Here is a 72,089-nt window from a genome sequence, read left to right as displayed (position 1 = left end):
ATAAACTAAAAATATTAATTAAAATAATCTATTTTCATGTAAAACAATATATATATATATATATATGTATATTTTTGAAACATAAAAAAAAATTAATTTTCTGCACATAAAAATAAAATAAATTTATACATACTATAATATAGAAAACTAGAGTATGCAATTTAAATTACAATGACACGTGAGCCCCCAAATAACTGAGAAGGTTTAAGTCTATAACCTTGCTTTCTAGGATGCAACTCCGAAATTTACTTCTCGATGCAATTGACAGTCTACTGCCTATTCTGAGCCTGAAAAATGTATAGGAAGAAGGGGTGAGATTATAAAATCCCAGTGAGTAGACAAACATCATCAAAATAATCTAAAGCTGAGTAATAGGAGACAATTAAAATAATTCATCTCAACCCATATAAATAATTGGATTTCATCTAATTACTCAACATGGCTTATGCACTTTTCAAAAACTTGGCTCTTGCCAAAAATCCATTCTCGGGGATACCTCGCGAAAGCATCTTACCGAGACCGCCAAGGCTGTTTATTGTCACACACACAAACACATTTCACCTCTGACAACACAGCCGTTCCTTGGCGTTGGCTGAGTCCCAACTTCACGTGGTGGCCAGCGTGAAGTGTACTCAAATCCTACCTCGGGAGTTATCCTACGCGCCTCTCCAATCGAGGTAAGCTCAATAATTGGGAACCGTGCCCCTCTAATTAGGCTGGCCCACGGAACCCCCGTCACTGCAGTGCCCACTTTATAATCCACCAACCAATAAAATCACAATAGTATGACATAGCTCACTTAACACATTCAAGGCAAATAAAGCAGTTCACATATTCTTAAAATCATAAAAATAACCAGTCATACCCACATTTGTCATAAGCCATTAATGTAAAATCATGGATAAACAACACAATCATAGTATAGGTCTCCAATTACTCTATTTTTGAAATCATTATTAAATTTTCAAAAATATTATAAAATTATTTTATAAAATCCCATTTTACCATAAAACACAATAATTTTCCAATTAAACCATTTTTCCATAAAATCACACAATTATATAAATCTACTCTAGATAATTAAGACGATAGTAAGTTTACTCACTGTACTAGGAGTAGATATACTCCTATTCTCGGTCCTCGGGTGTAGTCTTTTACCCGTATCAAATAGCTCACCACCTATCCACAATACATGACACAAAAAATTCAATAATTTGTGTCAAATCAATATATATTATTTCAGGCTCTTATCCATGCGTATGCACTAGATAGGGTGTGAAATGTTTGGACATTTGCTTAATCACAGTGTCCGACCTAACTTGCCTATATACGGTGTAAATTTCTAAAATCTCCAATTCAACTCCAATTCCATCCATTTCAATTTCAATTATCCAATTATATCCACAATACCTCAATGACTATGAATGTGGTCCAATTTATCAGTTCGGATCACAAATTACGCTTTTACCCCTAGTGGGTAGAAATTTCAATTTTTTTTTTTTTTGCACCAAAAATTCCCATTTAATTTCCAACCTCATAATTCATCATTTTTCCATCTAATTCTCTTAAAATAAAGTCAACCTCATCCTCACACACCATTGGCTAGATTCAGCCTAGAGAAATTCATGGAGAAAATGAATATTTTTCTTGTTGTTTTACTCATAAACATGCTAAACTAACACTAAACACTAACATAGTTCAAAATCAAATTAATCTAACAACTTTCTCTCTCTAAACCCATATGATCAGATTTGAATCCATCATCAAAACACATAATTTAACCATAGAAAATAAGGAGAAATGCATGGAAATGATAAATCTTAAGCTAAGCTTGAAAAATCATACCTTTAAACACTTGATTCCTTGAAAAATCACACTTTTTCTTTGAATTTTCTCACTCTAGGGTTTGTTCTTATTTCTCTCTCTCTCCTGCTGGTTTTGGCTGACCCTCCCAATGAATAATTCTGGAATTTTCAAGCCTTTTAATAGGCTTAATAAAATATTATTATTTTATTTACCTTTTGAATATTTTATTATTTTATTTTTTTCTAGTCATCTTTTTGACTTTATTTTTCTACCACTCAATCCTCTTCACTTATCCATGTCTTCCATGAAATTTCTAGACTTTTCCAAAGTTTTGGTGGGGTAAATTTTTAAAAATTACACTTTTACCCCCGTAAAGTGAAAAATTACATTTTTGCCCCAAAAACTAAAAAAATGCCCATAGACATATTTTTCATCCCTTATACTCTTACCATTCTCCAATTTGTCAAATGTGATCTAAATTCTCTCAAAATCTCAAAATTTATCCGTGAGTGGAAAAATTACGATTTTGCCCCTAGATAGTGAAAATTTCGGTTTGACTCCAAATTGATCCTCAAACTCCGAATTACCATTTTGAGTCATCCCTGAACTGTGAAACTCTTAATTTCACCTTAAAATTTCTATTTGAACTAGTTCGAGGCTTAATCGACTCAATGGTACCATTAGGGGCAATATCGTCTTTTAACAATTTCTCGAACTTCCTAAATATACAACATTCTATCGAGCATGTAAATGACGTAATAATTATTTTACAAAGTAGGGTTTGACAACACTACCCCCCTTAAAAAAAATTTTGTCCCCAAAATTTCACTTATCAAACTCCAAGAAAAGATAGGGGTATTAGTTTTTATCCAATATTCAACATCTCATGTCATCTCCTTCGTTTGAGCATTCTTCCACAATCCTTTAACTATTGAGATGTTCTTTTCGTTGCTCTACCTACATCACTCATCATACATGAAATTTAAATCTTGAACCACTCAGGATCATTCTTCACTTTAGTTACCCATATTACTAATCCCTACACATGTGGGGTTGCACTTTCATTCTCATCAATGCCTCAAAGATTCATCTTTCATGTCTTATGCATTTCTGAACTCCAATTTCCACAATACATTAAGAAAATTCCATAGCGATATTTTACATAAACTCATTTATTATATTATTCTTAAAAGCTTTATTTACACTCTCAGAACTTAGTATTTACATCTCTTATCATTATCTTACATTTCCACCTAACTTTTCATTCACTTTCTCTAGGTTGGACTCGTGCTTCATCTTCCATTACCGTAAAAACTTTTGTTGACGCACGAGTCAGTGGTTTGGAAGGTGGGTATACTGGGGTGTTACTCTCCACATCAGGCCGAATAGCTACTCCCTGTCTCGGTTGTGCTCCAGAGGAATCTCTCATCTGCAAGTCCGTACGAGTTGATGAAGATAGAGCAGCTACAGTGGCCTGTCCTAACTGTGGACAATTAGTTCTAAAGTGACCCGTCTGGCCACAATGAAAACATCGCAAAGGCCCCCAACACACCCCGCCATGAAATCTTCCACATTCTCTACATCTATCAAAACCTCCGAAACTTTTTTCAGAAGTAGTCACTGCAGATCCGCTGAATCTCGGAGGCCTCTGCTGCATTTGTGAAAATGATGGTCGAGAGGATGTTACCGAAACAGAAGGAGCACTCCCTGAAACAAATGAGCCTTTGCTCCTCTTTAGTGGCTGACTGGAGGACATATTCAGATTTTTCCTTTTTGCCAACTCAGCTCGCATTCTCCTATTTTCATTTGCGAGCTTCTCAGCCCTTAAGGCCATTTGTACTACCTCTTTATGGGGCTCCCTACCTGTCACAGTCATTCGCTCTCTTATCTCATTGCGGAGCCCTTCCTCGAAATAATCGGCCTGATCCTGTTCAGTCCTCACTAAATCAGGCACATAAGACAACAGCTCGTTAAATTGAGTCTCATACTCTTCTATAGTTAAATTCCCCTGCTTCAGACTCAAAAATTCTCTCTTCTTCTCTTTTTGATGGAAATGGGTATAATATTGACTATCAAATTCCCTCAGAAAGTCTGACCAAGTTAGGAGAATAGTGGAACGGGACTTCACCGAATTCCACCATGTACGGGCTCTCTTCTCCAATAACCTCGTAGCCACTATCAGCTTCATCTCATCCTCCAATCTCATATCAGAGAGTGTCTCTGAAACCTGATTAATCCAATCCTTAGCTGCGGTGGCGTCCAACTCACCCACAAAGGACACGCAACCCAGTTGTCTAGCCTCCTTCAGCTTTTTAGAAATAGAGACATCATGTGCCAATGGAACTGAAGGAGTAACTGGTGGCACTACAGGTGGGACCTGACTAGTCTGAGCTTGACCAGCCATTGCGGTAAAGAAGGCTGCCATTGCCTGGATTACCTCAGAAGACACGGCAGGAATGCCAGTAGGTGGCGGAGGAATCTCTACCGGTTCAGCAGCAAGTGTTGCTCGAAAAGGAGACACAGTCGATTCCTCTCCTCTAAGGTCTGGCTGACCCTGCCTAAGACGACCTCTGCCCCTCCTAGCTGATCTAGTAGGGAGTGGGCGCTCACGTCGAGGAGGCATGGTAATCTAAAAAGGAAACGAGGCAAGTTTAAGTAATCTCAAACTCTACATACATGCAACTCTACCTAACCCAACTTAACTTAACCTAGTTTAACTCAACCCGGGGCCACACAGTGCCAGTGTGAATTCTAAAAATAACTATAAAAATCAAAAACTTTAAAACCATGCTTTGTTAACCAAAAGCTCTGATACCAATCGAATTGTCACGACCCGGAACTCCCATCGAGCCCGTGACAACCGCCGCGAAGCCTCGATAGACATTCTTCCCCCTAACGCCTTTCGAGACCTCGCAAGGCTTTTGTACCAGTTTTTCCATTCCTCTCTCTCTTTCCTTTTCTTTTTTTTTTTTTGAATAATAAAATAAACTAAAAATATTAATTAAAATAATCTATTTTCATGTAAAACAATATATATATATATATATATATATGTATATTTTTGAAACATAAAAAAAAATTAATTTTCTGCACATAAAAATAAAATAAATTTATACATACTATAATATAGAAAACTAGAGTATGCAATTTAAATTACAATGACACGTGAGCCCCCAAATAACTGAGAAGGTTTAAGTCTATAACCTTGCTTTCTAGGATGCAACTCCGAAATTTACTTCTCGATGCAATTGACAGTCTACTGCCTATTCTGAGCCTGAAAAATGTATAGGAAGAAGGGGTGAGATTATAAAATCCCAGTGAGTAGACAAACATCATCAAAATAATCTAAAGCTGAGTAATAGGAGACAATTAAAATAATTCATCTCAACCCATATAAATAATTGGATTTCATCTAATTACTCAACATGGCTTATGCACTTTTCAAAAACTTGGCTCTTGCCAAAAATCCATTCTCGGGGATACCTCGCGAAAGCATCTTACCGAGACCGCCAAGGCTGTTTATTGTCACACACACAAACACATTTCACCTCTGACAACACAGCCGTTCCTTGGCGTTGGCTGAGTCCCAACTTCACGTGGTGGCCAGCGTGAAGTGTACTCAAATCCTACCTCGGGAGTTATCCTACGCGCCTCTCCAATCGAGGTAAGCTCAATAATTGGGAACCGTGCCCCTCTAATTAGGCTGGCCCACGGAACCCCCGTCACTGCAGTGCCCACTTTATAATCCACCAACCAATAAAATCACAATAGTATGACATAGCTCACTTAACACATTCAAGGCAAATAAAGCAGTTCACATATTCTTAAAATCATAAAAATAACCAGTCATACCCACATTTGTCATAAGCCATTAATGTAAAATCATGGATAAACAACACAATCATAGTATAGGTCTCCAATTACTCTATTTTTGAAATCATTATTAAATTTTCAAAAATATTATAAAATTATTTTATAAAATCCCATTTTACCATAAAACACAATAATTTTCCAATTAAACCATTTTTCCATAAAATCACACAATTATATAAATCTACTCTAGATAATTAAGACGATAGTAAGTTTACTCACTGTACTAGGAGTAGATATACTCCTATTCTCGGTCCTCGGGTGTAGTCTTTTACCCGTATCAAATAGCTCACCACCTATCCACAATACATGACACAAAAAATTCAATAATTTGTGTCAAATCAATATATATTATTTCAGGCTCTTATCCATGCGTATGCACTAGATAGGGTGTGAAATGTTTGGACATTTGCTTAATCACAGTGTCCGACCTAACTTGCCTATATACGGTGTAAATTTCTAAAATCTCCAATTCAACTCCAATTCCATCCATTTCAATTTCAATTATCCAATTATATCCACAATACCTCAATGACTATGAATGTGGTCCAATTTATCAGTTCGGATCACAAATTACGCTTTTACCCCTAGTGGGTAGAAATTTCAATTTTTTTTTTTTTTTGCACCAAAAATTCCCATTTAATTTCCAACCTCATAATTCATCATTTTTCCATCTAATTCTCTTAAAATAAAGTCAACCTCATCCTCACACACCATTGGCTAGATTCAGCCTAGAGAAATTCATGGAGAAAATGAATATTTTTCTTGTTGTTTTACTCATAAACATGCTAAACTAACACTAAACACTAACATAGTTCAAAATCAAATTAATCTAACAACTTTCTCTCTCTAAACCCATATGATCAGATTTGAATCCATCATCAAAACACATAATTTAACCATAGAAAATAAGGAGAAATGCATGGAAATGATAAATCTTAAGCTAAGCTTGAAAAATCATACCTTTAAACACTTGATTCCTTGAAAAATCACACTTTTTCTTTGAATTTTCTCACTCTAGGGTTTGTTCTTATTTCTCTCTCTCTCCTGCTGGTTTTGGCTGACCCTCCCAATGAATAATTCTGGAATTTTCAAGCCTTTTAATAGGCTTAATAAAATATTATTATTTTATTTACCTTTTGAATATTTTATTATTTTATTTTTTTCTAGTCATCTTTTTGACTTTATTTTTCTACCACTCAATCCTCTTCACTTATCCATGTCTTCCATGAAATTTCTAGACTTTTCCAAAGTTTTGGTGGGGTAAATTTTTAAAAATTACACTTTTACCCCCGTAAAGTGAAAAATTACATTTTTGCCCCAAAAACTAAAAAAATGCCCATAGACATATTTTTCATCCCTTATACTCTTACCATTCTCCAATTTGTCAAATGTGATCTAAATTCTCTCAAAATCTCAAAATTTATCCGTGAGTGGAAAAATTACGATTTTGCCCCTAGATAGTGAAAATTTCGGTTTGACTCCAAATTGATCCTCAAACTCCGAATTACCATTTTGAGTCATCCCTGAACTGTGAAACTCTTAATTTCACCTTAAAATTTCTATTTGAACTAGTTCGAGGCTTAATCGACTCAATGGTACCATTAGGGGCAATATCGTCTTTTAACAATTTCTCGAACTTCCTAAATATACAACATTCTATCGAGCATGTAAATGACGTAATAATTATTTTACAAAGTAGGGTTTGACATAGATATTTACCCCACCACCTGAAAAGGAAGTAGTTAGGGATACTGATGGAGCGAGAGAAAGGATCGCTTCTTTTTTAAATTGAACAATTCATTAAAAAAATTCATCTATCCAACTGGGGGATAAGTAATTCGCCTCATTCACATCCAGATCATGAATGTTTGGAATCCATTTCAACCAAGATATATTTCTATGTAAGATATTCAATCAAGATATTATGGAATATATATATCAATATATTATGAACAAATCAAGATATATCTCCATGTTATATATGTTTTTAAGTAAGTTAATAAGGAGTATATCATCAATCAATCAAGAATGCCACACATAGATATGTATATATATAGACAAATTGTGAATGTTTTATCTTTTAAATTTAAGTTGGATATGCATAGTAAAATATAAAGCATTTATAAGTCTACACATATAATGTGAACATGATTCAGTGATATGTGTGCAACTTTATATGCTAGTATGTTCACATATTCATTCAACTAAATAATCAAGTAATCATGCAAATATATTCACAAATTTATATACAAACAAGTATAATAAGAAGCATAAAAATCATTATTCCAGCACAAATGTGAAGCATTACTAAGCACAAATTTAATATGGTGTTTCAGAGATATTACCAATACAAATTAACACCACTTGTTGAGATTTTACCAATATCATTATTGAATATTTCAACTGCTCAAGAATCATAGGATAATCTCAATGGTCCTTTCCCCTTTAAGCATTCATTAGATTCTTTTCCAACAAAAGGAAGTTAATTACTTCAAAGTATAATGTTACCTCCCCTTAGATGGATCATGAAGTAAATATAGGAATAATCAATGATCATATGATAAATAAGTATTTAAATAGAATGTTCAACATGTTACTTTCATACTCATGTATTCAAGGAACTAGTCAAGCATGAGTATTGAAATAAATATTCAATATATGTTTCAAATACTCATAATTTCAAGAAGTTTATGCACATTAGCTCCAATACATGATAAGAAAATAAATATCATCCATTTTTCATTTAATGTTCAATATTCAAATTGCTCTTCCTTATTAATGATACCTACAAAGATCAATTTCACTAGATATTTGCTATCCTAATTGCTTTAGATCCTTAAAGGTTAGTTTCATCAAACAAATGAACAAAACAATAATTTGAACAATGAGTGCAATAGAAATTTATGAGTTCAAAAGTGTTCCTACTCTTAATTTCTTATCTTTCCTTTCCTTTAACAATACTTTTCAATTTTTAATTTTCTTTTTCTAATTGATCATAATTTCTTTGGAGTATTTCAACATCAATTTTCAATTGATTGTTTTCTTCTACCACTGATTCATTTTCAAGTCTACGACTTGAAATTTTCTCCTTTTAACTTAAGCTTAGATCTTGAAATGTAAGAGTTAAGTCTTCAAACAAATTTGCCAAATCACTATCCATAAGAATATGGGAAGAAGATCCTACCTCATAGTTTGATCTTGAATTTCAAAATCCGATGTTCTCTTCATTGTCACTTAAAGAGCTTTCATCCATGAAAACATCTTCTTCTAGTTCACTTTCAAGTGGTTGTCCATGTAGCTCTTGTAGCTTGTCTTATATTTCTTTGGCACAACCACAATTTTGAACTTAATTGTATTACCTTTCTCTAAGAGCTCTAAGGATAATATGCATAGTTTTGGCATTGGGTTCAATCAGATCAAGATCATGTGAATTCCGATTTGTCATGTCTTTCTCTATTTTGTACGGACCATATTCAAGTTGCTTATATGTTTGATAATCATTTGCAATAATGAAGTGTCATTATCTATATCTCTAAACATGAAAATCTTCACCATTGAAATATAGAGGCTCAAGATATGGTGATGCTTCGTAGGTCTTGTAATCATCAAGTGTCATGAGATAAAAGTTTGCAACTTCATCTTTTTCCTCATCTTTGGAGTGATCACTATTGCCCTAAGTTACTATCATCCATTTCTTCTTAAATTTTCTTGAAGTGTTCCTCATGTTGTTGTTGGGACATTCATATTTATGTAATCAGGCCTTTTTCAATCAAAACATATCAAGTGATCTCTTGCATGTTCTTTCTTAGGCATATCTTTTCTTGTAGGTTTTCTATTTTTAAGGTTTTTCTTCGTAAATTTATTCAATTTTCTAGCTAGCATGGCTATGTCTTCCTCATTTTCACTTTTCCTCTTAGTGTTTCTTTCTTCTTCCTCAACTATAGATTAAGGGTTATTCTTTTTTGTTTGATCTCTTCTTTCTTAGGTTTTTCTCATACTTTCATGTCTAAGTGTCATTTCATAAATAAGAAAGGAACCTATGAGCTCTTCTAGCTTAAAATTATTTAGGTTTTTAGCCTCTTCTATAGTCATGACTTTAGGTCTCCAAGATTCTGGTAGGTTATAAAGGATTTTCATTACAAGTTGTGCATTTAGGAATTTTGTTCTTAAGGCTTTTAAACTTTCTACAATATTAGTAAATCTTTCAGACATGTCATTAATTGACTCACCTTCTTTCATCCTAAAAAGCTCATAATCATATGTAAGCAATCCAATCTCAGATTCTTTGACTGGGTTGGTGCCCTCATAAGTAGTTTCTAAAGTATCCCAAAATTGTTTTGTATTTTCACACATAGACATTTTATTAAACTCACTAGCTCTTAAGGCATAAAGAAAAGTATTATAAGTATTGCAATTTATTTGAATTAATTTCTTATCTTTATGATCATATTCTTTCCTAGACTTAATCACTATTTTGTCATTCACTTCCTTACTTTGAACATGTAGACCATCTAAAATGACATTTCAAACATCTAAGTTCATACATTGAATAAACATTGCCATATGTTTCTTCCAATAAGGATAGTTTGTACTTACAAAAAAGGGTAGCCTTTGGATCAATTGCCCTTCACCAAGTATGGTTGCTGTCACCTCTATTTTTATCAATTGGAGCTTCTACAAAGATCTCTCAAAGGTGGTTAGACCTACAAAATTTGAGACCAAGCTTTGATACTAATTGTTAATGTAGAATTCTCAATGAGCAATATACTAAGAGGGGGTGAATTGGTATTTAAAATTTTTTTAAAAAAATTAAGTATTAAAGTCAAAAATTTTTCACACAAAATATTTTTTAATATCAAAAACAAGTTTTCAACTATAAATTACTAGGCATAAACTAATATACCAAAGAAAAATATTTTCTTAAGTTAAATGCTAGTTATTAATAATAAAGTGAAAATATTTTCCTAAGTGTAAAACAATAAGTCAATGTAAAATTATTTTCCTAAGATAAATGTAAGTAATGAATAATAATGCAAAAAGTTAAAAAGAGACACAAAGATTTTATAATGGTTCAACCTTTTCAATGCTTACATCTGCTCTCTTAGCAACCAATGAATTTCCAATCCATTAAAAGGATTCTTGCTTTTTAACGAGATCAAGTGATAACCCTTACACTGGCTTTTTCATGGGATCAAGCAATAACTATGTGTACTTATCTATGGTTGGTTTATAAACTTAGTAGAGGTTTCAGTGATGAGTTTTAGGCTAAATTTTGCTTTCTATAGCTAAATTAGCGATACTTGTTTTTGAAATATCAATTGATTCAACAAAGAACCTTCAAAATTGCATCTTATCTTTTATCTATTGATAGATGCAGTCATCTATCAGTACATAGGCCCCATGTATCGATAGATCAGGTTTTTTTTTAAGCCAAATTTTCAAAAGTTTTTCTAAAGAAGAAATGATTTTGTTTTCAAAACTAAGCCTTGAAGACACCCAAATTATGTTTTAAACATTCTTGAAATAATGTATTAATCAAACTTTTGATTGCCTTTCAGATTTTGTAAATATTTTTCTAAAAAGGTTTATGAATTGTTTTACAACTATGTTTTATAAAAAAAAACTATTCATCCTTGAACTGTTTGAAAGATATTGATCTTGTAGTGAGTAAACAAGTGTATGTTTCTTGAGGCTATTTGAAAGATAATAAATTCAAAGGCTATAGAATTAGTCAGGTTAACGACCAGTGACTATTGACAAGCTCGGTAAGTAGGGATATCAGGTGAGGACGTTTAATAAGAGAGACTCAATTTGTATATTGCCTAAAAAGGCGAGTTTTGCATATATGGATTTACTTTCTATTAGCATATTTTTGAAGGTGTATTGTCAAGACCCGGCACTCCCTTCGAGCCCATGACAACCGCCGCGAAGTCTCGGTAAATATTCATTACCCGGTATGTCAACCGAAACTTCGCAAGGCTCTTGCATCAGTTTTCCACTTCCCCTGTGAGCAATAGTTACTAAATATCGAGTTTTAAGAGAATATAAACTATTTTAGATCGAAAACAATCAAAATAAAATTTTGACCACACAGGAGTATTTTGGTCATTTTTACCTGAAAATTTCGAAACCTGATAAAAATACAATGTATGGTGGAAAGATATCCATTTTCGATTAAAAATAAATTTTTGCAATCTAAATCATCCATTTGGAGTGAAAAGTTGACTAATTGACTAAATAAAAATATTTGATAATATATTCTATTTTCTTATAAAACAATTTTTATAAAACTATGCATAAATAATTTTTGTAGAGTGAGAACAAAATAAATTCATACACATAGTGATACAATAAACCAGGTATTCAAAATTATCCTACAGTGACATATGGGTCCCGAGATAACCAAAAGTGTGCAAGAAGGTAGACCTACGATTTTCAAGGAAGTAAGTCCAAAAGAAATCCTTAATGAAATCGACTGCCTACAGATTATCCTGAACCTGAAATGGTTAAAAAGAAAGGGTGAGTTTTCATAAACTTAGTGAGTAAAAAAAGTCCGTCATTAACATCTAAAGCCGAGTAAATGGAGACAATTAACTTTTCATCATACCATGATCCACAACATTTTGTACTTGTTTCAAATCATATATATAAAACAACACATTTCATTATAATACACATCTCGACTTATAATTTTCTCAAAAACTTGGCTCGTGCCAAAAATTATACTCGATGATACCTTGGTCGAGGCATTCAACCGGGTCCGCCAAGTTTATTAAGTTAACAACTACTCATAAAAACATAATTTAGCCATCCCTTGGCGTTGGCAGAGTTCATCCTCAAGTGGTGGTTCGGCGTGAAGTGAACTCTATCGTACCTTAGGAGATATCCTTCGCGCCTCTCCTACTAAGGTAAATATAACGAGGTTTATCGTGCTCCTCTAATAGGCTGGTCCACGGAAACCAGCCTACTGCAGTGGCTAATTAAATAACCCACCAATCAATAAAATTTTGACAGCATAACGTGGCTAACATAATACTACCCAGCCTGTCAAAGGAAAGCAACAGTTTATATATTTCACAACTCAAAAACCCAGCCACATATGTCATCACGTATCAGTTCATAAATCATCAATTCCAAACATTGGTACGTAAACTTAAATATATAGGCAACATCAAAGGTTGGTCTCCACATACTCTCATTTTCAAAAACATTATTGAATTGTAAAATAATTCATAAACCTTATTCCTTAAATCGATTACTAGTCATAGAACATAAAATTCATTTAGGTTCAATATTCTTAAAATCATAAAATCAATTGTAAAAATACTTTAGATAGATAAGATGAACAGTGGTTGCTCACTTTGACGGGAATTTACAACACTCCTAGTCTTGATCCTCGGGTGCAATACCTTTGCCCTTATCCGAGGGCTCACCATCTATACATAATGTGCAACAGGAAATTTAATATACTTATGCTAAATCGTCACAAAACTATTCTATGTTCTATATGAATGCATGCAATGAAATGGGAAGTGTTCGGCCTATCACGCACTATACACTATTTAATCGGTCTAAACATCCAATTCGATTCCAATTAATTTATTGCACTTCCAGTACTCCCCAAAATTTCACACACTTCAATAAAAATCTATTCTAATTGCAATTACCAAAATATCCCTCATTATGGTGCAAATTGCTAACTAACGCGAGTAAAATTTTTCGGTACCCGTTTTCGATTTTCGATATTCCTAAGCACCAAATACATCTAAATGGCATGAAAAACAACCAAATTCATCATCAATCCTCACCCATAAAATTCAGCCAAGATAGGTTCTATAATGGGCATGTGGATTTCTTGCTTAATTTTCATACTAAATGTTACTAAACACCTAAAAACACTAAATTACATTGAAATTCAACTAAATTCATCACCAACTTTCTCTCTCTAAATCTAGCCAGCATATTGCCCCTCATGAAAACTTTAATTTAATTCATGGAAAATGGAAAAGAATGCATGGGCAAGATGAATTTCAAGCTTAATATTAAAAATCTTACCTTTAGTCACCAATTTCTTGAAAATTCAACAAATTTTCCTTAGTTTTTCCTCCCTAGGGTTTTTCTTATCTTTTCTTCTCTTTTCTGCAGGTGCTGGTCGGCCTTGAAATGCTGAGTGGAAGAGTGTGGGCTGGTTTTTAAATGGCAATATAAAAATATTAAATTTTTTACACGTCACATTTTTATTGGTCCACTTGTTTTAACTTAATTTTTAAGCCTTTTCTCACCACCACAAATGCTCTAATATTTATCCATAGCATAAAATAATAATAGGTAGAATTCTGGAGCTTGACAAATGTCATGGTGGTGTAAAATTACAATTTTGCCACTAGAGTGGTAAAATTACCATTTTACCCTTATGCTTTGAAAAATACCGGAATTACAATTTTTTTTCACTTCTTAACCTCAAATCATACTCCAATACTCAAATCATACTCTAATAAGTCAAATGGGGTCAAAAAATCTTTTCTAAAAATTCTCATTTTGTCCCCAGGTGGCAAATAACCATTTTGCCCCTAGATAGTGAAAATTCCGGTTTGACTCCAAATTGATCCTCGAACTCTAAATCACCATATTAAACCATTTTGGTACTTTAATATCCTTAATTTCATCTCAAATTCTCTATTTGATCTAGTTTGAGGCTTAAATCAACTTTGTTGTACCTTTAGGTACAGTACTTATTTTTGTAAATTTTTCGAGACTCTCCTAGCATGCAATCATGCTATCATCACATGTATGTCATGACAAGTATTTTATAAGATCGGACTTTACATGTATTTTCTAAATACTCCTCCCTGTATCTACTCATAGAGTTTTTGTGGCTCACACGTTATTACCCACTATTTTTTTTAGATTAGGAGATTACTTGGCTTGTTGTCCATTTGAGAAGACCTATCTTCTGTGGTTGACCTAGTAAGTGCTCGTTATGGTATCCAGTAAGAGTCAGCTCTTTATGGTGTCGTACTCATCTAGTCGAGTCTATCTTTGTATTTTGGATTGTTATGAATTTTGACTTGCTTATATCATGCAATGATTAATACTCTATAATAATTATATTTTGAATATTTTGCCACAAAATGGCTCATGGGTGGTATTCTCCACAAGATGGGCGATGCTTGGATTTATGTTTACTTGCTTCGGAAATGTTAACCACATGAGTGTGCAAGATGATTAAACCTAATTTATTGCATATAATTAATCATGTTTATGTTGGCATACGTATGATTACTTGATTTACTTGTTGATTAGGCTTTCATGGGTTAAGAAGGAAATTCCCTTTAATACCCTTGCAATGGTCATGAACCCAAGATTGGGTTGTAACAATAACTCTCAAAGCTGTTAAGGAAAACTTTAAAAAAAGGATTAAAGAAAATGAAGATGTAAAGGAGGAAGAAGACAATGATGAAGAAATAGCCCTGTTAACAAGAATATTCAACAAATTTATGAGAAAGAATTAAAGTGAAGGAAACAAAAGACTTTTTGGGAAACATTCATTGTAAAGTTTAAGCAAAAACTGCATGACATGCTATGATTATGGAAAAACAAGGCACACAAGATATGATTGTCAAATTACGAGGAAAAGGTACTCTAAAACTTCAAAAGGAAAAGAAATGATAGGTGTAATAAGTAATTATGATGAACTTCAGAATGAAGGAGATAAAGAGGTTGCAAATTTGTGCTTAGTGCTTGCTTGGCTTGACTTTTTTTCAACTTATCTATCTCTTAAAAGTAGAAGCTAAACCAAATAAGATTTTGAAAAACTTTTTTAAAAAAAAGTAATTTTTTTTAAAGCACAAAATTTTTTTTTAAAAAAACCTTATAGAAAAGCTTTAGAGAAGAGCTTTCTCTTCTCTTCTTTTAAAATACACAAACTTTTTAAAAAATACTCCCTCTCTTACAATCGATCTCCCTCTCCTCTCCCTCCTTCTACAAATCATCTTTCTCCAATGCAAATCGCGATCTCCCTTTCCACTACCTCTCTCTACAAAGACTACTAGAAAAAAAAATAGAAAACCCAGCAATAGGAAAAATCTAGGATTTTTTTGTTCTTATAAAAGTTAAGAGAAAATAAGACCCAAAATTCAACGCTGCATTTAGATACTATTTAAAGGTTTTCTCTATTCTTCACAAAAAAAGATTTTAATGTCAAATACATCGTTTTCTCTTTTCTCTTCTTTCTTGAAGAATTGAAGCATCATGGTCCGATTGCTTGCTAAATTAACTAGAATTTAATACTATTACTACTATACATAGTTTGAGAGCTATTGCATTTTTGTATGGATTTTTTGGATTTTACCATTTAAAATCATTTATAAGCTCAAAGTAAACTTATTGCGCTTTGGGTTATTAAGTGATTGAAGATGACATTAATACTCTTTATGGTAATTTTAACCAAAATTAGAGCTTATATAATTTACTTTGCCAAATAGCTTACCGAACAACATTAGCTTAATTTCAAAAGCTATTATTTTTTATAAGAGCTTGATAATAGCTTTTAAGCTAAAAAAAGTTAGGCCAAACAGACTCTTAATGACTATTGATTATTGTCAATTAAAATTCTACCTACACAAGTATACATATTGACAAATAGTATATTAGCAAGCAGAGTATCAATCCCATAGAAAATTGATTTAGTATATTACTAAGTACTGAAATTAAAATAATTTAATTTTATTAAAAAAATCAAAATTTTAATAACTAATTAAACTAAAAACTAATCAACTATAGCTAAACCTATTTATCACTAATAATCAAAGCAAAAAGATATTGGACTAAAAATTAAATTAAAAAAGCCTAGGATTACAATATTCTTAACATTTCATTTAAATCTTACATTTCTCTCTTAACTTAATCCTATGGGTTGAATTACTAACCTTGTAAAACCCAACCCTATAAATACATGTCATGACATACATGCACTGAGTAGCATGTTATTATGCTAGGAAAGCACATAAGAAAAGACGAAACCCGATATCGTACCTAACGGTACACTTGAGTTGATTTAACCTCGAACTAGTTCAAATAGGAATTGTAGGATGAAATTTAATATTTTATAGTCCAGGAATGACTAAAAATGATTGTTCGGAGTTCGAGGGTTCATTTGGGGTAAAATTAGAAATTTTGATATTCAAGGGCAAAATCGTCATTTTGCCACCTAAGATAATAATTTGATCATGGAGTGAAATTTTTGACCAACATTAACTATTTGGAGTATAATTTAATGATAGGAAGTGAAAAAGTTTAATTCTGGTATTTTTGGAGTGTAGGGGCAAAATCGTAATTTTTCCACCCACGGATAAAATTTGAGATTTTGAGAGAATTTAGATCAAATTTGACAAATTGGAGAATGGTATGAGTATAAGGGGTGAAAAATATGTTTATGGACAATTTTTCAATTTTTGGGACAAAAATGTAATTTTTGACTTTTACGGGGGCAAAAGTGTAAATTGGAAAAATTACTCCACCGAGACTTTGGATGAGTCTGAGAATTTTATCTAAGCTATGAATGTATGAGACAAGTGTATGGTGAAAATTTGGAAACAAATGGATGAAATTTTAAAAATGGGCCAATGGGAAAGTGACACATGGCATTTTTTAATGAAATAATATTATTTTAATGAAAAGTCAGCCATTTAAACCCAAATTTTGAGTGCTGGCCAGCCATAAGGAAGAAAAACAGAGGAAATAGAGAGGAAAGGAAGAAGAAAAGAAAAACCAAAGAGAAACAAGAAAATTCAAAGAGAAATTCGCGGTTTTCGACCGTTTACGCGTCTAACGGTAAGATTTTTCGATTTTAGCTTGATTCCTACCTTTCCTATGCCTTTATTTCCATTTAGCATGCTTGAGGAGAGAGATCAAAAAGTGATATCAAGGGCTGGACGAAATTCTAGGAGAGAGAAATTGAAATTTTTAGGTTTTGATTTTTAGTTAAATTGATAGTTTTAGTTAGTTAAATGTGTTTAGAAATTAAATTGGGCAAGAAATCAGTAAATTTTCACAATACCCACTCTTGGCTGGATGCTCAATGCTGTACAATGATGATGAATTGATTTTATTCTAAGGAAAATGAAGAGAAATGATGAAAAACGATTAAACGTGATAGAAAAAAACAAAGTAGAAAATTTACCGAGTTAATGTCCCATTTTTGGCCGAATTTTCCAAGGAAGGGAGTGAGCTGATTTTGTTGTTTTTAGAAGGTTATTGGCTGATATTTAATGGTTAGAAATGTTGGAGAGAGAATGGGATGATTTAGAGCTAAAATGGAGCGCGTTAGCAATTTATCGGGCAAAGTGCCAAAAATAGGTTAATACCGCGTTTAAGCTATTTTAGGCTATTGCATTTCATACCATGCATTAGTATAGGATTTAAGTTAATTATATAGTGATTTAGCATCAATGTGATGAATTGTGTAAATTTTTGTAATGTGTCTAGGAGGAGAGCCTTCCGGAAAAGGCAAAGAAGTCGTACCCGACGAGTAGTGATCGGGGCGCTTAGAAAGCTTTTAGTTTGTACAAACGGTGAGTAAACTTATTATTATTGTAAATTATCTAGAGTTTATTTTAAATGCCCTTTATGTATTTTATGAAATGAGAACGAGATTAAAACGGGATTTTTGATGTTTTAGGAATAAATGTGACAAATAAAAATATATTGTATTGATTATGAAATTAAGTAATTGGAGGCTACAAATTGACTTGAAAAATATATATTTTCCTAGGAATGGCTTATGCGAAATAAGTATATGTGGCTATATTTTGTGAATGCATTGGGAAATTTATGTAAGTTGTTTTACTATGCAGGCTGGATAAATAAATAAAAGCCACGTTATACTGTCGAAAATTTATTAAAATTGGTGGGTTAGTCACTGCAGTGACGGGTTTCCGTGGACTGCCTATTAGAGGGGCACGGTAAACCCGGTTATATAGTTACTCCGGTTGTAGAGGCGATGAGGGTAACTCCTGGGGTAGTATTAGAGTTCACTTCACGTCGAACCCCCACGTGAATGTGTAACTCGGCCAACGCCAAGGAACGGCTGGTTTTAAAAATAAAAATGTGTTTCACGTGTGAATATTTTAACACCCTTGGCGGACTCGGTTAGATGCCTCGGCCAAGGTATCCCCGAGGATTAGTTTTGGCTTGAGCCTTGTTTTTATAAAAGACATAAGCCTTAACAATTGTTTTGGTAAATTACAAATATTTTATGGTTTAAGAAATAAATTGAAAACATTATGAAATGGGTTGAAATTTATTGTTTAACTTGCCTCCATTTTACTCGCCTTTAGATATTTATGATAATGTCTGTTTACTCATTGGAATTGCAAAATCTCACCCAACTCCTTTTCACCCATTTCAGGTTCAGTATAGACTGTAGATAGCTGATCTCATCGAGGACTACCATTGGATCTGCATTTTCCAAATCGTAGGTTCACAGTCCTCTTTACTTTTGTTTATTCGGGGGCCCTCTGGTTATTGTAAATTAAATTAAATATTTTGGCTTACTGTATTTCAGTATGTATAAATTTATTTAGCTTTTACGCTATAAAAATTATTCACGTATAACTTTATAAATATTGTTTTATAAGAAAATAGAATATTTCCCTTAATATTTCTTTTATTTTCTTATTTTATTCAAATAATCGTAATTTCGTTTTAAATGAAGATTTTAGACTTTTAAACTCATTTTGAATATGAATTATGTATTTTGTACTTGTATATTACGTTTTAGCCAGTTTTGAAATTTTTGAGAAAAAAATGATCAAAATACCCCTATGTGGCGAAAATTTTATTTTGATTGTTTTTGATCTAAAATAGTATATATTCTCTAAAGACTCGATATCTAACAATGATTGCTCACAAGAAAGGAAAGAAACTGATATGTAAGCCTTGCGGGGTTCCGGTTGGCATTCCGGATAATGAGTGTCAATCGGGACGTCGCGGCGATTGTCATGGGCCTGAGGGAGGTTCCGGGTCGTGACAAACCTAAAGTCCTCAATTTTTTCTAATGCTCTCTCGAGTCTCTTATAAAAATATCTATTTTAACCAAAATACTATTCCTATGTGAATTGAATTTAAAATAGATTCATTAAGTTTAGGTTCTAATCTAGCTACTATGGCATATAGGTATATTTCTATCCTATACACAAACCAATTTAATATTATCATATGCTATTCTAATTTTAGTCTACACTAAACTCCCTTTCACAAGTTTGTTTAGGTTTCTAAATCAATTTAATTGATGATCAGAAAATTAGAAGTATTAAGAACAAATTAGAATAAACAATTTTATCCCATTGAAAATAAGCTAGAAAGAGATTAAAAATTTAAACTATATGTGAGTTCAATTGCGATCCTAGAAAAAAAAATTGTTCATACTCATAATTGCAAAAGTAAATAAACACATATAAAGTTTACCTATCAAAAGTAACAAGAATAATTAAAGCTAAGGAAGAAAATAAATATTTGCATCCTTGATCTTCAATCTTCAGCCTCAATTTCTAGCTTCTAGAATCTCTCTCAAGATTTCTCCTCAATGTGTGTGTGTATGTCTATATATGTATGGTTAACTTCTCTTTAAGCTAACTATTTATAACCTCACTTAACTTAATCTTACCTAAACTTAACTACTTGGGCCTAAAAACTCTTAATTTGGGCTTAAAATAAGTGTAGAGTCCAATAGGGACTTAATCAGCCTTTATTCTACTATTTTCACCCTTATGTCTTTAGGTTTTCTAGCTTGATACCGCAGCACACCCCATCTAAGTTGCAACGTTCCCTTTACTTCATGCCTTCTTTTGTTAACTACTACACCCCATCAATTTCAATTATGATTTTCTCCATTTTCAAGGCAGAACTGGGCAAAGTAATCCCATGAAATTGTAGCTCTGTCTCTTACCTTTCCAATGGTTTAAGAATCATATCATTTGGATACTTGTAGTGAGAGTTATGCTTAAAATACTATGATATAACGAACAGGGCCTGAACTCCTTAAACACATTTCTTCACCCAATTAAACCTTATTCTTTTATAATTCTACAAAAATATAAAAACTAATAAATAATAACTAAACTAAAATAAATTATTGGTTGGTGCATAATCTCCTTGTCTAAAGAGCAGGGTTCGAATCCCCTTCCCCTAATTATTAAAAAAATAAAAAAAAACTAAAATAAATTAAATTAAATTAAATTAAATTAATAAAAATAAACTAATTAAAAAATAATTAAAAATAACTAAATTCTAACCTAAACTCAAGAACTTAGCTAACTTTAAGAACAATTGAGATAAAAAATAATTCTATTTCATAAAATTATCAGATGGATTTAGAGAAAAAGGTTAACATCATCACACCCATGGTCATAGACATCATTGTGACAACCCCCAACCGTGAACCATCAACTGTGGAATTTGCATCATTTAATCATGAGGACTCTATCCAAGTAAAAAATGAAATAGAGATGGCTATGCAACAAAATGATCACACGCTCTGAAAAATGGTTAAAGACAGTTACCTCGAGTTACAAAGGGAAGAAAGTATGAAGAACTCAAATCAAATCGATGCATCACCACTTGAAATAATGATGATGCATCATTTCGTATCCCACCTTAAAAGAAAAGAGTGAAATCAGGCAATCATATATGAAGATGTCAAAGACGTTGGAGAAATCCAAAGAACTATATGACAAAAAAATAAGATTAAAAGAAGAGAGATGCTCGTTAAATGGCATTAAGATCAACAAAAAGGAATCAATGAAAATCAAATCTCAAATTCAAGAATGGGAGAATGAGATGGAGACATCCATAAGGATAATGATGAAGATTTTTTATGAATCGACAAAAATCCTCATCAACAAAACTTTAATGGTTCAGCAAGACTTTGAGAGTTACATATCAAGAATCCCACAATCGTAAGTTTTTTCATGATTGTCTCATGCATGATCATTGTTCAAATCAGAAGTCCTCTTAACACTTCTCTCTAAATGACAAAGAATCCAATTGTCACTTTCTAAAAGTCAATTTCTGAAAAAATTCATGGAATCTTTAAAAAATCTAAGGCTTAAGAATCAACCCTTGAATGCTTAAAGACAATTCTTAAGAATTAAAAACTCAAAAGCTGATTAAACCTTAAACCTAAAAACAACACCTTCTTTTGTCGAATCTTTTTAGAAAATCACAACCCATCAAAGATTTTTTTTCAAACAACTCAATCTATTTAGAAAACCCCCTCAATCAAAGTTAACATTCTGACCACTCAAGTATGCTTCAATTTGCAACTTCAAAAGAAACCCACTGGTCTGGAAAGAAACATTATCCCAACAAGAATGTTGATTTTTTGCCCCCAAGTCTTAAAATTCTATTTCAATCAATTCTCACTTCTCGAAAGGAAAGACTTGTGGCTCCCAAACATTTAAGAGAAGAAAAAGGGAAAGGATATACTACAATGTCCAAAAAGCGAAAAACTCACAAAGCAAGTGCCTTCAACATCAACTTCTCAAGATCAAAAGACAAGCAAGTTTTTTATGATCACTTTGCTAAAAGGACAGTAGTACACTAAAGAATTATTGATCTAGAATGGTTTCAAGATGAGTTTAATCTGTTGTATGTTGAAAACCTAAAGAAATTAGGCTAGTATGAATACTTAAACATGATGAGATTTGTTTATGAGAAATTAGTGAGAGTATTCTATTCAAATGCCAATAACATGTTTCAACGGGATGAATATGAAGAAACTATGGATCATAATAAGTCTTTTTGCATATATGTTGTTGGAAAAGAATTGATTTTAACACCTTATTTACTACAAAAACTACTAAAGCTGAAACCCACAAGCAAGGATGCACTTACTCAAATGACTAAAGAGAATGTTGTTTTAAAAGAAGAACTGCTCATGAAGTTCATGGTTAATCTTGCTACAATTGTTAAATTTCCTAATAGTCCTACTAGGCTAAGGGTAAATGATAGAATATTGCACTTAATTGTGAAAAGCACTCTTAGACCCTTTGGACTCAAGATCACTAAAGTAACAATTGAAAAAATGTGGTATGTGCATCACATCAAGAAGTGTACCCCAATTGATCTTGCTCAATTCATATACAGAGACATGGAAACCTTGGAAAGAGGAGCAAGAAATAATCTGGCTTATGGAATGGCTATATCGAGATGCTAGAAAAACTAAAAATTAATACTCCAACAGACAGAGAAATTATGTAATACGAAGTCAAGTTTCTTCACAAAGCATCTCTGGGAAGAATGCAAATTGAATTTGACTATGTCAAAAATGAACGTGTAAGAAGAAATGTTCCACAGACAACCAAAATTCATAAAGATATAGAAAATTCAAAGTAACCACCAAATGATTCTCAATCTCAAACTTCATCAATGCATGCAGCAATGGACACTTTACTAGCACTTCTGAGCATAGTGTTCATTAAAAAAACTACTCATCAAGATTTAAATGCGATGGTAGATCATTAAGAGAGGTTAATACTCAGAAGGTTTACAACTATTAATAGAAAGATTGAAGGAATTATTGAATTTGTCTCCAAGTTTGAAAACCTGTTTGATATATGTAGTCAGTCTCTCAACAAAGTATATGACAATCTTGTCAAGATTCACAAGGGAATGGTGACAATTTCAGAGAATCCGGTTCAAATCTCACGAAACCAGGAAATACTATGTGAGCAAATTCAGCAAAAATCCAATCCACCAACCTGACTACCTTGACCAAAACCCAAAACCTAAACCTAGCATTTGCATCCATGCATCATATGCATCTTTGTCTATTCAATGCTGGTGTGATTCTTTATATGCACTTTTTAACATTTTTATATTTGTTTTGGAATCATTAATGAAAACTTACTACATTGGTTGTTCATTTCTTGTCTTGTGATGCTTGTTATGATGCATTATTTCTTATCTGCTTAATTAGAGCTACTAATTATCTTATGCCTTTTTAAGCTTTGAAATTGTACCTTCGAATCTTATTCTCTTTTTGATATTCAAAAAGGGGGGAGTATGGGATAAATTTGTTGTGTTTTCTTTTCTAAATGCTAGAATGGTGCTTCTAAAAAAAATTTTAAGTTGAGAAGTAAGCACAAATTCAAAGGGAGCTTTTTACAGATTTAGCCATTGGTTTTGTCATATCAAAAAGGGAGAGATTGTTAACTCTGAAATTGCCCTAAGTTTTAAAATGACATAACTCAATGAATTGAATTCGACTATGAACTTAAAAGAAGCATTTTATTGAAATGAAAGAACTTTTCCTAGAAGTTTTTAAAATGATTTCCAGCAAAGAAGAATCAACTTCTGAAAGTGAAGTGTTGACTCCATAAAAGAAAGCAAGCTATATTTCTTATTTATAATAGAAAGGAATCAACTTGTCAAGGAGAGAACCATTGATTCTCACAAAATAGAAAGCTACTGGTTTAGAAAAAGCAAGCACTTAAGAAGTGAAAGGTCGATTCTTGTGAAGGTAGAAGTATAAGGGAGAAGCACTAATTAGCAAGAATCAACTTCCCAAGCTTCCCAAGATCAATTCCTCAAAGTCAAAGGAGAAAGATTAGAAACTTGTTAAGGAAGCCAAAGAAAAAAGGGAAACTTGTTAGAAAAGAAAAAAGGGAGAAATTTGAGCAAGCAAATCAAAATTCAAAATTTCAAGACAACACTCAAGAGCTATGAAGAGTCGACTTTTCGACGAATGAATGTTTGATTCTTGTGAAACAGAATGTCTCAATCTAGAAGAAGGACAAGAAAAATCTACTTCTTGATGGATGAATGTTCGATTCTTAAAGAGCAAAGAGCATTAGGCTTGACGCTAAAGTATAAAGAATCGACTTTCAATGGATAACGCTCAATTCTTGATGATTGACAAGCTTGACTAAAGTAACCCCAACGATTTGAAATTTGAAATCTCTTTTCTCTTTAACGGCTAAATTGTGTGAGAGGCTACATAAATCTCCAAGAGCTTCATTCCAAGGATGAAAGAGAGCCAAGAAAAAAAAGAGGAAAAAAAGCTTCATTTTAAGAAGAGAGAAAAGCTTTATTTCTCAATATCATATCTTTCTCACAACAAATCCTCCAAAATAGAGTATTAGCCGAGAGCTTAAATTCCTTGATCTTTACTTTATTCCTTTATACTCAAAGCCTTCGATCTACCTAGCTAAAGGCACTACATCTTGTTATCCAATGTTGTAAAGGTTATACCTCCTTGAAAAGGTAGATAGATTATGCTTAAGTTTTGAAAAGTAAGCTTGGTTATAACTTCACTGCAAAAGGTAGAGAGATTATGCTTTAACCTCGAAAAGGTAGTGATTTGTGATAGATTATGCTTTACCCTTGAAAAGATAGTGATTGTAAAGGTTATGCCTGAACCTATTTAAGAAAGGTAGTGATTTAGTGGATTCAAACTCCTTTTGATATCAAGGGAGAGGACGTAAGCATTATTAAGGCTAAACCTCCATAAAAATCATGGCTAAGTGTTCTTCTCTCTTCTTTTCTCTTCTTATTTGCTATGATCATCTTTGTTTGTTTTATCTCCTTGATTTATGTGTAAAAGTTTTATGCTTTATCTATTTTTGACTAAAAGGTGCAAGCTTTAGCTTGAAACTCCAATTCAACTGCCCTTGCCCCCACCCCTAACCCTTCTTAGGTATTTTACACAAGCTTCTTCATCTAACAAATGATTTTTAAATATTATAATTTATGGTACTTTATTAGAAAAATATTTTTTATTGATTGATTTTGAGGTTGGTTTTGGCATTTTGAATTGACTTTGGCATTATTTTTTACAATTTCAATTTCTTATTTAGATTATTATTTATCAGTAAATTATTGTTTATAATAATATATTTCATAAAATCAATTTAAATTATAATATTAAAATTTTTGAAAAGTCTAGTATTATTATTATTATTTCGAGTATAAATTTTTTTTAAAAAAATTAAATGCAATATAAGAAACCAAAATAATTAACATTTCAAAAAGCTATTAAAGCCAGTATAAAAATTTATTTACCTAATATAAAAAACCCAAAAGTTTAGAAATTTTTCAACAAAATAACTACTTACATGTTAGTTGATATGTCAACTACCAATGTCATCAAGGTTAGGTTGATGAAAATACCAATTGAAAAATTGTTTATTTATAATGTCGAAAATATAGAAAGAAATACATGACATTTTAATTATAAGACCGATTTAGACACACAAGCTAGATTTTAAGAATTATAAATGCAATTTACTCTGGGTTTTATAAAGCAAATTATAAGGATTTGACATTATTTTCAATCTTATAAGATTTAGTAAATAAAGTAAAACTTTTAATTTATCAAAACAAAAATCCTAGTAAAAATTATTTACAACTTTTGGGGTTATCGTGTGTTAAAACATTTTGTACATGAATTTGATAACGACCCCTCGACTGTGACGGGGATGAAACCCCATGAATTCACATGACTATGGTTTGCAATCTCAAATATATCCCACAAAATTAATCTTTAACATTTTTTACTTCACCAACAATCTCTCCACCATATCATCATCTCACCACATTTTGTTTTTATCAACATTATAACCCTTTAGCTAGTTAGTGTTCTGAAATTATTAGGCATAGTGCTCAGAAAAAATTCTTAAACTATTCAAGAAAATTCAAATAAAAATGTCTACGGGGTACTCGCTGGTACCCGACTCAGTTATACCGGGTTAGGGTACCTAATAAACAGGTGAATCGGGTTCGGGTATCACACTTTGGGAACCCGTTACCTGAACCCAATTATTTTATATTCGAGTTTCGCAAATACCCGCCCTGAACCCGTGTATATATTTTTTTTTATTTAAATAGCTGAATAAAATTGATGTTGATTGGACTCGAGCCCAGGTAAAGAAGGAAAGCACTCAAAGTCTCTACCCTCTTGACCAACAGTTTTCTTTGCTAAATGTTGATAAATATATTAAAAATATAGTTAGTTAAATTACTAATGTGATGATATGAATATATATAAATAAAAATATTATTAGATTATTAATTATGTTTAAATAATATGAATATCATATCATATTACAAAGAAATATAATTACTATTATATACATTTTTAATAAAAATGTATTTACTTTTTATTTTGGGTTAAGATTACAAAAATTATAACTTATAATATATATACTTAAAGAGAGTCTTTGAGTTTAGAATAGTTTTGGAATCTAACTATTTTTTTAATTTCATGTAATTAAAGACAAATTCATATAGTTAATTAAATTAATTTATTAAACTATGATTATTAATTAGCTTGAAATGTTTTTAAATATATATATATTATATATATTGAGTAATATTATAAGAAATATAATTACTATATTATATATATACTAATACTTTTAGTATATATATACTTTAAATATAAATATTTTTATTTTTTATTTTATGTTAACATTATAAAAATTATAACTTATAAAATTATTAATTGTAATATATACATATATATATATATATATATATATACACACTTTATAGTATATAACTTGTAATGTCTTTTAACACATACACTTTATATTATATATTATGTTCATTTATAAAGAATATAATTACTAAATAATATATATACCTTTGTTTATATAAATTTATAATATATAAACTTAATTATATAAAAAGAAGTTATGAGATTAAAATAGTTTTGAAACTTAGCTATTTTTTTTTTAAATTCATGTAACTAAGGACAAATTCATATAATTAATTAATGAAATTATGATTGTTAATTAAATTGTAATGTCTTTTAATATCTATACTTTATATACATTGGGTTCATTTATAAAGAATATAATTACTATTTTGTATATACACTATAATACTTTTAGTATATATATTTTAAATATAAATATATTTATTTTTTATTTTGTGTTAACATTATAAAAATTATAACTTATAAAAATTATATTTTTTGTTATTTAAGTTTATGTTATTTGTTTGGATCTTTGTGTTTTGTTATTTAAGTTTATGTTGTTATTTGGATATTTATGTATAGTTATTTAAGTTTATATCGTTGTATGGATATTTATTTTTAGTTATTTAAGTTTATTTTAAGATTTTTGTTTTTGATTATTTAAATTTAAATTTTATTATTTTTGTTTTTATTAATTTAATTAGTAGTTAATTTTATGAAATACGTAGAGAAATATTATTGTATATTTATAAGAATTTAGGTAATTGGGTACCTATGAAGAAGATTTTAATAATTTTTTAATCAATCGAATTTTTAAACGGGTTATGGTAGTTATAAGGTAGTAAAAATGCAATAGGACTAGGGTTAGGGTAGTAATTTTGTCAAACCATGTTCTATAAAATAATTACAATGTCATTTACATGCTCAATAGAATGTTTGCATATTTAGGAAGTTCGAGAAATCGTTAAAAGACGATATTACCCCTAATGGTACCATTAAGTCGATTAAGCCTCGAACTAGTTCAAATAGGAATTTTAAGGTGAAATTAAGAGTTTCACAGTCCAGGAATGAGTTAAAATAGTGATTTGGAGTTTGAGGATCAATTTGGAGTCAAATTGAAATTTTCACTATCTATGGGCAAAATGATCATTTGCCACTTGGGGACAAAATGAGAATTTTTAGAAAAAAATTTTTTGACCCCATTTAACTTATTGGAGTATGATTTGAGTATTGGAGTATAATTTGAGGGTTTGGCAATGAAAAAGTTTAATTCCGGTGATTTCTGGAGTGTAAGGGCAAAATCGTAATTTTTCCATCCGCGGATAAAATTTGAGATTTTGAGAGAATTTAGATCACATTTGACAAATTGGAGAATGGTATAAGTATAAGGGATGAAAAATACGTCTATGGGCAATTTTTCAGTTTTTGAAGCAAAAATGTAATTTTTGACTTTTACGGGGGTAAAAGTGTAAATTTCAAAAATTACTCCACCAAGACTTTGGATAAGTCTGAGAATTTTATCTAAGCTATGGATATGTGGAAAAAGTGTATGGTGAAAATTTGGAAACAAATGGATGGCTAGAATTTAAGAAATTAATAAAACAAAAAAAATGAATAAAATAATATTATATTATTTTAGCCTTTAAAAAGGTCAAAATTTCCAGAATTCTCATCTTCTTCAAGCTGTCCAAACCAGGAGGAAAAAAGGGGGAAAAGAAATAAAAACCCTAGCTGAAAAATTTGGAGAAAATCAAGAGAAATCAAGAAATCAAGCATTAAAAAGGTAAATTTCATTTATTTTCCTTGTGATTTTCACGACCCATGCATTTTTTTCTCATTTCCATGCAAAATTAGAAAGTGGATATGGACACCCATGCTGGCCAAACCTCCATGGATGAGTTTTGAGCTTGAGTTTTGGTTAATTTTAATTGAATTAAGTGATTTTAGTTAGGTTATATTGAAATATAGCAAAAATAAGCTAGAGAAATAATTTTCTCCCATTGAAACCCATTATGCCGAATTTTCTAGGGGAATATTGGCTACTGCTCTTAATGTTTATTTGAGGAATTATGATGAATAATGATGAATTATGAGCCTAGAAAAGTAATGAGAATTTTCAGAGCAAAAATATGAATTTTTATCCACTAGGGGTATTTTCGTAATTTGTTGTTGGGACTGATAAATTGCACCACACTGAGGGACATTAAGTCAATTTGGGTGCAATTGAGGTATAGAGACTGAAAAAAATTAATTTGGAGTTTAAACGGACGCGTATATCGATTTAGTCGGGTAATAGGCCGAATTAGGTCAGCATCGCATTTAAGCGGTAGTCGGATAAGTTGCATATCATATCATGCATATACACCGAGCCTGAATTGATTTTATAATGGTCAAGCATTGATGTGGTGAATTATATATTGTACATTGTAGATAGGTGGTGAGTAAATTACACTGATAAAAGTACAGAGATTATGCTTGGAGACTGGGATTAGGAGTACATCGACTCCTAAAACTGTGAGTAAACTTATTATCATCTTAATTATCTAGAGTAGTTTTATACAATTGTGTGATTTTATGGAAAATGGGTTTAAATGGTAAATTGCTATGTTTTAAGAGAAATTGTGATTTTATAAAATGATTTTATAAATTTTCTGAAAAATCGAATACTGATTTTGAAAATAGAGTAATTAGAGACTGCCTACTTGTGTTGTAAATTTATGGTTTTAAATTAAATGGCTTGTGATAAATTGGCATGATTGGCTGAATTTATACTTGTGTTGAAAATTATGAACTGTCTGTTTTGCCTTGATAAATTGGTTAGTAATGTAATTGTCATGCTATACCCTTGATATTTGATCAATTGGTGGATTAAAGATTAGCTACTGCAGTGATGGGGGGTTCCGTGGACCAGCCTATTAGAGGGGCACGGTAAAACTCCTTTGTATTCTCACCTCGGTCGTAGAAGAGCGTAGGGTATCTCCTGAGGTGGGCTTTTTGAGTGCACTTCACGTTAACCACCGCGTGAGAGTGAGACTCAACCAACGCCAAGGAACGGTTGTGATGTTCAATGAAAAATATGTTTTATGCGAAATATGAATTTTTAATAGCCTTGACGGTCTCAATGGGATACCTTGACTAAGGTACCCGCGAGAATGATTTTGGCAGGAGCAAAGTTTTGTGAGATATATAAGCCATGTTGATTAATTGAGTAAACTGAATATTCATGTTATGAAACATATATTGGAAAATAATATTTTAATTCATCTTCATTTACTCGCCTTTAGATAATTTAGATGGTGTCTGTTTACTCACTAGGATTTATAATCTCACCACCCTCAATTCCCCACATTTTAGGCTCGGGATAGCCGGTAGATAGCCGATTGCATCAAGGACTTCAGTTAGCCTTACATCGACAAAATTGTAGGTTCACAGACTTGCATCTTATTAGTTAGTTGGGGGCCCACGTGTCATTGTAAAAGTAATTTTATACTTTAGTTATTTGATTTAAAGTATGTATGAATATATTTAGCTTTTACACTATGTTTTTGGCAGGTTTCGATATTTTCGAAGAAAAATGACGAAAATGCCCCGGTGAGCCAGAAAATAATATTTTATTGTTTTGATTTGGAAAAGACTTATGATTTCTTGAAATGCAAGATTTAATAACTGCCGCTCATCGGAGAGATGTAGAAGCTAATGTTAAGCCTTGCGAGATTTCGATCGGCATTCGGGGTAATGAGTGCCTATCGGGACGTCGCGACGGTTGTCACGGGCCCGATGGGGAGTTTCGGGTCGTGACAAATTTTAAAATTATTGGGATAGTTAATAGGGTTAGAGTAGTTAATTTTTTATAGGGTTAGAGTTCAGGTACCTTGAAATTATAGAATACCCTACTCGTTGACATCCCTAAATTTAAATAAATATTTAATTTTTTATTACGTTCGATTAATTAAGTTCATGTACTTATATTTTGAGTCAAATAGGCCTTTATAATTGACAGTTGACTAATTATTATTAATTAAAATTTTACTTATTATTTTATACCTATATGGCATTGATGTGATGTTAACATGGAAAGTGAAATGACATATGACTATATCATCTTACAACATCATTATTCATTATAACATATCAGCATGTCATGTGGAATAAAATGATAAATGGTAATAACAGTTAGTCAACTATCACTAATATGAGCTTATTTGACTCAAAATAAAAATATAAAAACTTGATTAAATGTAATAAAAAAATAAAGATTTATTTAAATTTTTTTACATAATTTAAAATCTTTTTAAGTATTATGTCAAATTATTATATTAAATAAAATATTTATCGAATTAACGATCGATTAATAAATAACATCTTAATGGACATTCACCAACAAAATCAAATATAAAAATATAAATTGCAAGACATCGAACCATGATTATTGATTATATGGGTGAAAATTTTATACAATGAACATTTTTATTAAAGAATGAAAAATATTATAAAAATATGAAAAATAGCTCAGAGAAATTTTATAATAGTACAAAAATCTAGATACTCAATTACGTTAAATGAAAATCTTTTTGATAATATAGAAAAGATTCAAATTATTTACACTAACAAAAAGGGACACCATAAACAAGTAATCTTAACATTAAGTATACACCAAGATATTCTAATTGACTTGCACCCGAGCATTTGTCTTATTAGTTGATGCCTAATGTCTCATTGGTTGGTGCATAATTCCCCTGACTAAAGAGATCGTCATGCTATATTGCAACTTGTTATGGTAACCTTGTTGCATTGTAATGATATCCTCGCGTGTAACCAATCTCACAAGATTTTTTGATACAAAAGATCAACCGGAATAGTAACTATAAAGCATTGCTTTTCGAGTATTAGCAGTGTTTTGATATCAGAGTACTAATTATAAAAAGAGAGTAATCAATTTAGAAAAACGTAACTTATATTTCACAGGGAAATATTTTGCACAAAAGAGTTTTCCCATCATGAATAAAGATGATTTAATAGTTTCAATTTTAGGTAAAGTAATTCTTAGTACTCATTCTATGAAAATTTTTGAACAATTTTATTATTTATATGAAAGGCATGTTAGGATTAGCTGCCTGCCCCACCCTGAATCCGGCGCTGATTGATTATGAATTGGGAGCAAATCATGAATCACATCATCTTTAATTAAGGTGGTGGGGATTATGATTACTAATGTCTCTAATCCCCCACAACAAAAGAATCAAATGACACCAGTAAAGGCACTTGGCGCCATACCAGGCAAAAAGCCCCCCTTCTTTTACTTTTTTCTGCCCAAAAGTGCTTCACAGATTTACTGCTCCCTTCTTTAATTTGAGGAAAAGAAAACAAATTTATAAATAAAGCATTCTCTTTCCAATTAAATCCCATTCACAGGATATCGAAACGAGTCTCGAATCTCATGTTGATTATATATTATAATAAAAATTAAATATTTAAATATTTATATTATCTTTTATTACAAGATTTAAAACTATAAAGTTTAAATAGATTTGCGTGAAGCGTGACACCCGACATTCAAGAGCATCATCTTAGAATTCCGGCTGTTCCCCTGACTATTTCTTTCCCTCACGTCAACTTTATTCCAATCCGAGACCTTATTGTCAACTTCGATGATTACTCCCTAGGGGAATCTGAACTTGCACCGTGCATACCTAAGTGTTGCATTTCCACAAGAACAAGATTCCCTCCTATAACCCGTTCATGTGAAGACAAAATTAACTATTAAAAGAAAAGGAAAAAAAAAACCCCAAGTTGATAACAAATTATGAATGAACATAGAACAAGAGAGAAAAGATAATACACCAAGAAATTTACACAAACTTTACAGGCAAAGAGTATCCAGAATAACAACAGTTTCTTTTCACATTGCACACATGTCCCATCCCCTCCCATTCATATTCCTCAAATATTCTCTTCTTCAATGGTACCCAGAATCATTTAACCAATATATCAAAGACCAAATAACCAAAACCCCAATAAACTAATAGAAAAAATATATATATAATTAAATCCCCCAAGACTCTAAATTTATAAAATTAAATTTTATGCAAAAAGAAAGCCTGTCATTTAAATAAAAACAAAAAAACAAAAGAACCCTTCTTATTCTGCCATATGCACTGTCTTCTACTTGACAGATAATTCAAACCCCACCAAAGGAATTGTAATTGAAGCTTTCAATCAGAATAAGGCTTGGTCTTGGACCTGTAGAGGAGCTTCTTCTTCTTTGAAGTTTGGTTATCAACGGTGAGAACAACCTTGCCAGGGTCACCAGTTTTGAAGCTGTCAGAGATCACTGCTTCATCAGCTGTGGTAACTTTTCTTGTCTTTGATACAATCACGGTATATCCATCTTCAGCACTTGGCACAAATTCAGCCCCATAGTTGACATCCCATCCCACAACTCGGAGCTCCCAAACCAGATTGCACTTCTGCTAATTCCAACAACCAAACATTGTTCATAGAGTGTTAAATTGCAATTAAGTAAGATACGAATCGATTACAAAATTGGTATTTAATGAATAAGATCAAGATGTTCTTCTCTTACCTCAGTTATAGGGAACTCAACGGTGTGCTTGGTTGATGGCTTGATTGTAACCTCTGTGACAGCATCAGCAACGGTAAATTCCTGTTCACCCTCCCTGCTCAGTCCACCATACTGAACTGGCACTTGTTCAGGAGCAATATATCTATTTGTCCACAAGAAAAGACAAGGGTTATTATATAAATTACATGGAAAATTATAAAGAGAGGCCATTTATGATACTAAACAAAAAGGAACAGAAAACAAAAGAATCATTCATACCGATCAAACAGCTCATCAATAGAAAGCAAACAAATGTACTAGAGAGATATTTAACTGATCAAGTAATAAACATGGATACTTATTCATGGGCACGTAAGTTAGAAAGAGAAGGAAATTATTGGAGTCCACTTACCTGAAGAGGGTCTCAGCAGATTTGGCTGGACCTGCGAACACAAACTTGCTCTTGGTTCTCTGTGTCAGGAAAGGACTAATCATCATATTGAAGGCCCGGTACCACCATGGAACATTGATAAACACCTTCAAAATACAAAGCCAATAATAAATTATAACAGACAATAAAATAGATTAAAACATTTGTCCTTTTATCTTTGAGAAGCTAAATATACCTGTTTGGCCACAAACTCGGGATAGTTATCCTGAAGCAAGTTAAGGGCCTGATTGGTAGCTTGCCTGAGCTCCTTTTTGCCAGGTCCGGGAGAGTTCTTGAGATCGTTGACCTGAACTATGGTACAGATACCACTAGGACTGAAGTCAAGCTTCCTGATGCTCTTTTCCAAGAACTGAATCCTCCACCTCAAGAACTTGGATCGTTTTTCCTCATCAGCAAAAGCATTCTGATACAACTCCTTGTTCTGGAATTCTCCGTACACGTTGTAGCAAACCGGATGGCCTTCCTTATCAAACCCGTGCATGAAAACCACTTTCTCCAATTCATGTCCAAGCTCTTCATCAAGCAAGCCTTCAATTCCAAATTCCTTTCGCCAGCGGGCAGTGTTCTTGATCATAGTGAATGCGTCCTTCACCTTGAAATCCCTTGCCCTCAGGAATTTCAATAGAATAACATCGCTTCTCTCGTCCGCAAGAAGCGGAATTCCCCATATAGACACCTCTTCTGGTGGAGGTGGAGGGACTTCAGCTTCTTTTGGCTCCTCTGATGGAGGAGCCGTCTCTGCTTCCTTGGAGGCAGAGGCCTCTTCCTCCTGTTTCTCTGCTGGAGGAGGAGCAGAGACGGCTACCACAGACTCCTCGATTGCCTCCACGGTCTTGGCGCCATCGTCGTCGACGGCTGTCACTTTCTCAACCACCTCTGTGACTACCACAGTCTCGGTTGGTGCCTCAGCAGGTGGTGGGGTCTTCTCTTCTTCCTTGACTTCAACAGGGGCGGGTGTTTCAGTTTCGACTTTTTCAGAGGCTTCAGATTTTTCTTCAGTTTCGACTTTTTCAGAGGCTTCAGATTTTCCTTCAGTTTCGACTTTGGGTTCTTCTGAAGTTTCAGCAGCAGGTTTCTCTTCTTCTTTTTCTTCTTTCTTCTCTTCCTCTTTCTTTTCCTCGGCAACAGGTTTTTCTTCTTGTTTGGGAGGTGGGGTTGGTGATGGGGGTGGAGCAGTGAATTCGTGCTTGTTAAGGGCTTCCTGAATAAGCTGTTTAAGCTCTTCAAGAGCCTTCTTCTGTGACTCAGGAAGTTCACCAACTATATTGGTTTCTTCCTTGAATGAAACCGATTGAGTGATCTTCGTCTCTTTTTTCACAACCTTAGGCTTCTTAACTTCAACAGCCTCTACCTCAGCTTCCTTCTCTTCAACTACAGCAGCTGCTGGTTTCTCGGGTGCCTCAGGCTCAGGCTCAGGCTCAGGAGCAGGCGGTGGTGGCTCTTTCTCAGTAACTTCAGGCTTCTCCACCACTACCTCGTCAGCTGGCGCAGCAGCTGCAGCTGCTTCTGGCTTTTGAGTCTCCTCAGCCATGGATGAGCTGATGATCCTAAAATGAAACGGACCGAGAGGGAGGCAAGGAGAGTTTGTACCGTAGGAAGAGAATTATGGGGGAGAGAAGAGAGAGAGAGTGGGCTTTGGTTTCAAGTTCAAGGGAAAAGTGGGGGGTTTTAGGCTTAAAATGAGGTGTGATTTGAAGGAATGGAGGCGACATTTGTTGGACATGGAGAGAACCAGTCTGTCAGACCCGTTTGCCAGCTATTAGGCCACTTTGTAAGTGGACCCCACTCTCTCTTCCACACCCCCTTCTAATTCCAAACCGCTATCTTTGCCACTACTTCTTCCTTCCCTAACTTGACTATGTGTTCTGTTTGCCCCACGTTCAACCTCTTTGTCTTTCCATTTTCTCTTTTTCTTTTTCTTTTTTTCCCCTTTTTTTCCAAATGGAACATGGTTTTAGGTGAACCCTTTTGAAATTATCAACATCAAAATCAAATTTGAAGATTACAACTTTTAGATTCAAAAGATTTAATGACTAAATATCATTTAATTATTCAATTATTTATGATCCGAACTTACCTCGATCATAATATTTTTCATAAAAGTTTCATAGTAATGAAAAATGAGATATATAGTGATTTATGAACATTATCTATTAAAGAAAGAAACACCCTTATTTATAAATTTAATATATATTTAATCTTTTATTACTATTAGGTCCGTGACAATGTAAGAAAATTTTTCGTTTTTTACATTTTCCTTGTGGAATATGAATTAATCAAGACGTTGATTAGTCGTGATGATCATAGGGGCAGAAAGGAATGCTGAGCAAGTTTTGTTAAACGTCAATTTCATCTACACATTGATATTTTTGACCTTATCCCTAAGGATTCCATGCTCATCTTCATCTCACAAATAGTTTAAGCCATTCAACTTTCCTATTTCTAAATCATGATGTTTTATATATATATATATATATATATATATATATACACGTCCTTCAATCAATGAAGTCTACATTACATGTGTATAGTTTTGACCCTCAGTTAATAGATTGTTTTCTAGACATTTCTCGATGTCATTAAAAAAATTATATTTATTTAACAAAATATAAATTATTAATTTTAATAAAACCATGGTTATTCAAATTAATTTTGTTAAACACTTGTCATGTTAAGTAGTCTTAGTTCAATTCTAATAACTTTCCTTATCTCAATCAGCTATTTCTCTTTTCCAGCCTCTTATGTTTTTGTCTCGTGACTTTGCCTATAAGAAAGTTTTATATCTTAGTCTTAAAGAAATTAATATACATTTTCCCATATTCTTTATCTATGAAATTTATAGAATGATCAAAAAGGATTTCAAAAGTTTATGCCTTAACTTATCGATTTTTAACCTTTTTTTAAATTACATAAGTAAGGATGTCAACAAGTAAAGTATCTTTTATTTTGGAAATACCTTAACCTTAATCTTATAAGTATTTGATTAAATTTCTAAATTACTATTTAAATCCTTACCATGCATTAAATATTTGATTAAAATAGATTGAAATTAATTTTTATGTATATTATTAATAAAAATTAAATTAATAAATTAAAGTTAGTTTATAAAAAATAACATATATATAATTAAAATTTAATAGTAAAATTTATTATTTATAATCGAATCCTGATAATAAGTACCTTAAAACATTACCCAAATCCTTTCGAACTCATGATAAGTAATAGTTTTGCTACATAAATCTTAACCAAACCTAATTATAAAGTATCTTAATCTTACTTAATCGGGTCAAGCAATTCAAGGTACTGATTATAAAATATCCATTGACATCAATGTGGGTACGGTTTAGTGCATCAAAAAAGTTTTTAAATTATAAAAGTACAAATAAGATGTTTGCTTTTAATCCTTTTAAAATTTTTAATTTAAATACAAAATCCATTTAAGTCTTTTTTTTCTGATAAAGCTCGGAATCAAAACTTCTTACAAAAGCACTAATACATGATAACAAACAATTAATGAATTTTTAGTTTTAACATTTTCAATTAATGATGATAAAATTATTCTAAGGAGAAGGATATTATAATAATTAAAAAATGAAATTAATTGTAAATAATATATGTTGCGTCTCATAATCAAAAAAAGAAAAAAAGAAAAGCAATGGAGAAATGTCAATTGATTGATGGATGACAATGGAAGGGTTAAGCTGTTAATATCTTTCAAAACAGTGGGCGGCACAATCTTAGGGTTAGTCAAATGACAGATTACAAACCGCTTTGCACGTAACCTTGATGTTTAAATATATATATATATATATATATATATATATATATTCAGGATATTTATATTTAAAGCAAAATAAAAAGAAAAAATATTTTCCATTTCCACGTATGACTTAACAGCCTTTCTAATTGGAAATTTCACTTTTAATTATTATTCAACCCAAAGAATCCAATACAGCAAAATACTACATAGTGACAGAGCTGTCAATAAGAATAATATCACCGGAGGCCAATTTCCGAGGTGGACCACGCCCAACATCGCATTACAAGAATGTCTCTGGTTTCGCCACGCGTCTACGCCCTAGAGACAGCCTGTCATTTGATCACAACAATCATTAATATCTTTCTCTTTTTCGTGTAATATTTTAAAATTTTTTTGAATTGTATAAAAAATTTAAATAAATTTTAATTTTTTATTACATTTAATCAAATTTTTATATTTTTATTTTAAATCAAATAAGTTATTTATGACTAACAATTAATTATCTACTATTACTTAAAAATTGCTTATTATAATTTTTGTCGTGAGGTACTTTACGTGATATTAATATAAAAAGTGAAATATACATGATTATATTATAATGTTCAATTAAAATATTATATTATTATTTATTATAACATATTAATATATTAAGTCAACATCGCATGATAAAAAATGAAAAGTTATTTTTTAATTAATAACAATTAGTCAAATATTAATCATAAGAATTTATTTGATACAAAATAAAAATTTAAAAATTTGATTGAACGTAATAAAATTTTTTTAAATAATTAAAAAGATATTATCATTTTTTTAAAAAAAATATTCTTATTTTGAAAATTCTTACGAGACCTTGACATTGTCGTCTCCTCTTGAAAAAAAAGCCGACCTAAAAAAGAGATTAAAAAAAAGAAAAACTCTGAGATTGAAATAATAGGACCCGCAAATACCCCCAAGTGTTTTCTTGCTTCACAAAGCAACCCAAAGCTGTTGGTTGGTTTTCTTGGCTGTCCCTTTCTATAGTTTTTGAATTTTAAAAAAAGAAAAAAAAATCTCTTGTGCTTGCTTGTGTATATAAGAAAAAAAAAAGAAAGAAAATCTACTGTTTGGGAGTTAAGAAAAGACAAAAGAGAGCCAAAATGGCTAACAAATATAGTAACGTGTTAGGGTAACTGTTGCGTCGGGACCGGGAAGAATAGAAAAAGGGCTTTGGGTTTTGGTTTTTAGGCTTGGGGTTTGGCTTTGGAGCTTGCTTGCCTAGGTAGGGGTGTTAATTGTTATTACAGAACAGAACGCATATCTTGTGTCGGTTTTAGACTTTGAGATTCTAAAGAATGTTCCGCACTCGAAGGTTGGGGCTCCGCCGCAGCCGGACAACATGACACGAGACACAGGACTAGCCACTAGGGGCGGTTTACCAAGGTGCTGTCATTTCATAATATTATATTTTCAATTAAGTTTATTTATTTTTGTTTTAAATTAAATAAATTTTTATAATTAATATTTATTATTAATTTAAATTTTATTTATTATTTTATATTTACTTATTATTAATGTTAAAAATAAAAAATATCACATGATCATATAATTATACGATATCAATGTATTATATCATTTCTATTGTAATATGTTAATATATCACATCAATATTACGTAACACAGAATAATAAATGATATTTTAATTAATAATAATTAATCAATCATTACTCATATAGACTTATTTGGTAAAAGTTTATTTAAAATTTTTAAATTAATTTAGATACTGTTTTAGATATTATGTTAAAATTTTATTTTGTTCTTGATTTGAAAAAAGAAGAAGAGAATTTTGAACTCATTTTTGAAATCACAAGCGAAACCAAGATTTAAATATCAAGGGTAGAAAAATACATGCAAGAGCGTAAAAAAGAAAACTAAAATTTGAGAAAAAAATATATAGAAAAAAAATTAAATTCAAATGAAAGTAATATAATTGGAAATAAAAGTATATTTTTTTAATAAAGTAAAAGATATACAAATTTGAAACATGGTAATACACGAGCGTAGAGGATAAAATAAAATGTCTAACTAATAAGTTTGGGTAAGAGATGCAACAGAGATTAGAAAACTTTTAAAAGGGTGAAAATAAAAGAAGAAATTAAAAATAAAATTACAAGCACAATTCAAAATGTTTGCAAAATATAGCAACTTATATCTTCTTTAATTGTATTTTCTTCTAGAAAGAAATTGCTTGACCTTGATGTTACAATTAGTGTTTACCAAAACAAAAATATTTGCTTGATTAAGATAAGATTTTAATTTGAGGACTTAAAGTTAAGTGTAATAAGCAATAGTAAAAAAAAGAAAAAAAAAAGTCAAAGAAAAACCATGTACATAATACATGGTCTAGAGCTAAAAAATGGTATCAAATTATAAAATTTATCAACACAAAATCAACATCAAATCAACACAAATTAACATAAATCAATACAATTCAGCAAAAATTTTAACAAATTGAACAAAACCAACGCATTAATGATAACAATAACAATAAATTTGATCCAATAACAATAAATTTTACACATTAAACAATAAACTTTTACATTTCACAAACATAAAATAATACAGTTTGCACAAACATACAATAATACAAATTTTACATAATTTAATAATTAAATTTTACAAATTTCACATTTCAACAAATTTAACACTTATACACAAATATACAATAATACAATTTAAATAACAAAATAAATACAACAAATTAATAAAACAATAAAGGGGTATTTTTGGTTATGGGTTTATTGGTCTTCCCAACCAAGAGGAGAGGAGAGAGCGACAACAAAGCAAGGGGAGGCCACGGGAAGGTTGATTTTCAAGAAAAAGAGAAGAAAGGGTAGGCGAGTTTCATGGGTTGATGGCAGAGGGGTGCGATCAGCGGGAAAGAGGTTGATTTTTGCGATCGATGACGGGAGCAGGCAAGGAGTGTGCGATCTATGGCGCGAGGGGAAAGAGAAAAGAGAGGGAAGGGGTAGGGTTTTTTTTTTTTTAAAGGGTCAAATGGGGAAAAGGCTTGAGGACCTTCTTAATTTCGTCAGTAAAGGTAACCTATGCCGATCCATGCTACCAACGGAACATTTTGTTGATAAGCTTGTCAGCACAATATATTGTCAACGGATCGATCTGTCAGTATTTTTAATGTCAATTCATCATTGATTAATTGCTAATTATTCTAATTTCATCGATAAAATCCGTTGGTGTTTCATCGATAATATAATATAGACTAAGTGGCCAACATTCAATTGATAAATACCAACGAAATTTCATTGACAAAATATAGTGTCGATAATACCCTATTTTTTTTTTTTTTTTTTGTAATGTTGCAAGCTTGCGGTTGGTCAAGACATTTCATGGATCAAACACCAGCCAACCTCTTCAAGACCTCAACAGTTACCATATTGTTCATATTCCCCCACCTAGAGCATTTTGGGATCAATGTCCTTAGCATCATGATCTTAGCTCTATTCCCTCCTATAAAACTCATCAATTTCTACCCCAAGGTTTTATTTATGGTACTACTTTAGGATATCTCCCACGACTGGCTTCTTCCTACTTGGTCTATTTTTCCCTTTTGGCCTTTGCCCTAAAGAGCTATTCATACTGAGTGTCACTTTGCTAATTAAGGACGTTCAAATTGAATTTATCTGTACCATTTCTTCCCTCCATATTGCACATTTCTTTTAGTTTAGGTACATGATTGATAATTTGCTATTTTTCAAGTACTTTTTTTTTTTGTAATTAACTCTAATATGATATATTCTCTTTTTTTTCTTTTTTATTTTGAAAGAATTAACATGAAATGTTCTTGATTAGATCTAATCATATATTATAAACTTATTCTTGATGCCATGTTAGCAAATTAGTACTTTTATCATATGGAAAAGTTATTTTTTGACATAATATTTTAAAAATTTTTTAAATTATTCAAATAATTTAGATAAAAATCTTTATTCTTCTATTGCGTTCAATCAAATTTTTATATTTTTATTTTTGATTAAATAAACTTTATAATTAATGATTAATTAAACTATTATTAATTAAAATATAATTTGTTATTTTATATCTACGTGCCACTAACGATAGTATTAACATAAAAGATGAAAAATATTGCATGATTATATTATCGTATTATCATTCATTATGGTCTATTAATATATCTTGTCAATATCATGTAACATAAATTGATAAGTGATGTTTACTGATCATAAAAATTTATTTGATTCAAAATAAAAATATAACGATTATATTATATACAATAAAAAATAAAAACTTATTTAAATTTTTTTTAAGTATTATAATTTATAGACGTAATAGAGTTGGCATCTGAGTGCACCAACCTGAACCCGTCGGAGCAAGTGGACTAAGATATTAAGCCCCACCCTAGCCATTTCTTTTCTAAATTATTATATTATTAAACCACTAAAATTATATTAATAATAAATACTATAAGCCTATGTGAGGATCGTGTTGGGCTGAATCTGAGTCTAGCACAGGTTTGATTAGGCCTGACTCCAGCTCAGCGAAGCCCGACCACTTGGAAGCCTGTGGAACCCACTTCATCTAATAATAGTCAAATTAGTTTAATGTTTTGCTGGAAATCTAAAATCTTGTTTCTTTTATTTATTTGTAATTAATATTCCTTTTTATTTTTTCATGCATTACTAATTTTATGTACAATAGCATATGGTGTTTGTTAAAAAAAAAAAGAAACATCAATTATCTAAAGTAAAAAATAAAAAATATCATGTGATTATATTATTATATTATATCAATACGTTACATCATTATCAAATATAATATATTAACATAATAAGTCAATGTCATGTGACATAAACAAAAAATGATGTGTAGTAATGATAACTAATCAATAATTAATTATAAAGATTTATATAGTTTAATATATATATATATATATTTATTTCTATAGTGTAAGAAATAGGGTATAGGAATTTAAAGATGATCCTAGGGTGGGGCCAAGTTAAAATTAGTAAATTTGTTTCTTTATATTTAGTGTAAGGAAATAGCTAAGATTGGTGGGTTGACAGGTAAGGTCCAACTAACACCAATCATCAAATTGTCAAATACGTAATAGTCATTGGAATCCAAAGAATACATAGAATTCCATCAGATAGATAGGTTTTGTTTCTTTGGGTATTTTTGCTGGTACAAAAGCTTAAGAATCTGATTATGAGAATCTGTTTGCAATCTTTTCCCATGTTAGAACAGCTGGATTTCAGAAACATTCCAAGAAAAGCTTGCTGCAAGAGACAGCCTTTAGGTCAAACCTTTATGCAGCACCACGGCCATTAGATTTTGCATTATATTTTCTTCTAATTTGCTAAATTTGTTTCAAGATAACCAAAGTAATGTACATAGTTTATACATTATTTTTTTATAATAGTAGTCAAACACAAATATTGAATATAAAAAAAATTGACATAATGCTCAAAATAATTCTTGAATTATTTAAGAAAATTCAAATAAACTCTTATTCTTTTATTGTATTCAATTAAACTTTTTAATTTTTATTTTAAATCAAATAAACCTTTATGATTAATGATTGACTAATTATCATTAGTAAAAATATCACTTATCATTTTATACCCACATGACATTGATGTGGCACTGATATGGAGAATGAAAAATGTCATATGGCCACGTCGTCATGCCACATCAGCATACCATATCACAAAAGCGAAGTTAAGAGCATTCCAAAAAAGGGGCCAAACAAAAAGAAACATTAAACAGTTAAAGAGAATTTTATATATAATTCAATTATCACTTATATAAAAATTAAATAAAATTTAAAAAACATTGGACATACAAAAAAAAATGCACATTAACAGTAATGATGGTGTCATTTATATATATATGACTGAATGGAACTATAAAAGAAGTCTTTCTCACTCTTTGCGCCCAAGAGTGGAAGAGAAAACAATTTTTTAAACTCAAATGAATTGCCTCTTTACTTTGTATGCTTTAGCTCTTCTCTTATTATTTGTTTGCCTTTTAAATTGCTAATTAATATATTGAGTTATTGGATTGAACTATTGAGATATAATATGTTATGTTAGGTTATTAGGTTAGACTATTAAGATATAATATGTTATGATAGGTTTAGATTTATATTAAACCTTAATGAGTTTGGATTAGTAGACTCAAATTTTATTTTTAAAATTTAATAGGCTTAATATATTAGTTTAGAATTTATTTGTTGAGCTTAGCCAACAATATGCTAACCATAATGACTCTAATTTTATTAAACAGTTTGAAGAATAAAACTAATTATTAAATAAAAATTATTTTGAAAGCCATTAAAAATATATATGATAAATAAATTTGTATTGAAAGAAATACAATTATTTCATTCTATCAATTTGTATGTATATCTTTGTTACTTAAAGTTTGCGATATACATGCTAGAATAAATTGGTTATTCTGAATAAAAAATGATATATTGATGAAATTCTAAGTAACAGTGCAACGCTATAACTTATATTTGAGAATTATATAATAATTTATTTATTTTTAAAAATTAAAATCATAGGAAATAAAATCCACATAATAGAAAGAAGAAAAACATGACAAGTAAAAGATAGAATCCATATATGACATAATAAAGAAAAAAGAATATGATTGATGGTTCGTAGAAATTTGTAAACGAAAATCAATAGAGATTTAGAACACATAAGTAAATAAAATAGAAATAAATAAATAAAAAATATAAATAATAATATAAATTGAAAGAAAACATTAAAAAAACTTTAAAACTGAGTCAAGTATATAAAATTATTTTGTTATTTTTTATTTGTATTAATTATTAAATAAAAAATTATTTTGGGAGACTATTAAAAAAATTTTAAATAATTTATATAATATGTTAAAAAATTTTAAAATTTTGGCCCCCCCATCCTATAAGAAGGCTTTGCCTCTGCCATGTCATAATCTATTGTGACATATTAGCATGTCAGTTTAGTGCTATATGGTATAGAATAACAAGTGGTATTTTAACTAAGTCAACCATTCATGGGTGAAGCTAGCTAATTTTTGTTGGAGGGCTAAAGAAAAAGAAGAATAAGAGCTAAAAATTTTGAAAACTAATATGTTAAATTTAACCAACAATCAAAAGATACATAATAGACAATAATTTTATATAAAATGTAAATAAAAAGGAATAAGAAAAGAAAGACTTACAATAGTTTTTTAAGAAAATTGTACTTGATAATGTTTATTGGATTCAAATTCATCAATTATTCAATTTGTATTGAAAAAGCTAGCAATATCTTTCTCAATAAACAAACCAAAAAGCTTGAAAACGGCAAGAATGATCATCATATGATAAAAGATACTTGCTTTTAAATTCTAAAGTCTTTGGAGAGTTTAAGCTAGTTGATAATCTATATAGGTTATGCTTGGTCCTTAATAATGAATATAGTTGCATGAATGTTGAAAACACTATGTCTAAAAGTTTATTTATTAAGGAAAACTCTTCTTTACTGTGGCATAAAAGATTGAGTCACATTTCTAATAAAAGAGTTGGAAGATTAATAAAAGATGGCATTTTATCTTTTCTTGATTTTGAACAGTTAGACACATGTGTAGATTGCATAAGGGGGGAAATGACTAAAACTAAAAAAATGGGGCAACTCGTGGTAACAACCTTTTGGAAATTGTGCACACTGATATTAGTGGATCTCTTACTCCCACCTTGTGTGGTAACAAGTACTTTGTTACTTTCATTGACGACTTCTCTCGTTTTGGTTATCTTTACTTGATTGATGAAAAGTTTGATGCTTATAAAAAATTCAAAAATTTCAAAACTAAGGTAAAAAAACAATTAGCGAAAGTTATCTAATTTGTTAGGTTTGACCGAGGAGGTGAGTATTATGTAAAACATGGTACAGTTTTCCAAATACTTACAAAAATGTGGAATTGTTGCCTAATATACCATGCCTAATAGTCTTGAACAAAATGATGTGATTGAAAGGCAAAATTGCATCGTTAAGGAAATGCTGAGTAGGAATAACCTTCTAAAGTCTCTTTAGGCTGAAACCATTAAAACTATTTTGTACATTCTTAAAAGGGTACCTAGTAAATATGTTTTTAAAACACTTTTTGTGTTGTGGATAAGTGAGAAACCCAGTTTGAACCACTTTCATGTCTAAGATATCTTGCACAAGTTAGAATTTATAATCCTTCCAAAAGAAAGATTGAACCCAAAACTACTTGTTACTATTTCATAAGTTACCTAGATGATTCTAAAGGATATAGGTTCGTTTGCCTTACACGTGGAACCAAAGTGTAAAATCATAAATAGCAAAGTTTTTGGAGTTGGATGATAGCAGGAAAGATTCTAAGGAAAAACTTAAGAGATTTAAGGCCAAGTTGGTGGCAATGGCATTTACTCAGCAAAAGGGTGTAGATTATAATGAGACTTTTCACTAGTGTCTTCCAAGGATTCTTTTAGGATCATCATGGGCTTGGTAGTACATTTTGACTTAGAACTTCATCAAATGGACGTGAAGACAGCCTTCTTGAATGGTAACCTTGAAAATGAGGTTTATATGGTACAACCTAAGGGATTTTAGGAATCAGAAAGTGAAAGCTTGGTGTGCAGACTTCGAAAGCCCATCTACGACCTTAAGCAAGCTTTCAGACAATGGTATTTGAAGTTTGATGAGGTAGTTACTTCCATGGGTTTTAAGGAAAACAAGGTTGATCAGTGCATATACCTTAAAATTAGTGAGAGTAAGTTCATTTTACTTGTGCTATATGTGGATGATATCTTGCTAGCTAATAATGATGTTGGATTGTTGCATGAAACTAAGTAATCGCTATTTAAAACTTTCGACATGAAAGATCTTGGCGAGGCCTCATTTGTAATTGAGATTAAGATATGTAAAGATAAAGTTTGAAATTTATGAGGGCTTTCTCAAAGGCATACATTGATCTTGTGCTTAGCAAATTTAACATGCAGAACTGTAAGACTGAGGATACACCTGTTATGTTCGAAAAATGATATGTAAAGAGAATCTATGAAAGGCATACCTTATTCTAATATAGTTAAGAGCCTAATGTATGTTCAAGTTTGCACTAGGCCATACATAGCTTTCGTAGTGGGAGCTCTAAGCAAATATCTTTCTAAACCTAATTTGGATCATTAGGTTGTTACCAAGAAAGTGATGAGATACTTACAAAAGACTAAAGATTATATGTTGGTGTACAGAAACGTGGATAATCTTGAGATTGTTGGTTATATAGATTTTGACTTTGCTAGTTGTCAAGATGACATGAAGTCTAGCTTAAGATATATTTTTATGTTGGTTGGGGGAACTGTTTCTTAGAAGAGTATTAAGTAGTCACATTTAGCTTCCTCTATTATGCAGGATGAGTTTGTTGCTTGTTATGGGGCTACTACATAGGCTATTTGGCTTAAAAATCTCATTTTTGGGTAGTATGTTATTGATTCCATTTGTAAACCTCTTAAAATTTATTGTGATAATAGGTTTGATATATTGTTCACTAAAAACAACAAAATCACTAGTGGGTCTAAACATTTGGCCATAAATTATTTGAAGGTCAAGGATTTTGTTAAAAATGGTGACATTTTTATTGAGCATATTAACACTGATGACATGTTGGCTGATCCTTTGACTAAGGGGTTGAGACATGCAGTGTTTAGTGGACATGTTGAAAACATGAGTATCTTAAGGTTTTCTGATGTGTTTGATTAGTTAGAGTATGTTATTTATATTTTTTAAAAAACTTTCACATCATGATTTGCATTTATGTATATTAAGACCTTTTCTATGTCTTTAAACATCCATGAGATGTTTGATTTTATATTTATTGATTATCATCATTGATTGATAATCCATGTTGTTATTTGATATTACTTGTACATGTACATCTGATTTATTAAAATTGCTATATTACATATATGCTTTGTGAAATCTTGAGATTTGTGTTTATCTCGACAGTGATTTTAGTGGTATGTCTCATTAATAAAAAACTAAAATTGTTATATAGAATTTTTAAAAAATATTAATTACTATTTAATTAAAATAAAAATTACGTTTTTTAGATTGATATTTTTCACACAGTTGGAAAATTAGTTCACTTAAGCAATCTAAATCATCACCTAAATATTAAAATCTTACTATAATTATTAATTGTTCTTAAATCGATTTTTAATAAAAGTGTAAGAGTTAAATTTATAATTGAGATATTAGAGTTATTAATTTCAATTTTTGACTGATTATTTTTCTCTATCTTGACTAAAAAAATAGAGTGGAAAAAGAAAGAGAAGAAGATGAAGCAAAAAAAAAAAAATTTGAAAAAAAATGAGAAAAGGAAAAGATGAAAAACTACGTCGTTTAAGAAAATAGGAAAAGGAAATTTTGAAAATTAAACATATAAAAAGTGGAAAGGGTGAGGCCCAAGCCAAGTAGCAAACCCAAACCCAACCAAAAAGGATAATGCTTAACAATGCATTTTTCAAATATGGATTAATTCTTTAACCATTTAAGTTTAGGATTTTCAAATAGGATATTTTTTTTAAAAAAATTATGCCAATTAAGGGTAATATATGTCAATTGGAGAGAAATTATAGGTAAAATGAAATGTTGGAAAAATCAAGGGGGTCATAGTTTTCCTTCTTTTTCATTTTCTTAATTCTGTTGTTAATGCTATATATAATTGTAAGTATGTGTGGAACATCAAATGGTGTAGTGATTAGATTGCTATAAAAGAGTTCTTTTGGTAGGGATAGAGGAAGTATTATAAATAAGTAAAACGATGAATTGGAGGTGATAGAGAAAAAGATTGAAGCATTAAAGTGTTATGACAGATGCAAGAGAATAGGTAAATACTAGAGCAAAGTTGAGGATAGGTAGAGAAAAGGCTAAGTAGAAATCAATTAGAGAGAAAATATTTAGAGAAAACTCGGAGTGAAAATATGTTGTAATAGCTTTAAAAATATTTTTCTTCAAAATGAATTGTAAAAACTTTATATATAGAGTCATTATATATAAACCATTGTATATAATGAGAAATGGTTATAAACCATTGTGTGACCATTGAAGTAGTGGGTTTTATAGTCATTAACAATGTAATAAGATTTTTGAGTAGAAGATAAAAGAAAAGATATACCTGAAAAGTTACAAGAGAATAAAGAAAAAGAAAAAATGTGAGAGAAAAAACACTTATATTTCAAGAAAATGTTAAGGAGAAAGACATCTTAATTACCTTCATATTTACACCATCAAACCAAACTTTACAGAACATTCAAGGTAAAAGTAACTCATAAACCATATCACTTATTCCAGCTTGCTTTCACCGCCAATTATTCCGCTCATTATAGTTATTCTTATTGCTCTTTATATAGCATTATGCTGCTATAAAACAGGAATAATTCCACATGTTGTTCTCGTTCTCATTACTTTTTGTACAACATCATATTGCTTTATTGCTAAAGTGGATGGAGGATTAAATCACCAAGAAAAGCCAAGCCTTCTAAACAAAATCATGTGCATCATATAATCCATCCATAGTCAAAGTGGGATATCAGCTAATATATGGGAGCCTCGGCCTAGCTAGCTTTATTTTTGGTTGTGCATGCTTCCACTAATACACTTGCTTTGCTGTTCGCTGTTAACAGATTCAACTTGTGATCCATGCTCTGAGAAAACCATGTGCATTTACTCCAAGTTTGAGAAAAAGAAATGAAAATTTTGATAGATTAACACCCACTTGATGCCCTTTACAACCCCATTAATGCACCTGTTATGCTTCTTTTTGTGGAGAGACCATTGTCATTTACAAATTCAGCTGCAAAACTTTGTCTTTTTCATTCCCTCAATGCATATAAATTCTGGCAACAAGTACCACTTGAAAGTCCAAGTTAAAAGGATAAACGAAGGGAATTTTGCTAGTCACGAGGATGATGAAGAACTCCAGTATGATTTATTGTATCTTAGCTATACTTCTATTGGCATCCTCAGGTATAGATTGGGTTTTTCTTCCCCTTCTCTGTTTGAAACTGGAAAGTATTTATGATGTTATTTTCTTTCTGTTTCTTTTCTGATGAAAAAGTGGCAGAGGCAAGGAAAGTGATGGTCCAAAATGGTGCGAGGTGCCTTGAAGTGATTGATCCCAAAGATTGTAACCTCCTGTCCTGCAAACAGCAATGCCTTCAGCTCAAGAATGGGAATGGAGTTTGCTTGGCAAATGTCAAAGAGGGTTATCAATGTGTTTGTTGTATAAACTGCTAATTTGATTTTGGTTGAAGAAGAAAGCAAACACTCTGCTTTTCACTATAATGTAACCAAGACGACCCATCCCGTGGCTTTTATTCTATTATGCATGTCCCCTTTTGAATGGTTATCCATTGGTGATTTTCTTTTCATTTTAGTCAAAGTTCAATTTGGAATGGTAGATTTTAAACGATTATTTAAACAATATCATTGAATTAAATATTTAAATGCATTCATATGTAAAATTCATATGCATAAATAAATTAAAGGTTTTTTAAGAGACAACGATTTTATTTTGCACAATGTTAATATGATGTTCCATATGATATATACACGTATGTGTATGTGCGTGCGTGCTAATATGCTATTAATAGACATAAAATAGAGATTAAAGGCTAACTGTCGGACACCACGACTATAATTTTTTATTTTTTGGCACAATGTTAGATTTGTGTGTGTATACACGCATGCGTGCGTGCATGTACTACTAAGAGACAAAACAGAGATTAAAGGCTTACTGCTGGACACCGCTAGGGTTCTCTAAACTTAGAAAAAAAACAAATAAACAATGTCAACCAGAACACAGAGAACTAAGAAACATGATAATTTAAAATTTTACTTACCATTCTTCATTTGCATTTTTGCAGTCTAACCAACATTTTCCTGACAAGTCACTTTAAAACAGCATACACCGTAGTTTCAATTTACAACAATGGATGTCATGGTGAGACGTAGAACACTGATCACAACGTCTGAAGAAATTTATAATGTACTTCCCCTAGCATAAATGTAAAATTTTGCAGAATAAAAATAGAGTGCCAGACCCACGGCACTAAATGCAGCAAGCAGCCAATAAAAATAATCAAGGTGTGCCCTATTCAGATTATTTGCAAACCAGCTATCTCGGCCATCTCCACCAGTCACATTCTCAATCACAGATATGAGAAAGCTACTCAAGAAGCTTCCAACACCAAAGATGCTAAGGTAGAGTGCAAGCCCGACACTCCTTAATTCATTTGGCACCTGATCATAAAAAAATTCTTGAAGACCAACCATAGCGAACACATCCGCCAATCCATACAGAACGTATTGAGGGATCAACCACCACACACTCATTGGAACCGTGACATTTGGCTTGTCTACCAACCCATAGTCTTGAGCAGTTTTAAGCCTCTGGATCTCTACTAAAGCAGCAACTACCATAGATGTAGCAGATAGAAGCATTCCCATTCCAATTCTTTGAAGCATTGTAATTCCAGCAGGTTTCCCAGTCACCGCTCTTGCTAAAGGAACAAATATGCGGTCATATATAGGAATGAAAAGAACAATGGAAAGGCTGATGAATGACTGAAGTGTAGCAGCAGGTATTTCAAGCCCTGCTGTAATTGATCTGTCCATGGTAGCTCCTTGCTTGGTAAAGAAAGTCGATGACTGTGCAAAGACGACTGCATAAAACAAGCTTGTAGCCCATACTGGTGCAAGCCTTATAAGAGCCTTTGCTTCTTCAACCTCTCTGATGCTACACACCTTTCCCTGCTCCTTTGAACCGTCTGGGGCAAGCAACGCTTTATTGAGGAATCTACCGCATTTGAAAATCCAAATTCGAACATTAGTGATGTTGGGTACAGAAAATGTAACTATGAACATCATTTTTATAAACCAAAATGAGGAGAAAAAACTCAAATGTTTGAGCAAGATTGAAGTTCTAAACATTCCAATAGTTGGAAGAAGAAAAGAAATGAGCAAGAGCTCCATATTAACTAGACATCACAGTATATTGCCTCAACCAAAGCAATTACAGAATGACAAAAGCAACTACATGTCCTGGACATGTATGAGCATGAGTTTCGAACATGTTTCCTTATAGGAAAAATTGCGGTGGCACTAAATTTTGAAAGATCCTAACATCCACATGTCAAAGTGCCAGATTATAGCCTTGATTAGATAATAATAGCATGACTTCTTCTAGATGCCATAAAAACAAAGAAGAGATCAGCATGAATAATTTTCCGCAATTTTCAGTTTGTTTCCTTTAAGGAAGCTGGGTATCAAGCTTCAGATATTAATCTTCACTAAAGCTATATTACCCCTTTTTTAAGGTCCTAATTTTCCTTTATGCAAAAATGTGTTACTTACTTGAATTGCTTGGAACTTTCTGTTGGAAGAGTTCCTCGAGCTTCTTCCTCTGCAGCAATTGCTGAAGATGCTGTTTTCCAATTCCTAACTGCCATAATGAACACTCGACCAATTCTCATAAATGGGCTTTCCTCATCCCCTTTGACACTAAATCGGTAAGTTGTTGATCCAAGCAGAAAAACAACCAGTCCAACAGACATCATGATACAGGGTATCCCAAAACCAAGAACCCAACTAAGATTGTCTTGGATGTAGTTTAAAACCCAAAGAGTTATTAAGGTGCCAGCACACATACCAAAGTACCACCAATTAAAGAATGAACTCTTGGCTTTGCACTCCTCTGGGTCTTGTGTATCAAATTGATCCGCACCAAAAGCTTGAACACATGGTTTGTGCCCACCTTGTGCAAATGCTACTAAATACAGTGAGAAGAAGAATAGTATCACTTGAAACTGAAGAGAAGAACTTAATGTGACGTTATCTGCATTTTGGCCAACAGAAGTGCTGACAGAAGGAAGAGTGGCTGACAGAGTCAACAAGCCTAGCCCCTATAAATCATTCCAAATCAAGTCATTAAAGAAAACGCCTAGCAAGTACTGTACACAATATCTAGAATAATTAACATAATCCAGAGCACCACTTCAAATGATGGCCTTCAATCCAAAGCTGGAGCTACCCTATAGCTACCAAGTGTTCTAATCTAGCAGCTCTCTACAACCGCTTTCCATTTCTTATAACTTCAACAACTTCATTAATGAGAACCAAGGCCAACTTAATGTGGACTTTTCATTATTCAAACATGAGAACAAAAGCTCAAAGTTATGCCACTATGCAAAGGGAAAGTATACCCTCCATTTCATATGTCAAAAGCAAATGAATTCCCAGAAGGTAGAAAGATTTACAATTTAATATGGTAAATTATATCTAACCAAAATCCCAGGCATTAAGGACTAGAGAGGCAAAATTACATCTAAGCAGCAGCTAGAAACATTTGGTTTACCAAAATGTAAAGAAGAGAGGCAAGAATGATGGTGCGGTATCGGCCCAGAAAAGAATCAGCGATGAATGCACCCAAAAGTGGGAGGAGCGAGGCGGCCCCAGACAAGGCGTTGACTTGTGCAGCGGCGGTGGCAGTGGACTCGCCCAGAGGCCCCGTCAAGTAAGTGATGAGGTTCGAAGAAATCCCATAATAAGCAAATCTCTCAGTGATTTCTACAGCTATGATGAAAGAAGCGGATCTCCAACCGCCGGAGTTTGATCTGCGGAGGGGGCGGCCTTTGTAGTCAAGAGAGCCGTCTACTGTGTCATCCAAAAGAGGGGTTTGAGCAGCGGAGAGAGTGGAAGCCGCCATATCTTTGCTTTGGTAAGTAACTGAGAGTACTCACACAGACAAACCCAAATGATTAGGTTTGGAAGGCATAATGCTAGCTCCTTTATTTACAGACATGGTATCCTATTGAATCATGGAAGATAAACTTCACTTAACAGCTTAGTATGTTGCTTAGATGTTACCAGATACGCTCTAACAGTTAATGTATTAATAAATCATATATTGAAAATTATGACACTATTAATGCTGGGTTGAGTGAAAGATGAAAATATCACTATTGTCATATTAACATCATTTATTGTGATGTGTCGTATTAGTATTATTTATTATAACATATTAATATATTATATTATTATTTATTATAATAAATTAACATATTATATTATAATAAGTAATATCTTGAGTCAAATATTCAAAAATTTTTAAATTTTGATGAAAATTACATAAAATTCTATTTGTTTTTGAAATGTACACTTCGTCCATATAAAAATATTTTTTGTTGGATACATATATCAAATCGGTAGTCAATTATTAATATTTTTGTCAACTTACTAACGTGATAAAGGCAAAAAAATAAATATACCTCTAATTAATTTTTATTATATATTTTTATTATTTTTTATTAATTTTTTTTTAAAAAAACTCTCCATTAGGGAGCACCGGATCTACTCGACCCAGCACCCTAAGGGGAGCACCGATGCTCCCCTCCTTTGGGAACACCGATCTAATGCTCTCGTCCTTGAGGGAACATCAATCAGTGCTTTCCTCCCTTGGGTGCACGGATCGATGCTCTTTTTTTATTTTTTTAAAAAATAATAATATTTTTTAAAATTAATAAAGAAAAAAAACATTTTAATCGTTTCATAATTTTTATTAACGATATTTGTGCTCTTGAACAGAATGTTTATTTTAAAATTAATAAATTTTTGTGTAATTTTGATCAAAATTTAAAGAGTTAAGATATTTTATTTTAATATTTTTGATTAACAATAATTAATTAATCGTGAGTAATAAAGATTTATTTAATTTAAAATAAAAATATTAAATTTTTATTAAATATAATAAAAAAAATTTTTGAGGTTAATAAAACAATTGATGTTGAGGTGCAAAATTAGTGAGTACAACAGCAATTATTTTGTTCGTTCTTTTTCATTATAGATAAGGCTTCAACAACTTAAGGCTGCAATTGTCTATTTTCCCTTATTATAAATTTACTCTTTTTTTGTAAAATAAAACCAGAGAGGCAATCAGCCAATAGAAATAATCAAGATGTGCCCCATTTAGATTTTTGGAAAGCAGCCATCTCCATCACTCCCACCAAAAGATGTCAATTACTCAACCCCCATAAAGTAAGATTAAAATATTCTATAATCGAGTTCAGGTAATAAAAATTATCATATATTTAAATAAAATTTAAAAATAAGATTAAATACTGCTTATCCGTTTACATCTCAACGACGTCAGCCAATCCAAACAAAACATATTGAGGAACCAGCCACGACACGCTTATTGGAACCGTCACATTTGGCTTCTCTACTAACCCATAGTCTTGAGCAGCTTGAAGCCTCTGCATCTCTACTAAAGCAGCAATTGCCATTGATGTAGCAGACAAAAGCATTCTAGTTCCAATTCTCTGAAGCATTGTAATTCCAGCAGGTTTGTTTTCCCAATCAAGGTCTTGCTAAAGGAACAAACAAGTGATCATATATTGGATTAAAGAGAAGAATGGCAAGGCTGAAGAATCACTGAAGGGAAGCTGCAGCTACTTTAAACCTTCTTGTCATTGATCTGTCAATGGTAGCTCCTTGTTTGGTAAAGGAAGTCGAGGATTGTGCAAGGACAACAGCATAAACCAAGCTTGTAGCCCATATTGAAACTAGCCTTAGAACAGCCTTTGCTTCTTCAACCTCTCTGATACTGCAAACCTTTCTAGAGATGTTCTGGTATGGAAAACATAACTGAGAAGATTGTTTTCACAACCCAAAGAAAAAGATAGTGGCATGACAAAAGGGAGATACTAGATGTCTGTACATTAATATGCAAGATTTATACATGCTTCATTAAACTGAACAAGAACAGGGAATGGCATATCAGTACAACACAAAAAATCGTTTAACAAGATCCTGACATCCATACTTTAAAAGTGTTGCTTCATTAGATTACAGTAGAAATATAAATCAAACTTATTTCAGATTCTATAAAAGAGCAAAAAAACAGCAAGCAGCATGAATAATTTTCCTTGAGGAAAGCTTTTGTAAGACAATAAGTATGAATGTTCTTTATTAAAGCTCTCTGTATCCTTTTTTACAGCCCTAATTTCCTCTTCCATATGTGAAATAAAATTAAAAAAAAAACATTTCACTTACTTGACTTGCTTGGAGCTTTCTGATGGCAGAGTCCCATGAGCTTCTTCTTCCACAGCTATTGCTGAAAATGATGTTCTCCAATTCCTAGTTCGAGTGAGCTGGAATTATAAGCAGCCCAACATTCCGATTGCTCCACCAATATCTTATTTTACACGATATCAACATTTTTCAAAACTAAGAAACTATCATGCAGATGGGAATTTAATATGCAGCAAACGGTACATAAGGGAGCAGCTTTGATGGATGCAATATCTTTTCTCTTTCACTTAATAAAGTACACTAAACGAGTAGTGAAGTTGTTGTGAGGATACAAAATATAGGAGTTTGTCATCATAGAAATGACTTAGGATGTAGTTATTGATGATAATAAAGGGCTTGATAAATTACAAGCAGATAAATGCAATAATGAAGATTTATCTTTGTCCCTTGTTATAAATATAAGATTTTGTAAAATACAAGTAGAGAGCCAATTGGATGGCACTGAGTGCAGCAAGTAGCCAATAAAAGTAATCAAGATGTGCCCGATTTAGATTATCTGCAAACCAGCTATCTTGACCATTCCCACCAGTTGCATTCTCAATGGCTGAGATGAGAAAGCTACTCAAGAAGCTTCCAACCCCAAAGATGCTAAGGTAGAGTGAAAGTCCAACACTCCTTAATTCGTTTGGGACCTGATCATAAAAAAATTCTTGAAGACCGACCATGGTGAACACGTCAGACAATCCAAACAGAACATAAGAAGGAACCAGCCACCACACACTCATAGGAACCATGGCATCTGGCTTGTCTACCAAACCGTGTTTTTGAGCAGTCATAAGCCTCTGCATCTCAACTAAGGCAGCAATTACAATAGATACAGCAGATAAAAGCATCCCGATTCCAATTCTCTGAAGCATTGTAATTCCAGCCGGTTTCCTAGTAAAGCCTCTCGTCAAAGGAACAAAGATGCGGTCGTATATAGGAATGAAGAGAATACTTGCAAGGCTAGCAAATGATTGCAGCGAAGCAGATGATATTTTAAACTCTGCTGTTATTGATCTGTTCATAGTAGCTCCTTGCTTGACAAAGAAAGTCGAGGATTGTGCAAAGACAACAGCATAAACCAAGCTTGCAAACCATATAGGAACAAGCCTCAGAACAGCCTTTGCTTCTTCAACCTCTCTGATGCTAAATGCCTGTCCATGTTCCTTCAAACCATCGGAAGCAAGCAAGGCTTTGTTGAGGAACCTACCACATAAGAAATTCCAAATTGCCATGTTACAGATATTTTGGTATGGAAAACAAAACTAGAAACTAAGTAGATTATTTTCATAATTTCAGCCAAGTTCAAGTTGAAACATTCCCAATATTGTGGAAGAAGAAAAGGAAACAGCAAGAGCTCCCTGGTAATAACAGGTCATAGTAGAATAGCTCAACCCAGTACGATAAAAGGGAAACAGTTCATGTCTGTACATGTATAAACAAGAATCTATACATGTTTCAATGGAACAAAGAAAGTACAGGGAATACTTAATACAAACAACATATTATGTTATAAGTGTTGGTATATGCCCTTAAGCCAATTGGATTGGTCAAGAAATATATATATGTATATATATTGTCATTTAATACGTATTTAATCTCATAATTATACGTGATAAAGGTTTTCCTTCATGTTACTGCAATAATAAGGAGTTATTAAATACTAATTGAATGAAGCCCATGGAACATAAAGCCTTGCAAGAGAATTGTAAAGTTGTTACAGTTATGAGATCACTATACATAAAAGCCATGTTCTTAAAATTGTTCCGAGTAATTGTATTGTCAAGACAGGGCATTAACAATACTCAAAGACTGGTACATGTTAAGCTTTTGTACTTGGGAAGTAAGCAATTGATCTCATAGATTGAAGTAAATGAGATACTTGAGGATAACGTGTATGTGCTTGTTAAAGAACAAATTCACTAAACATGACCCACTATGAGAATTCTATTTCGTATTTCACTCAAGTGTCTATGGAAAATGTTCTCATGTGATAGTCGTGCAACTAGTCCTTGGACTTGAGATACCAGGTCATCTTGTATGGGGAATGACATGCTTAGATTTCACCCCAACGAGTTTGAAAGTAACCAGATACCTAAATAGAGTGTTTTTTGATCTGCCATGAAACATGCGAAGGTGAATGAGTGGTCAAGAGAAGATTCATCACCCCAAGTGATATGAGGAGATGTATCTCACTTGTTCTCAATTCTTGATTAACTTGTATAAAATCTTTGGCCAAAGCATGATGAATTTGAGAAAAGTTAGTTTTCTAAATTCATAAGGTTAGTCATGAATTATGAGAACTAATATGGAATGTTATAAGTAAACATTGAACCATGCTTAATGACATATCCGAAACATTTGATGAAAGGACCGTATTGCACTGAGAGGCTACACTGAAGGGATTTGTCAAATTCTTTAATTGACTCTCTAACATTTGAGTGGTCATGATGTATTACTAGATGCCGCTCATGATCTATAAATATAAATTAATTATCAAATTGATATATGATTATGATTTATATTTATTGCCAACATGTTAGAAGTCTAATGAGTCACACACATTAAAGGACATGATTGAGATTAAATAAAGATAATTAATTAAATTGGACTTAATTGAAAGAGACCAAAATAAAGTAAGAAATTAATTAAGTTTTCAGAGACTTAATTAAATTAAAATACAATTGTTGTATTTAGAGTTACAAATTAGTTTGGCTATATAAATATATTATATTAGCAAACTAGAATTTTAAGCTTAAAAAAAAACCCACTTCTCAACTGTTTCATAAAATAAGAAAAAAAAATAGTTTTCTTTGCCTGACAAAAATAAAATTCAGTAAGAATTTTTAGTCATTTTGTTTTAAAAACAATACTTGCTAGTATAAGTAAAAATCCTACCTTTGAAAAGGTCTTATTTAGTCACTGTGTGGATTACTATTAGAAGCCAAACACTTGGGTGGCTAAAGATTTAACAAATCCTAAAGATGAAAAACACAAACATTGATCCTGTAAGATTCGACTGTTTCTCTGATTAAATATTATTTTATTTTTTTACTGTGTTACTATTTTTAATTATTGATTATTTTCATGTTTGAGCATGAGGTTGAATCCCAACAGTTGTATCAAAGCCTTTTTTTTTTTATGTTTTTCATGTAATAAGTATACTTGATTCTTAGTGATAATCAATAGGATTGATTTGTGTGTTGATTTGGTATATATCAATTTTAAAGGCTTTCTTAGAAATTTATTTTTCTATTTTAATTCAAATCTGAACAACATGTAATTAATTCATTAAAACATCTTTTAAAAGGTTTAAGATCATGTTTAGTTGAAGAATTAATGAATGGATTAAAAGGCTTGCGAAGCCAAGTTAAAACCAAATAGTTTTGAAGTGTTTTGGGAACTAATGTACCAATTATTTTTACTAACATTGGGTAAGTGTTTTGAGGAGTTTTTAACTGTTAAAAATTAATTTTATCAAATTAAATTGCTCCATGTTTCAGCTAGACTTGATTTAGTATGAAAAAGGTTCATAAAAATCATGTTTCCAAGTTCCAAAGCAATAAAGATTCAATGCAGAAAATTTTGAATAGCTATGATCAGTTTTGGTGGCTTAATTCTTCATGAATTTTGTGTTTAATTGTTAAACACACTTGCTGAAAATTTTCAGCAACTTTTTCATAAGTTTGACTCATTATTTATGGAGTTTTAAGAGCACTTAAATATCATATATTTTAATTTTGAGTGATTCATAAAAAAATAAGAAATTGTTTCTAACTTTAAAAACAATTCCTAAAATTAAGGATAGAATTTTAATTTTGGGTGATTCATAAAAAAAAAAATAGGAAATTGTTTCTTACTTTAAAAGAAGTTCCTAAAATTAAGGATAGTATTTTGATTTGGAAAATTCATAAGAAATAGTTTCCTACTTTAAAAGAAATTTCTAAAGTTATGTGATAGCATTGAACTTTTCTTAAAATTTTGATTTGACTAGAAATTTCCAAAATTTGTTAAGTCACCATTTAGGTAACTTAAATAACATACAATTTAGGAAACTAATCCATGTTCTAAATGTTAGAAATTAAAATGTTGTCTTAGATATATTTTAGGAAGTTTACCTAAAATAAAATGGTTTCCAAAATTAAAAGGAGTTTTAATTATGGAAAGAATTAAAACGGAAAGTTTTATTTCAATGAATTTCTACTAAGAAATAGAAGTAAAAGGTTCACTTTAAGTGTTTTGAAATTGAGAATTTCTTAAACACTAAATTGAAATAAAACAATACTAAATAATTTGAGTCTTGCACTTTAAGTGAATTAATTGATACTTTTCTCAAATAACACACAAGATCACTATGTGATATCGAGCTTGCATTTATTTCTATGCTTTTGATTATGATTATAAAGCATGAGGATGATTATAGACTTAAACCTTAGAAGATTAGGTCATGGATGGTTAAATTTATTTCTCTTGGTATTTATTTTAAAATAGGGTCTGTGCACCTTGCCTTATCTTTATTTTCTCTGGGTTGTAAAATTCTTTTCTCACCTAACTCCCCTCGAATGTAACTCGAGATTTCTTGATTATAAAATGTAATTAGTTACATCAAAGTGTAAAACTAGGGTTAGATAGAAAAATTTTTGTAATTTGAAGATGGAGATCCAAAGGCGCCATGGAGATTCAAGGAGATTACAAGCAAAGCTTGAAGATGATGTTTGTGTGAATCCCTCAGGAATTTGACCAACTAATTTCCTTAATGGCTCGAGGAAATTAGAATTAATAAAGTCTATAATCATCCTAGTAGTTGGCATGAGATAGACTTATTTTCAGTATATATATATATATATATATATATGATATATATGAAATGCGATAAATGCTATGTATGTTAACAATGCCAAATCAATGAGACCTTAATAATTAATGAATTAATAAATAAAAATCCCTCATTAATATATTGAGTCAAAAAGTTACCTTCCACCATATAACAAGATAACCAGGTTGCTCTTTTAATTGGAGGATTGTTGAGTCACTCAAGGCCAAACTTTTACACGAGTACATTTAAGTTATTGGTCTTACTCAACTAGTACCATATTGTTCGGATGTGTCACACATGACCACATAGTATTAGAGGCATAGTTAGGCAAAATATATATGATATATTTAGACAAAGAGTTGTCACCTAACTGATCTAGGAGTTGTATAAGATACAATTGATAAGCTAAGTTATCTACCTAATTAGTTTCATTATGGCTTGTTAAATCAGTCAAGGTCATGGTGGGATAAAAAAGTCCTAGCTCAATAAGAAGTTTAAAGGTTAAATTTATCAAAATAGTAGAGAAGGGCTATTATTTTGATAAAATATTGAGAATAATCATATAAGATTCTAAAACCTTGTCTTTATGATTATATAATTTGCGTTAATGAATAATCATATATGTTGATTTATATAGGATATAAATCTATCATGGCGAATAGTTTGTCACTTAGAAGCATACTTGATGCAAACAAGTTGACAGGCCCAAATTTCATTGACTGGTTTCGCAATATCAAGATTGTCTTGAAACAAGAGAAAAAGGCTTATGTCCCAAATGGTCTTATTCCAGAGGTACCTAGCGATGATGCTACAAATGAGGAAAATGAGGCTTATAGAGTTTATATGGATGATCTCGATCAAGCCACATGTGGTATGTTGGCTAGTATAGCTCCAGATCTTCAAAAGCAACATGAAGCTATGAATGCTCAGGATATTATCCTAAACTTTAGAGAAATGTTCAATAAGGAAAGTCGCACATAGAGATTCGACATTTCAAGGGAATTGTTCCGATATAAGATGTTTGAGGGAAGCCCAGTAAGGTCTCATGTGCTTAAGATGATAGGATATATCACTCAACTTTAGCAGTTAGGTTAGGTTATGGATCATGATTTGAGCATAGACCTTATACTTTCTTCGCTACTAGAGAGCTATTCACAGTTTGTGTTGAACTTCAACATGAATAAGATTGAGGTAACCCTTTTAGGCTTATTGAATATGCTCACACCGGCTGAGAACACTATTGCGAAGGATGAGCCTTCAGTTCACCTTATCTCTTCTAAGAAAAATAAAAATAAGAAAAGAAAATTTTCTAAGAAAGCCAAGGATGAAAAGGCATCAACTTCAAAAGGTATAAAACCTACTATAGGAGTGAAGAAGGATAAGGACAATGACAAATGTCATTTCTATGGCAAACTAGGGCATTGGAGGCACAATTGCAAAGATTATCTTGAATCCATCAAAAGGAAGAAACAAAAGGAAGCTTCCACATCAAGTATGAATCATATGATGATTTATTTTTCACTACTTGGCATATGATACCTTACTCTTTATTAATAGTTTTAATATGTATGACATATTGAAAGAACTAATGACAAGGAGCAATGAAGAATAGGATCATGAAAAGGACAACCTTAATTGATGGTGATCAAGGTTGTAGACCTAGATTAGATTGTGGAATAATAAATAATTTTAGAACATTGAATGTTTTCATGGCATGATTGTCAAAATGAGATGTTTTTGGTTTTGGACTTATGGCTAAATATTTATTTTATGTTTAGGAAACATAGATTTATATTTTGCTAGAATGAGATGCTTAGCTTATATATATATATATATATATATATATATATATATATATATATATATATATATATATATATATATATATTTACATTACATCTCATTTTATTTTGGAATTGTTCTAAATTATTTATTCTTAAAGTATAACCTTGCATATATGACAATCAAAACTAAGTCATAATGATAAGATTATTGTGATATTATTTTTTTTATTATAAATAAAAAAAAATTAATGAGTTGACTTCGATAAAATTGAGTCAAAACTCAATGAATTCGTAATAGGATTATAAACATATTTAGTCAATGAGCATTCTTAATGAAATCTTGGATCTAAATTAAGATTGCTTAGAACTAAATAGCAATTGATTATCGTATTGAATTCATAAAATATGAATTACAAAGCATTCCAAACCCAATTAATCGCATGAACTAACCCTTGATAGGATTTCATTCCATAACCAATGATGAATGACTAATGACATATTAGTATACATAAAAGTTATGGATATAACACGCCAAAGAAAAGTAAATAAGTTTACTTGGCAAGATTTCTATACATGATAGAAATAGTGGGAGCTAATGACACTTTAAAAGTCAAAGGTTATGAAATTATGAAATCCAATAGATAAGATCTATGCATAAAAATTGATTTAATGAGATGCATAAAGATGCATAATTCATGAGATGAATCCATTAAATACAAACCATTAGTAGGATGCATATTGATGCATTACTCATTGTAAGATGAGTCTACTAAATAATATAACATGAATGATTGGATAATAATCTCTATTCATTGTAATAAATTCAAAATAGTTGAATACATTGAATAAGATAAACATATTTTATGCGCATCACAAGGTTAGTGGGAGTAAGATAAGTTACTCATTAAAAGTGTATAAGATACATTTTTTTTTATATAATTGGGGAAGGAGGGATTCAAACCCTACTTTTTAGGCGGAGGGATTCGAACCTTGCTTTTTAGGCAGGGTATTATGCACCAACCAATGAGACAAATATTCGGGTGCATGTATAAGATACATTTACCAGTATAAGAAAAACAAAATGGGACTAAAGAGTTAGAGCCTAAAAAGGGATTCAACAAAAGAATTTAGGATTACATGTTAAAGGAGTTTAACATATAAAGAATCCTAAATGTTAAAAGTGATATAAAGTCATGATTGAGTAGTTATATTAGACCAGTTCCAAAATAAGAGATAACTGCATAATTATATCTATAATCGGATACAAATCGTTTGTTTAGGCTACAAAAGAAGAGATATTTGGATCATTGGTTTAATGAATCAATAAATGATTCTGAGTTGTTAAAGTAACAACAAAAGCCATAATAATGGAATCAAGGTCTCGTTGTTATCTAAATTAGTATTTCGATTATGACAATGGCGATTGTCAAACATATAAATTAACATATTCTCAAATATTGTAATTTGAGTTGTCCTAGTAGAGACACAATTGCTAAGTGAAAGAGTTTGATATTAGATACGTTAGCAATTAACGCAAGTGCAAGTGAGAGATTGTTGGTAGATGCCCTTGAGTCAATTAGATTAGTCAAGAAATATATATATATATATATATATATATATATATTGTCATTTAATACATATGTAATCGCATAATTATATGTGATAGAGGTTTTTCTTCATGTTAGTGCAATAATAAAGAGTTATTAAGTACTAATTGGATGAAGTCTATGAAACATAAAGGCCTTATAAGAGAATTGTAAAGTTGTTACAATTATGAGATCACTATGCATTAAAGCCATGTTCCTAAAATTGTTCCTAGTCATTGTATTGTCAAGATAGGGCATTGACAATGCTCAAAGACTGGTACATGTTAAGCCTCCTTACTTGGGAAGTAAGCAATTGATCTTATAGATTGAAGTATATGGGACACTTGAGGATAACGTATAGGTACTTGTTAAAGAACAAGTTTATTGAACACAACCCGCTATGAGAACTCCATTTGGTATTTCACTCAAGTGTCTATGAAAAATGTTCTCATGTGATAGTCATGCAACTAGTCCTTGGACTTGAGACACTATGTCATCTTGTATGGAGAATGACATATTTTGATTTCACCCTTACGGGTTTGAAAGCAACTAGATGCCTAAACAGGATGCTTTTGGGTATGCCATGAAGCATGCGAAGGTGAATGAGTGGTCAACAGAGGATTCATCACCCCAAGTGATATGAGGGGATGTATCTCACTTGTTCTCAATTCTTGATTAACTTGTATAAAGTCTTTGGCCAAAGCATAATGAATTTGAGGAAAGTTAGTTTTCTAAATTCATAAGGTTAGTCATGAATTATGAGAACTACTATGAAATGTTATAAGTAGACATTGAGTCATGCTTAATGACATATCTAGGATATTTTATGAAAAGACCGTATTGCACTGAGAGGCTTATCACTGAAGGGCTTTATCAAATTCTTTAATTGACTCTCTAACATTTGGGTAGTCATGATGTATTGCTAGATGCCGCTCATGATCTATAAATATAAATTAATTATCAAATTGATATATGATTATGATTTATATTTATTGTCAGTATGTTTGAAGTTTAATGGGTTACACACATTAAATGACATGATTGAGATTAAATAAAGATAATTAATTAAGTTGGACTTAATTGAAAAAGACCAAAATAAAGTAAGAAATTAATTAAGTTTTTAGAGACTTAATTAAATTAAAATACATCTGTTGTATTTAGGGTTACAAATTAGTTTGACTATATAAATATAATATATTAGCAAACTAGAATTTTAAGCCTAAAACAAACCTACTTCTCAGCTGTTTCATAAAATAAAAAAAGAAAAATAATTTTCTTTGTCTGACAAAAATAAGATTCAGCAAGAATTTTTGATCCTTTTGTTTTAGAAACAATACTTGTTAGCACAAGTAAAAATCCTACCTTTGAAAAAATCTTATTCAGTCACTGTGTGGATTACTGTTAGAGGCCAAACACTTGGGTGGCTAAAGATTTGACAAATCCTAAAGATGAAAAACACAAGCATTGATCCTGTAAGATTTGACTGTTTCTCTGATTAAACATTATTTTATTTTTCCGTTGCGTTACTATTTTTAATTATTGATTATTTTCATATTTGAGTATGAGATCGAATCCCAACAATAAGATCCGAACATCCACATGACAATGTGCCAAGGAAGATTGCCTTGGTTAAATGATGCCAGACATAAATCAAACTTATTTCAGATGCTACATAAAATAATTAGAGATCAGTATGAATCATTTTCCACTAATATCAATTTGTTACCCTCATGTAAGCTTTCATAAGGCATCATATTATTGTTCTTTTGACATTCATTGAAGTAAGGAAGAGAAACTTTTATACTTACTTGAATTGGTTGGAACTTTCAGTTGGCAGATTTCCATGCAGTTCTTCTTCTACAGCTATTGCCGAAGATGCTTTATTCCAATTCCTAGCTGCTAAAATGTACACCTCACCAATTCTCACAAACGGATTTTTCTTGTCACCTTTGACACTAAAACGATAAGTCGTTGTCCCACACAAGAAAACAACCAGTGCAACTACCATCATAACACAGGGAATCCCAAATCCAAGAACCCAACTAAGATTGTCTTGGATGTAGTTTAAAACCCAATGTGTTATAAACATGGCAGTACACAAACAAAAATACCACCAATTAAAGAATGAACTCTTGGCTTTGCACTCCTCTGGGTCTTGAGTATCAAATTGATCTGCACCAAAAGCTTGAACACATGGCTTTTGTCCACCTTGTCCGAGTGCTACTAGAAAGAGTGCGAAGAAGAATAGTATCTCTTGAAACTGAGAGGAGCATAATGCAAAGTTATCAGTATTTTGGCAGCCAGAAGGATTGACAGAAGGAAGAGTGGCTGTGACAGTCAACAAGCTTAGCCCCTGTAAATTATTCCAAAAAGTAAAAAAAAAACTTCAGATAGTATTCCCACAATTAATAAAAATAATAAAATAAATAAATGAAACCTGACCGCTTACTCAAATCTCCAGCCTTTACTGAATTTTCATTTGTCGAAAGTTGGAACTCTGCTATAGCAACAGATTGTTCCAGTACAAGTAGATAGAGTTTTATATTTGCTTAAGCTTGTCTTAAGCTTGAATTGATTCTCAAAATTCCTGTTTAAGCATTACTAACAAGCAACCTCACTAGTTTGCCATTGGGTTAGCTCATTTATTATGACTAAAGAGTTTAAGAGAACTTGAGGCAACCCCTCTGAACTCAAGCCTAAAATTCACATTTTCCTTCCCTAAGATGGATAAAATGTATTTTATAATACAAAAGAACAAGTTACACAACCTACCCTGCTCAAAACATTCCATTGGAACAAGTAGTGTGTATGGTTAAATGTATATGAATGTTAACTGTAGGTCAGTATTTCTGTTTAGCAATTTCTTCAGGGTTCTCAAAGAATCCAAATTCGGAATAGAGGAGCACTGTTTACTTGCTTCTTATATGCACATACCCTTTCAGCTTTTCCTTCATCATTCTAAACCTTTTCATCCCATCACATTTCTGGTTGAAATTTGAAAAAATGGAAAGGAATTTTGAATAAATTACCAATACGTAAAGAAGAGAAGCGACAATAATGGTGCGGTATCGGCCGAGGAAAGAATCAGCAACGAATCCCCCCAAGAGTGGCAAAAGCATTGCTGTTCCAGACCAAGCGTTGACTTGCTCTGCCGCAGCGGCAGTGGACTGGCCCAGAGGTCCCGTTAAGTAACTGATGAGGTTGGACTCGATTCCGAAATACGCAAACCTCTCAGCGACTTCGATGCCTGCACAAATTTTGGAAGGTATATACACATATTTGACTCATTTACAATTTCTTGAGTGATTAGAAAAGGTTGATTGAGTGGAAAACGCACCTATGATAAAAGACGCGGACCTCCAGCCGCCGGACTTGGCCCTGGCGACAGGGCGGCCATTGCAACCAACGTAGCCGTCTATGGTGTCTTGCTCTAAGAGTGGAGTTTCGGCGCCGGAGAGAACGGAGATTGACATATGTTTTGGCGGTAAAAACAAGAGTCCACACTTCCAAGTCCCCGTTACTAAGAGACATAGAGCAGTTTGTTAGTTGTCATTGGAGTGGCTCAATTGGTTAATCGTCCAGCCGAGTTACAAGCCATAACTAACTTTAGCATTGTATTACTGCTGCTCTATACCAAGCTTTTCAATTATTTTAGTATTATTGTTATTATTATTATATATTAAAGTAAGGTATTGTAGCTAGTTGAGCGGTTTCAGAGGTCGATAGTCTTTTGGAGGGAGGGAAAGGGGAGAAGGGAAGAAGAGAGAAAGAGAATCGGAGAAGAAGAGTGAGGACGGAAGGCGGCGGTGGGAAGGGCTGGGCGACCACCGAGGGCAGAATCAGTGGTGGCAGATAAAAAGGAAGGAAAGAAACTGAGGCGAGCGAGTAGGGGATAAGACTGAGTGTGTGACAGAAGATATTTTGGCGCAAGTTGAAGGAAAATGGCGAACAGAAGAAAAAGACAAAGAAAATAACATAAAAAAAAAAAGTAAAAGGATAGATTTAAAAATAATTGGGTGATTACGTCTATTTTGTCATCCTCTTAATAATGTGTAATAATATTATAATTTATATTTTGTTATAAAATAAATATAAAAAACAACTATAAGAAAAAGATAAAAAAAATATTTGGAGAGAAAAAAAATATTTAAAAAAAGTAAAAAAATTTTATTCAAGTATGTATTCATAAATGAAGTGAGAGAACTATTTATAGGTTAACAATATCTTGAATCATAGTCTTAATCTAATTCTATCTAAGAGTTCAAATCATATTACATTTCTTGTATCTTACTTATTGGACTATTTGACTTGATCTGCACTTCTTGGGTTATAATATAATGGGCATTCACATATTTGTTCATAACACTCCTTTTGAATGTCTATTGTATTAAGAATATGCCTCGTTAAAAGTTTACAAGGAAAAAACCTCATGGAAAAAAATCTGAGTGAAGGAAAACGAGTACATAATCTTTTCAAGAATACGCTTTTGAAATATTGTCTCATTAAAAACCTTATCAAGAAAAATCCAATAGGAAAAACCTTGATGAAGGAAAATAGTACAGTGCGTATTTTACTATCCCTGATGAGTGCATTATAAAGATTTTTAAAATGATGCATTCTAATTTTTTGTACCAACTTTTCAAATGTTGCAGTAAGAAAGGCTTAAGTGAATAAATTTGTTAGATTATCACTTGATTGAATTTGTTGAACACTTAATTCATCTTTTTCTTGGAGATCATAAGTGAAGAATTTTGGTGAACTATGTATTTTGTTCTATTGCCTTTAATGTATCATTCCTTTAACTGTGCTATGCAAGCATTATTGTTTTCATATAACATTATTGAAATATCCTTCTTGGTTGACAAGCCACACGTTTCTCGAATATGTTGAGTTATAGATCTTAACCAGACACATTCACGACTTGCTCATGAGTTGCTAAAATTTTTGTATGGTTAGAAAAAGTAGTAACTATAGCTTGTTTTATAAAACACTATGAAATAATTTGTTTTATAAAACACTATGAAATAGTCATACTTTCACATATGAATAAGAAACCTATCTAAAATTGAGCTTTATGTGGATCAGATAAATATCCCGTATCTTCATAACCAATTAAATTTTATTTTGATACATTTGAATAATATAAGCCTATATCCATTGTTCTTCGGAGATATCGAACTATATGTTTAATTCTATTCTAATATCTTAGAGTTGGAGAATAACTATATTTTGCTAATAAATTCATAACAATTGATATATCAAGTCATGTATCGCTAGCAAAATACATTAGTGCTTCAATTGCATTAAAATACGGTACTTTAGGACCAAGAAGTTTTTCATTATCCTCACAAGGTCAAAAAAAGTATTTTTTTTTTCACATCTTATGACATTACAACCATTGGTGAACTCAATGGATATGCTTTCTTCATATAAAATTGTTCTAGCATTTTTGCGATATAATTTGATTGATGGACAAAAAATCCATTTGTTAAGTGTTCAATCTAAAGAACCAAACAAAACTTTATTTTTTTCAAGGTATTTCATCTCAAATTCTTTCTTTAAGTAATCCACGACTTTTAATAACTCTTCAAGAGTTCCAATAATATTCAAGTTGTTGGCTCTATTAGTTTTTAATGATAATAAAACATTCTCATTCATTTGTGTTTAATATCTCTACTTGACTGTGCAAGACAAAAATTGTATGCTAATGATAAATTAATCATTCAAAGGCACACATCAAAAATCATAGGAATAAGGAGTCACAACTGATCAACAAAACAGAAGCCTATTAGTTGAATAATGAAGTGTATTAGTTAGCTAAAATTCAAATAAGAAGTTGGCAGGCTCAAGAGGATTGAGAGATAGAGAAGATTTAATCGACCAATAAGTAAGTTAGTCAACTGAGAGTTTACTGCTAGAAATCTGGACTTCAAGACAGAAACAACTTAATCGACTAAGAGCTTACTGCCAAAAATTGAGATCAGAAGTATAATACCCCATACTTTGATATGGTGACTAATAAAAACTTACTGGATGCTAATTGAAGTTAATTATGATGTTTAGAAATGATGAAAGATGAAAGGAACAGTTTGAGATAAAATATTCTACACACAAGAAAATAATAATAAAATAATAATATTTTTATCAGAGAAGAATTTGTAAGATAAAAAGTGATTTGGAAGTCAATTAAGGCCTAATATGGTATTTTGAGTACCAAGGGGACAAAAGGAGACAAGAGGAAATTTTTGAAATAAAATAATATTTTATTAATAAAATAATATTAAAATATTAATATTTTATTCAGTTTCAAAATTTTCCATGAAGAATGAGTATATGGTCAATCTAAGTGGGGGAAAATAAGAATGAGAAAATTTTGGAGAAAAATGACGTTAATGGGGCCGTGTGTCTTTATTAAGTAAAGATATCACGGGCAAATAAATATTTTAAATATTATGGGGACACCGCGTTAGAGTACAAACTTAATATTTTGTTTGTACATGTGTAGAAAAAGATAATAGAAGGAAGTTGAAGTTAAATGAGTGTTGGGAGGACTAAATTAAAATGGAAATAAACAAAAAGGGCAAAACGATAATTTTACACAAAGCTTGGTCAAAGCTTCCAAAAGAAGCTTTGACTCTCATCCTTATCAGCCCAAAACAGTCCTTATCCTCCCAGTAAGATATTTTCTTCTTCATTCTTAAAGCTTCCAACGCCATTCTCTCATTCTCCCATGGAAAGCTAATTTTCTTTCATTTTCTTTCCTTGTTTTCTTTTCATTTCTTTTCTCTTCTTGCTTCTTTCCTCTCCCAACTCCTTGTGCACCAAAGTTACAGCTTCTAACCCCAATTTCCAGCACGCCTAAACCCTTGGAGGAGAAGAAAGAAAAAGAGAGAAAAGAAGAAAAAGCTTGGTTTTGGTGATTCAAGTAAAGAATGGTAAGAATTCTTGTTTTTGGCTTTAGTAGTTTTTGAAAATGAGTTACTTAAAGATGGTTTCATGATAGGATGAAAAACATAAATTTGAGTAAGGATTAATTGATTGAAGTACTGCCCGTATACATATATAATTAAATATATTGAGTTCATATTATTGTTAGGAAGTGCAAAGATAAGGTTAGAGTACTGTAGTGGCGTGCTAGAGTAAATAACGAGCGACCGACCAGTGAAAATAGTTAGAGACATCTCTGATCAAATAGCGATATAATATCCCGCTATAGTAAGGTGAGTGAACTGCATTTCAAAATCATTTTGGGAATGCGACTGTTTTGTACAAAGTATTTGAATGATTTTATACAACTTTATCTTAAAACAAGTGTCTTGGGAACAAGCTTTTGCTAAATGGCTTTATGTTGTATATGTGGTTGTTATTGATTCATGCACTATTTCATTATGATGATATATATATATATATATATATATATATATATATATATATATATATATGTTGTGCATGATAGTTGATATTGTGTATGATGACTATAACCGTGTGTGTGCACGATGTGGGGGGATGCACATACCGGTGATGATGGTGGTGTGGGAGATGGATGATGATAGTGCCCGTGTGCACGATGTGGGGGAATGTACACGATGACACTAACTGTGCACGATGTGGGAGGGATGCACATGATGACGTCGGCTATGTGCACGATGTGGGGGGATGTACATGAGCCGGTGTGCTTATGCTGATATTGGTGTTACCTATGCATTTATATATATACATCTATGTTTATGAAATCAAAGTTCATGAGTATGGTCTATGGTTTTGCATATGTGAATCTTGCATGTTGAACTTTGAAAGTTGCTAAGTATTGTCAAATTAGTGTTCATTGCAACA

The 72,089-nt window shown here is 31.6% G+C and overlaps 4 protein-coding genes, 4 long non-coding RNA genes and 1 pseudogene across 8 annotated transcripts; 2 read left to right on the top strand and 7 right to left on the bottom strand.

The window, feature by feature from the left end:
- Positions 1–173: 173 nt before the first annotated feature.
- On the bottom strand, positions 174–1,947 carry LOC148761327 (uncharacterized). Its single transcript, XR_016027825.1, has 3 exons — positions 1,846–1,947; positions 1,106–1,179; positions 174–287 (listed from the first exon to the last, which is right to left on the bottom strand). It is a non-coding gene; the product is annotated as an uncharacterized LOC148761327 (long non-coding RNA).
- Positions 1,948–3,004: 1,057 nt separating this feature from the next.
- Positions 3,005–6,741, bottom strand: LOC148761326 (uncharacterized). The gene is made up of 4 exons (XM_088809198.1): positions 6,640–6,741; positions 5,899–5,972; positions 5,011–5,080; positions 3,005–4,435 (listed from the first exon to the last, which is right to left on the bottom strand). The coding sequence occupies exon 4, from the start codon at positions 4,427–4,429 to the stop codon at positions 3,068–3,070; it is 1,362 nt and encodes a 453-aa protein (XP_088665324.1). The 5' UTR covers positions 4,430–4,435; positions 5,011–5,080; positions 5,899–5,972; positions 6,640–6,741; the 3' UTR covers positions 3,005–3,067.
- A 5,266-nt stretch (positions 6,742–12,007) lies between these two features.
- Positions 12,008–13,842, bottom strand: LOC148761325 (uncharacterized). Its single transcript, XR_016027812.1, has 3 exons — positions 13,735–13,842; positions 13,040–13,115; positions 12,008–12,176 (listed from the first exon to the last, which is right to left on the bottom strand). It is a non-coding gene; the product is annotated as an uncharacterized LOC148761325 (long non-coding RNA).
- Positions 13,843–28,845: 15,003 nt separating this feature from the next.
- LOC148761324 (uncharacterized) lies at positions 28,846–30,910 on the top strand. Its single transcript, XR_016027803.1, has 3 exons — positions 28,846–28,940; positions 29,588–29,671; positions 30,710–30,910. It is a non-coding gene; the product is annotated as an uncharacterized LOC148761324 (long non-coding RNA).
- Positions 30,911–32,947: 2,037 nt separating this feature from the next.
- LOC18593040 (patellin-3-like) lies at positions 32,948–35,900 on the bottom strand. The gene is made up of 4 exons (XM_007020052.3): positions 34,346–35,900; positions 34,132–34,256; positions 33,741–33,882; positions 32,948–33,624 (listed from the first exon to the last, which is right to left on the bottom strand). The coding sequence occupies exons 1-4, from the start codon at positions 35,699–35,701 to the stop codon at positions 33,370–33,372; spliced, it is 1,878 nt and encodes a 625-aa protein (XP_007020114.3). The 5' UTR covers positions 35,702–35,900; the 3' UTR covers positions 32,948–33,369.
- A 13,992-nt stretch (positions 35,901–49,892) lies between these two features.
- LOC148761323 (uncharacterized) lies at positions 49,893–50,349 on the top strand. The gene is made up of 2 exons (XR_016028031.1): positions 49,893–49,965; positions 50,057–50,349. It is a non-coding gene; the product is annotated as an uncharacterized LOC148761323 (long non-coding RNA).
- A 459-nt stretch (positions 50,350–50,808) lies between these two features.
- On the bottom strand, positions 50,809–53,877 carry LOC18593038 (protein NRT1/ PTR FAMILY 5.10-like). The gene is made up of 3 exons (XM_007020050.3): positions 53,354–53,877; positions 52,354–52,901; positions 50,809–51,796 (listed from the first exon to the last, which is right to left on the bottom strand). Exons 1-3 carry the CDS (start codon positions 53,702–53,704, stop codon positions 50,980–50,982), a joined length of 1,716 nt encoding a protein of 571 aa, XP_007020112.3. The 5' UTR covers positions 53,705–53,877; the 3' UTR covers positions 50,809–50,979.
- A 1,186-nt stretch (positions 53,878–55,063) lies between these two features.
- On the bottom strand, positions 55,064–68,160 carry LOC18593036 (protein NRT1/ PTR FAMILY 5.10-like). Its single transcript, XM_088808879.1, has 5 exons — positions 67,594–68,160; positions 67,286–67,503; positions 66,065–66,609; positions 56,050–57,276; positions 55,064–55,623 (listed from the first exon to the last, which is right to left on the bottom strand). Exons 1-4 carry the CDS (start codon positions 67,727–67,729, stop codon positions 56,463–56,465), a joined length of 1,713 nt encoding a protein of 570 aa, XP_088665005.1. The 5' UTR covers positions 67,730–68,160; the 3' UTR covers positions 55,064–55,623; positions 56,050–56,462.
- Positions 55,128–55,817, bottom strand: LOC148761322 (protein NRT1/ PTR FAMILY 5.10 pseudogene; annotated as a pseudogene).
- Positions 68,161–72,089: the final 3,929 nt, after the last annotated feature.

This window comes from Theobroma cacao, chromosome 8 (assembly GCF_053813885.1).
Source record: "Theobroma cacao isolate CCN51 chromosome 8, ASM5381388v1, whole genome shotgun sequence".
In the NCBI taxonomy this organism is placed as follows: domain Eukaryota; kingdom Viridiplantae; phylum Streptophyta; class Magnoliopsida; order Malvales; family Malvaceae; genus Theobroma; species Theobroma cacao.
This window is presented reverse-complemented; position numbering and strand designations above follow the sequence as displayed.

Excerpts from the sequence above, each read along its gene's own strand:
- LOC148761326 (XM_088809198.1), bottom strand. The coding sequence starts at position 4,429 with ATGCCTCCTCGACGTGAGCGCCCACTCCCTACTAGATCAGCTAGGAGG.
- LOC18593040 (XM_007020052.3), bottom strand. The coding sequence starts at position 35,701 with ATGGCTGAGGAGACTCAAAAGCCAGAAGCAGCTGCAGCTGCTGCGCCA. Across the intron at positions 33,883-34,131 it reads TCTGCTGAGACCCTCTTCAG|ATATATTGCTCCTGAACAAG; the intron begins GTAAGTGGACTC and ends GTGGACAAATAG. Across the intron at positions 33,625-33,740 it reads TTGAGTTCCCTATAACTGAG|AAGTGCAATCTGGTTTGGGA; the intron begins GTAAGAGAAGAA and ends TGGAATTAGCAG.
- LOC18593038 (XM_007020050.3), bottom strand. The coding sequence starts at position 53,704 with ATGGCGGCTTCCACTCTCTCCGCTGCTCAAACCCCTCTTTTGGATGAC. Across the intron at positions 52,902-53,353 it reads CCTCTCTTCTTTACATTTTG|GGGCTAGGCTTGTTGACTCT; the intron begins GTAAACCAAATG and ends AATGATTTATAG. Across the intron at positions 51,797-52,353 it reads GAAAGTTCCAAGCAATTCAA|ATTCCTCAATAAAGCGTTGC; the intron begins GTAAGTAACACA and ends CAAATGCGGTAG.
- LOC18593036 (XM_088808879.1), bottom strand. The coding sequence starts at position 67,729 with ATGTCAATCTCCGTTCTCTCCGGCGCCGAAACTCCACTCTTAGAGCAA. Across the intron at positions 66,610-67,285 it reads CTTCTCTTCTTTACGTATTG|GGGCTAAGCTTGTTGACTGT; the intron begins GTAATTTATTCA and ends AATAATTTACAG. Across the intron at positions 57,277-66,064 it reads GAAAGTTCCAACCAATTCAA|GTTCCTCAACAAAGCCTTGC; the intron begins GTAAGTATAAAA and ends CTTATGTGGTAG.